We start from the raw sequence: 70,719 nt of genomic DNA on the forward strand, positions 1-70,719 counted from the left end.
AAAGTGCGGAGGGGTCCCAATTCATCATAGAAAAAATGTTGTTTCCAAAAACACCCACATGCCAAATTTGGTTCCATTTGCTTGATTAGTTCTCGAGTTATGAGGAAATTTGTATTTCGTTTGTATAGGAGCCCCCCTCTTAAAGTGGGGAGGGGTCCTAATTCACCATAGAAAATATTCTTGCCCTCGAAAACACCCACATGCCAAATTTTGTTCCATTTGCTTGATTAGTTCTCGAGTTATGAGGAAAGTTGTTTTTCATTTGTATAGGAGCCCCCCCTCCTAAAGTGGGGAGGGGCCTAATTCACCATGGAAAATATTGTTGCCCTCGAAAACTTTCACATGCCAAATTTTGTTCCGTTTGCTTGATTAGTTGTCGAGTTATAAGGAAATTTGTATTTCATTTGTATAGAAGCCCTCCCTCCTAAAGCAGGGAGGGGTCCCAATTCATCATAGAAATAAATTTTGTCTCCAAAAACACCCACATGCCAAATTTGGTTCCATTTGCTTGATTAGTTCTCGAGTTATGAGGAAATTTGTATTTCGTTTGTATAGGAGCCCCCCTCTAAAAGTGGGGAGGGATCCTAATTCACCATAGAAAATATTCTTGCCCTCGAAAACACCCACATGCCATATTTTGTTCCATTTGCTTGATTAGTTCTCGAGTTATGAGAAAATTTGTATTTCATTTGTATAGGACCCCCCTCCTAAAGTGCGGAGGGGTCCCAATTCATCATAGAAAAAATGTTGTTTCCAAAAACACCCACATGCCAAATTTGGTTTCATTTGCTTGATTAGTTCTCGAGTTATGAGGAACTTTGTATTTCATTTGTATGGGAGCCCCCCCTCTTAGTGGGGGGAGGTGTCTCTAACCATCACTAAAACCTTTCCTGGCCCCAAAAACCTCTACATGCAAATTTTCACGCCGATTGGTTCAGTAGTTTTTGCTTCTATAAGGAACATCCCGACAGACAGACAGACAGACAGAAATCCATTTTTATATAGTAGATTATTTATGGGGTAAAGACATTGAATTTTTGAATGATAACTAGTTTTCCGTTTTGAAGTATCGCATAAGCGACGGTGCCAAAAATTTCAATGATTTTTAAATAGAACTCATAACTTGCTGGTTGTTATTTATCCCTGGTAGAAAAAGGTACTACTGATAAGACAGCCACGACAGCCCCTGGCGGGGGGTGCCCTGGGGGCCATGCCCCCCCCCCCGAAATGTTTTGGCTTACATTTTTAAAAAAATTTTAAGTGCAGAATAACAATACACCAAGCTAAAACTGTAGCACAAGTATAATTTTGATGAGTGCGCCTTTGAATAATATATAACCGACATCATTTTGTATCTCTCATAGTCTGTGAAAATTCTCAACTATGTAGCTCTCCGTTACTTGGAACATTCGGCATGGACAAAGGCGACGAAATATGAACATGGAATGGAGACTTGGTACCTGGAACTGCAGATCGTTAAATTTCGTTGGTGGTGATAGAGTGCTGCTCGATTAGTTAGGACCCCGAAAGTTTGGCATCTGGCACTGCAGCGGAGATATGTCGCAAAGGCGAGAAGGTGTGGAGGATCCGTGGCAAAAAAATCAGAGGGGTTGTGTACAAGACACGACCGCATATCTAGGTGACGCAGGACTACGTAAGTCTCTTTGTAGTGATAGTGGCATGTATTCATGCTTGTAATCATTCGATTCTTCATGTATACATGCTATATGCAACATATATACATGCTACATGCGTTGTATGTAACATTTATCAAAGTAGTAACATTGCATACGTTCAATTCTCAAAAGATTGTGCATTTGAAAACAATTTAGCAAAATCAAGAACAGAAACTGTTACTTTCCTGCTACCTTACTGAAATTAAAGATTGTTTTTATTATCCGTGGTTTCCTACGTTGAAGGGATTTTACCAATTCAATGCTATTTTATCAACAGCACATCTTTGCACTACACTTCTAATGAAACGGCAAGCATGCGTATTCATACAGAGCCGTATTATAACCGAACACTACAGCTGTAGCAAATTTTTCCAACACAGACATCAAATTCGCCGAGGTTTAATCGTCACGCAGTAAAGAATTTGCGATCTGTTGGGTCAACGAGCTTGTGTCATTTTTTCTGGCACACTTCCCTAACACAGACATCAGATTGGACTAGGTTTAATCGCGTTCGTAAGAAATCTGTTGGCACGAGGGGGCTTTGTCACTCTTTCTGGTGTACTTCCCAAGCAAGGACATCAAAATGGTCTAGGTTGAAGTGCGGTGTTAAGAAATCTTGTTGAAATGTGGGAACTTTGTCACTTGTTTTGGCTTACTTCCCAAGCACAGATATCAAATTGGTATAGGTTTAGATCATCGTAAAGAATCTTCCAACCAATCACGAAGCGGGAATTCTGGTAAAATATAGGTTCATTATTTTCAATTTTTCAATAGTTCAACATCAAGAATCCATACTTTTCGTCATTTGGGTCAATTCTTAGAAGATTTTCCGATCGATTGGTGTAAGAATATTGAAAATCGATCGGAAAACCGCTGAGTTATTAGCGCTCAAAACCTTTCATTTTTCGTGACGCTCGCATTTTTTGATTTTTTGGAATGACACCCTATCTCAAAACTTGCCGTAAGACGTAGTCCTACGTCAAAAGCCCAAATTTTTCAGTGCGGTGGAGCGACCAATGAGCTGGGAACGGGCTTCGTAGTGTTGGGCAAAATGCAGAATCGCATAAAGGACTGGAAAACGATCAACGAGAGGATGTGCGTGTTGAGGATAAAACGCCGTTTCTTCAATTACATTATCATTAACGTACACGAAGGTATACTCGACGACGAGAAGGAAGCGTTCTATGCGCAGCTGAAGGCAACGTACGACAGCTGCTCATGATAGGACATCAAGATCGTCATCGGGGCTATGAACACCCAAGTCGGCAGGGAAGCAATGTATAGACAGGTGATCGGGCCCCATAGCCTGCACACCGACACAAACGACAACAGCCAGCGATGCATCAACTTTGCAGTTCCCGAGCATTTTCGTTTCCCACAAAGATATCCACAAAGCCACCTGGAGACCACCTGACCAACGAACTTCTAACCAAATCGACCATATTCTCATCGAGGGCCGGTTTTTCTCGAACATCACCAACGTATGCTCCCTATCGACTCGGACCATTACCTAGTAGCAGTACATGTGCGTTTAAAACTCGGTTTATATCTCGCGACAAAACCGCTCTTCTCGGTTAAACATTCGGCAGTTAAACAACCCGCCAGTTGCCGAAAACTACGCGCGCGTACTGGATGAAGCTCTGCCTTCTTCTGTGGAGCTAGATGCTTCAACCCTCGAAAACGAGGTCGACGAGGCAACCACGGTGTTAGAAGTGGATACATCGAGTGCACGAAATGATTGGTTTGACGGGGAATGCCAACAAGCGATAGAATTGTAGGAAAAGAAGAGCTTAGGAAAACTATCTAATCATATCCACGAGAGGGAATTTGGCCAAGAATCGACAAGCGCGGAATGAGTTGACCACGATCCTGAGGAGGAAAAAGTGCCAGAAGGAGGACAGAGATTGTGAGGAGCTGGAACAACTATTCTGGGTTAATGACGCGCGCACGTTTTACGAAGAGATAAACCAAACTCGTAAGGGCTACACACCTAAACCTGACATGTGTAGGGACGAGGGAGGGGATCTAATCACAAACGAGCGCGAGGTGTTCGATAGGTGGAAGCAGTATTTCGATGAGCATCTCAACGGCGATATAGCAATAGGAGACGCAACGGAAGTTAACCTCGGAGTGCCTACAAACGACAACAGCGTGCCGGCTCCCGATCTCGAAGAGATCCGGCGAGAAATCCGCCTGCTGAAGAATAGGATTATCGGTCTGATTAGCGCTTTGTACATCGTCTGCTTTGTGCGGGGTATGCTCCTTGATCGAAGCGTCTTGCGGAGGGAAAAGTAGGTTCGATGCGAGAGTGCCAGAAGCTATGAAGTTTTTAAAAATCCTGTAAAACATTTTTCTCACCAGCAAACTAATTTGCAGAAATCATATTGTACGCAAACTTATGAAAACCATTAGAAAGTTACTTGTGTTACATGAATACTTAGTTAAACAAATTAATTAATTAATTCGAAAGAACATACTGTAACATAAGCATTAAATATATTTCTTAAACAAAAGGTTTTCTGCATACTAACTTGGCCTCCCTCCAGAGGCGAGTGAACCTCTTAAGTTTAAAACTTCTCTAATAAAAAAATGGCGTGCCCCCCCCCCCGAACGAAAATCATGGCTACGTCACTGTGATAAGATGTTTGAAGGAAGGATGTTTGAACTTGGAATAATGTCATAGAACTTAGAAAGCTTAATTGACACACTTTACCCCGTCCTAACCTACAAATTAACTTGACCAGTTGAGTCAATATCAAAAATGATAAATAGTTGTATTTCTTCTGTTATTCAATTAATGGACAGCTCTAGTTGTACGTTTCCGTAATAAGAGGATGTATTTGCGGTATAGCTCCATTTCTTTCGTTGCTCATGTTGTCGTAAAGCCTTTCGGACGATCATTTCCAACCTCCTCTGCACCTGGTTGTGGGAAGCCGTTCTTTTCCATAAACCATACCATTTTTTATTCATGCCAACGTAAATAGATGTTTATTAATACGGTTGCCCATTTTATTGATGTAATAGACCCATTTGCATAAGTAATTTTTTTTATATATATGAAAATAAGTAAACGTACCCACGGCTATAGTAATCTCTAATCTATACCGAGAAAAGTAAGCATTACAAAATGGCAATAATAAATTTTAAAAAGGAATGTATGTTTGAACAAAAAGCTAATAATATATTTTTCTGAACGTTCTAAGCCACTCTCCCGATTCACACATGAATGTCCTGCTTCGTCGTTTAATCTACAATTTCCGGATTTTATTGACAGCAGCTACAATGCAGCGCGCCGAAATACCAAACATATCTATTAAAATTGATGGTGGACCAGAACGAGGTATTTTCTCAATTCCCAAGTGCTCAACGAGTATATTTCGCTGATCTGCAACAGCGGAAAGTACCGCTTCGCCTAAGCCCCCTTGTCTGCAAAAAAAAAATGTAGAATGCAAAATGAACAAGATTACAGATCACATACTTATAATGGTCTTCTATAACAACAATGCGGCCACCACACTGAATTGCATTTTCCACAATGGTTTCCTTGTCCAAAGGTTTCACAGTGAACGGATCCAGCACACGTGCGTAAATGCCATTCTTCTCCAGTTCATTGGCTGCATTGAGAGCTTCGTATAATGTAACTCCTGCTCCAACTAGCAAGACAACGTCGTTTCCCGATCGTTTTACAATCCTCGCTTTGCCAACCTGCAATTCAATATTAACGTTATATTGATGAAAACAGATGCTAAAAAGAGTAATTTACCTCAAAAGCATCATCATTGTTATAAATAACAGCAGTGTTTGGCCGTGAAGTGCGAATAAAACAAACGCCCTTAGTGTTGGCCGCCAGCTCAACAGCACGCTCGGTACTGACAGCGTCCGACGGATAAAAAACAGTGCTTCCTGGAATGGCTCTGAACATGGCAATATCTTCCAATCCCATTTGACTGGGACCGTCCTCGCCAATGCTGACACCACAGTGCGATCCCACAAAATTTACATTTGTTTGAGAAATGGCACCCATTCGGATTTGATCAAACGCACGAGTGAAAAAAGTCGCGAATGTCGATACGAATGCCACGGTGCGATCGCGACAAGCCGCCCCAATTGCAACACCCACCAAATTTTGTTCGGCAATGAAACATTCAATAAAACGTTCGGGAAAAGCTTTGCGGAGCTTGTCGGAGAACGTGGAATTTTTCGTGTCCCCATCCAAAGCGATAACTCGGTCATTGTTCATTGCAATCTTAGCTAATGCTGACCCATAAGCTAAACGTGTAGCAACGCTTTCTCCAAGCTTGTAGGCTGGAGGAGTGGCAAGCTTAATGTTGTTTATGTTTACTATTTTAGTGCTGTCCTTCTGTGGTGAATGAGGGGTAATAGTTATTGGACCAGCATTGTGAATCAATGACTGTAGATGTTCAATTACAGTTGTCGCATCTTCACCCAATGGCTTACCATGCCAATTCTCTAAATCCTCGATATTCGGAAAGTACTTGCCTTTGAACGTCTTTGCAATAACAGCAGTTGGACGATCTTGCGTAATTGATGCTTCGAAAAATGCCTTACAAAGTTCTTCTACGTCATGACCGTCAACAACGATTGCGTTAAATCCAAACGCTTCTAACCTCTTGCGATAGACTTCCATTCGATGTTGCAATGAGGTCGGTTCAGATTGCCCCAAACGATTAACATCAAAAATAACGCAAAGATTATCTAATTTATAATGTCCAGCAAAATGTAGGGATTCCCATATTGATCCTTCCGCAGATTCACCATCGCCAACCAATACGTAGGTTCGGTAATCCGTCTTGTCTATAACTTTTCCTACATAAGCCATCCCACATCCTACAGCCACACCTTGTCCAAGTGAACCTGTTCCAACATCAACAAAGTTCAGCCTCGGAGTCGGGTGACCCTCCAGATCTGAATCAACCTTACGTAAATTAAGAAGTTCATTAACTGGGAATAACCCAGCTTCAGCCCAAGCTGCATATAAAATCGGCGCCGCATGCCCTTTGGACAAAATAAATCGATCCGATGAGGGATCCCGCGGAGCGGAGATCTTGTAACGCATCGTGTTGAAAAACAGGACAGAGATGATTTCTGCAATTGAAGCACATGATGTAGGGTGACTAAAAAGAAAATTAAAAAAAACAATTAGAAAAAATAAAGCATTTTTTATCATAGGTTCAAAAAAGAAATGAGAATGTATATTATGCTTCTTTCTCTCTCTCTCTCTCTCTCTCTCTCTCTCTCTCTCTCTGAACATTTTTTGTATGAATAAAAATCGATTCCGAGTTTTATTTAAGTGATTCTTATCATGCTTCCTGTAACAGGAACAGAAATTGAAATTTACAGGAAACCAACGAACACCAAACGAGTTATACCTAGCTCATCTAACCACTCCCACCAATACAAAATGGCAGCTTTCCATCACATGATACATAGGATGGAAACATCACCGTTAAGTGAGCTAGGGAAACGAAAAAAAATTAACACATTTTTGAAATTGGAAAACTGAACGGATATAAAGAAACGACAATCCAGAACATTATTTCCAAGAAAAGAGACGCATACAAAAAATCACTCACAACACTTCTGTTCTGTTTCTGTTTGCAGCACGAGGTGGGGCAGTTAGAGCCAAGTCTGTCCAGGGCTGAGATAAGGTGGTTGTGATAATGATAAAAGAATCCTTGCGGATAACACTAGCGCCATAATGCGTTGGTGATTATGGATTAATGAGGAGGAAGAAGAGTGACAGAACTTGGCTCGTTATAATTGTGTACTTGGTGAATATAGAATAAGATGGCTTGTACTTATCTTATTTTCTCCTTCCTTTGTTTGTTTCCTCGTCTTGTTCGTCTTCGATCTTACTTAAGCCCAAAGTCGGCTCCACGCCGTCCTCTCCATCGTTGTCACCAGTGCAGTCGAAAACACCCACATGCCATATTTTGTTCCATTTGCTTGATTAGTTCTCGAGTTATGAGAAAATTTGTATTTCATTTGTATAGGACCCCCCTCCTAAAGTGCGGAGGGGTCCCAATTCATCATAGAAAAAATGTTGTTTCCAAAAACACCCACATGCCAAATTTGGTTTCATTTGCTTGATTAGTTCTCGAGTTATGAGGAACTTTGTATTTCATTTGTATGGGAGCCCCCCCTCTTAGTGGGGGGAGGTGTCTCTAACCATCACTAAAACCTTTCCTGGCCCCAAAAACCTCTACATGCAAATTTTCACGCCGATTGGTTCAGTAGTTTTTGCTTCTATAAGGAACATCCCGACAGACAGACAGACAGACAGAAATCCATTTTTATATAGTAGATTATTTATGGGGTAAAGACATTGAATTTTTGAATGATAACTAGTTTTCCGTTTTGAAGTATCGCATAAGCGACGGTGCCAAAAATTTCAATGATTTTTAAATAGAACTCATAACTTGCTGGTTGTTATTTATCCCTGGTAGAAAAAGGTACTACTGATAAGACAGCCACGACAGCCCCTGGCGGGGGGTGCCCTGGGGGCCATGCCCCCCCCCCCGAAATGTTTTGGCTTACATTTTTAAAAAAATTTTAAGTGCAGAATAACAATACACCAAGCTAAAACTGTAGCACAAGTATAATTTTGATGAGTGCGCCTTTGAATAATATATAACCGACATCATTTTGTATCTCTCATAGTCTGTGAAAATTCTCAACTATGTAGCTCTCCGTTACTTGGAACATTCGGCATGGACAAAGGCGACGAAATATGAACATGGAATGGAGACTTGGTACCTGGAACTGCAGATCGTTAAATTTCGTTGGTGGTGATAGAGTGCTGCTCGATTAGTTAGGACCCCGAAAGTTTGGCATCTGGCACTGCAGCGGAGATATGTCGCAAAGGCGAGAAGGTGTGGAGGATCCGTGGCAAAAAAATCAGAGGGGTTGTGTACAAGACACGACCGCATATCTAGGTGACGCAGGACTACGTAAGTCTCTTTGTAGTGATAGTGGCATGTATTCATGCTTGTAATCATTCGATTCTTCATGTATACATGCTATATGCAACATATATACATGCTACATGCGTTGTATGTAACATTTATCAAAGTAGTAACATTGCATACGTTCAATTCTCAAAAGATTGTGCATTTGAAAACAATTTAGCAAAATCAAGAACAGAAACTGTTACTTTCCTGCTACCTTACTGAAATTAAAGATTGTTTTTATTATCCGTGGTTTCCTACGTTGAAGGGATTTTACCAATTCAATGCTATTTTATCAACAGCACATCTTTGCACTACACTTCTAATGAAACGGCAAGCATGCGTATTCATACAGAGCCGTATTATAACCGAACACTACAGCTGTAGCAAATTTTTCCAACACAGACATCAAATTCGCCGAGGTTTAATCGTCACGCAGTAAAGAATTTGCGATCTGTTGGGTCAACGAGCTTGTGTCATTTTTTCTGGCACACTTCCCTAACACAGACATCAGATTGGACTAGGTTTAATCGCGTTCGTAAGAAATCTGTTGGCACGAGGGGGCTTTGTCACTCTTTCTGGTGTACTTCCCAAGCAAGGACATCAAAATGGTCTAGGTTGAAGTGCGGTGTTAAGAAATCTTGTTGAAATGTGGGAACTTTGTCACTTGTTTTGGCTTACTTCCCAAGCACAGATATCAAATTGGTATAGGTTTAGATCATCGTAAAGAATCTTCCAACCAATCACGAAGCGGGAATTCTGGTAAAATATAGGTTCATTATTTTCAATTTTTCAATAGTTCAACATCAAGAATCCATACTTTTCGTCATTTGGGTCAATTCTTAGAAGATTTTCCGATCGATTGGTGTAAGAATATTGAAAATCGATCGGAAAACCGCTGAGTTATTAGCGCTCAAAACCTTTCATTTTTCGTGACGCTCGCATTTTTTGATTTTTTGGAATGACACCCTATCTCAAAACTTGCCGTAAGACGTAGTCCTACGTCAAAAGCCCAAATTTTTCAGTGCGGTGGAGCGACCAATGAGCTGGGAACGGGCTTCGTAGTGTTGGGCAAAATGCAGAATCGCATAAAGGACTGGAAAACGATCAACGAGAGGATGTGCGTGTTGAGGATAAAACGCCGTTTCTTCAATTACATTATCATTAACGTACACGAAGGTATACTCGACGACGAGAAGGAAGCGTTCTATGCGCAGCTGAAGGCAACGTACGACAGCTGCTCATGATAGGACATCAAGATCGTCATCGGGGCTATGAACACCCAAGTCGGCAGGGAAGCAATGTATAGACAGGTGATCGGGCCCCATAGCCTGCACACCGACACAAACGACAACAGCCAGCGATGCATCAACTTTGCAGTTCCCGAGCATTTTCGTTTCCCACAAAGATATCCACAAAGCCACCTGGAGACCACCTGACCAACGAACTTCTAACCAAATCGACCATATTCTCATCGAGGGCCGGTTTTTCTCGAACATCACCAACGTATGCTCCCTATCGACTCGGACCATTACCTAGTAGCAGTACATGTGCGTTTAAAACTCGGTTTATATCTCGCGACAAAACCGCTCTTCTCGGTTAAACATTCGGCAGTTAAACAACCCGCCAGTTGCCGAAAACTACGCGCGCGTACTGGATGAAGCTCTGCCTTCTTCTGTGGAGCTAGATGCTTCAACCCTCGAAAACGAGGTCGACGAGGCAACCACGGTGTTAGAAGTGGATACATCGAGTGCACGAAATGATTGGTTTGACGGGGAATGCCAACAAGCGATAGAATTGTAGGAAAAGAAGAGCTTAGGAAAACTATCTAATCATATCCACGAGAGGGAATTTGGCCAAGAATCGACAAGCGCGGAATGAGTTGACCACGATCCTGAGGAGGAAAAAGTGCCAGAAGGAGGACAGAGATTGTGAGGAGCTGGAACAACTATTCTGGGTTAATGACGCGCGCACGTTTTACGAAGAGATAAACCAAACTCGTAAGGGCTACACACCTAAACCTGACATGTGTAGGGACGAGGGAGGGGATCTAATCACAAACGAGCGCGAGGTGTTCGATAGGTGGAAGCAGTATTTCGATGAGCATCTCAACGGCGATATAGCAATAGGAGACGCAACGGAAGTTAACCTCGGAGTGCCTACAAACGACAACAGCGTGCCGGCTCCCGATCTCGAAGAGATCCGGCGAGAAATCCGCCTGCTGAAGAATAGGATTATCGGTCTGATTAGCGCTTTGTACATCGTCTGCTTTGTGCGGGGTATGCTCCTTGATCGAAGCGTCTTGCGGAGGGAAAAGTAGGTTCGATGCGAGAGTGCCAGAAGCTATGAAGTTTTTAAAAATCCTGTAAAACATTTTTCTCACCAGCAAACTAATTTGCAGAAATCATATTGTACGCAAACTTATGAAAACCATTAGAAAGTTACTTGTGTTACATGAATACTTAGTTAAACAAATTAATTAATTAATTCGAAAGAACATACTGTAACATAAGCATTAAATATATTTCTTAAACAAAAGGTTTTCTGCATACTAACTTGGCCTCCCTCCAGAGGCGAGTGAACCTCTTAAGTTTAAAACTTCTCTAATAAAAAAATGGCGTGCCCCCCCCCCCCGAACGAAAATCATGGCTACGTCACTGTGATAAGATGTTTGAAGGAAGGATGTTTGAACTTGGAATAATGTCATAGAACTTAGAAAGCTTAATTGACACACTTTACCCCGTCCTAACCTACAAATTAACTTGACCAGTTGAGTCAATATCAAAAATGATAAATAGTTGTATTTCTTCTGTTATTCAATTAATGGACAGCTCTAGTTGTACGTTTCCGTAATAAGAGGATGTATTTGCGGTATAGCTCCATTTCTTTCGTTGCTCATGTTGTCGTAAAGCCTTTCGGACGATCATTTCCAACCTCCTCTGCACCTGGTTGTGGGAAGCCGTTCTTTTCCATAAACCATACCATTTTTTATTCATGCCAACGTAAATAGATGTTTATTAATACGGTTGCCCATTTTATTGATGTAATAGACCCATTTGCATAAGTAATTTTTTTTATATATATGAAAATAAGTAAACGTACCCACGGCTATAGTAATCTCTAATCTATACCGAGAAAAGTAAGCATTACAAAATGGCAATAATAAATTTTAAAAAGGAATGTATGTTTGAACAAAAAGCTAATAATATATTTTTCTGAACGTTCTAAGCCACTCTCCCGATTCACACATGAATGTCCTGCTTCGTCGTTTAATCTACAATTTCCGGATTTTATTGACAGCAGCTACAATGCAGCGCGCCGAAATACCAAACATATCTATTAAAATTGATGGTGGACCAGAACGAGGTATTTTCTCAATTCCCAAGTGCTCAACGAGTATATTTCGCTGATCTGCAACAGCGGAAAGTACCGCTTCGCCTAAGCCCCCTTGTCTGCAAAAAAAAAATGTAGAATGCAAAATGAACAAGATTACAGATCACATACTTATAATGGTCTTCTATAACAACAATGCGGCCACCACACTGAATTGCATTTTCCACAATGGTTTCCTTGTCCAAAGGTTTCACAGTGAACGGATCCAGCACACGTGCGTAAATGCCATTCTTCTCCAGTTCATTGGCTGCATTGAGAGCTTCGTATAATGTAACTCCTGCTCCAACTAGCAAGACAACGTCGTTTCCCGATCGTTTTACAATCCTCGCTTTGCCAACCTGCAATTCAATATTAACGTTATATTGATGAAAACAGATGCTAAAAAGAGTAATTTACCTCAAAAGCATCATCATTGTTATAAATAACAGCAGTGTTTGGCCGTGAAGTGCGAATAAAACAAACGCCCTTAGTGTTGGCCGCCAGCTCAACAGCACGCTCGGTACTGACAGCGTCCGACGGATAAAAAACAGTGCTTCCTGGAATGGCTCTGAACATGGCAATATCTTCCAATCCCATTTGACTGGGACCGTCCTCGCCAATGCTGACACCACAGTGCGATCCCACAAAATTTACATTTGTTTGAGAAATGGCACCCATTCGGATTTGATCAAACGCACGAGTGAAAAAAGTCGCGAATGTCGATACGAATGCCACGGTGCGATCGCGACAAGCCGCCCCAATTGCAACACCCACCAAATTTTGTTCGGCAATGAAACATTCAATAAAACGTTCGGGAAAAGCTTTGCGGAGCTTGTCGGAGAACGTGGAATTTTTCGTGTCCCCATCCAAAGCGATAACTCGGTCATTGTTCATTGCAATCTTAGCTAATGCTGACCCATAAGCTAAACGTGTAGCAACGCTTTCTCCAAGCTTGTAGGCTGGAGGAGTGGCAAGCTTAATGTTGTTTATGTTTACTATTTTAGTGCTGTCCTTCTGTGGTGAATGAGGGGTAATAGTTATTGGACCAGCATTGTGAATCAATGACTGTAGATGTTCAATTACAGTTGTCGCATCTTCACCCAATGGCTTACCATGCCAATTCTCTAAATCCTCGATATTCGGAAAGTACTTGCCTTTGAACGTCTTTGCAATAACAGCAGTTGGACGATCTTGCGTAATTGATGCTTCGAAAAATGCCTTACAAAGTTCTTCTACGTCATGACCGTCAACAACGATTGCGTTAAATCCAAACGCTTCTAACCTCTTGCGATAGACTTCCATTCGATGTTGCAATGAGGTCGGTTCAGATTGCCCCAAACGATTAACATCAAAAATAACGCAAAGATTATCTAATTTATAATGTCCAGCAAAATGTAGGGATTCCCATATTGATCCTTCCGCAGATTCACCATCGCCAACCAATACGTAGGTTCGGTAATCCGTCTTGTCTATAACTTTTCCTACATAAGCCATCCCACATCCTACAGCCACACCTTGTCCAAGTGAACCTGTTCCAACATCAACAAAGTTCAGCCTCGGAGTCGGGTGGAAACATCACCGTTAAGTGAGCTAGGGAAACGAAAAAAAATTAACACATTTTTGAAATTGGAAAACTGAACGGATATAAAGAAACGACAATCCAGAACATTATTTCCAAGAAAAGAGACGCATACAAAAAATCACTCACAACACTTCTGTTCTGTTTCTGTTTGCAGCACGAGGTGGGGCAGTTAGAGCCAAGTCTGTCCAGGGCTGAGATAAGGTGGTTGTGATAATGATAAAAGAATCCTTGCGGATAACACTAGCGCCATAATGCGTTGGTGATTATGGATTAATGAGGAGGAAGAAGAGTGACAGAACTTGGCTCGTTATAATTGTGTACTTGGTGAATATAGAATAAGATGGCTTGTACTTATCTTATTTTCTCCTTCCTTTGTTTGTTTCCTCGTCTTGTTCGTCTTCGATCTTACTTAAGCCCAAAGTCGGCTCCACGCCGTCCTCTCCATCGTTGTCACCAGTGCAGTCGTCTGTGGCTGATCTCTTGCCTCCCCTCACGACAACATTGTTGCCGTGAGAAGAAGCGATAGAGATCAGGCAGAGAAAGAAAAGAAAAGAAAAGAAGAGAAGAAATTTTTAGTCAACATGTTGATTGCAATTTTCGAGTTAGTATTGCGCTCTTCACACTCAATTGGACTGCACAGTTATTAAGTGCAACCTTCAAAACTGTGATGAAAAGTGTGCTACTGATAATATCGCTAGTAATCTTATATCGATAATACCATCAAACTTTATCGTCATGGAAGAATATCGAAAATTGGAGGGTTTAAAGTGAAATCTTCTTCTTGGTTTGTTATTATTTTACCATTTTTGTTCTATTTCTTACGTATTTTTGCTTATATTGCCATATTATCGTTATTAATTATTAACGATAACAAAACTTTATCAATAATCGTTATAGATTTTGACCGACATTTCCCATCATTACAACTCTCCCATCTGAGCTGACATTTGATTTAGCAGTGGCGCCAGTACCAGTTGTAGGGAAAGCAAATAGTATTTAATTTTTCATTTATTTCATATATGCTGCATATTTATTCAAGTTATGAATTATGCGTGGAATTATGTATTTAGAAACTATTTTTATATTATTCTTTGCGTCGATAACAACTCTACGTAAGCATTAGAATTTAAATAGAAATCAACCAAGATCCATGGTTTTTTCCCACGAAATTTTGGCAACTTTTCTCACCTACAAAATGTGTGACTGGACAAGTGTGTTCAAAATCCAACTTTCAATGCAAAGAGCAATAATATCACGAGAATTCTATGTCTGTCCTTCACCTATGCTACCACCGACTAACTACTCGCTAGGATGGACGCTACTCATCTCCTAACTACCCATGTCATCACGATTGACCCAGCACTGTTCAACAACCTATGCTCATTAAAAGCCACAGCCGCTTCTTTATCTACCATCTTTGCAGTATTGTAGCTGTTGGCGTAAATTTTCGAATATTTTGTGCGGAATATTATTCAAGAGCAATATTATCGCTCAGAACTATCGAAAAACTCTCCTCTCCGTCCCTTCTTTATCTGCCATCATTGCAGTATTGTAGCTGTTGGCGCTAATTTCCGAATATTTTGTGCGGAATATTATTCAAGAGCAATATTATCGCTTAGAACTATCGAAAAACTACTTGAACTTTCGAAAAAGTGCCCGGTGGCAGTAATTGCCTATTTGTGGCGGTAGCCAACTGGTTTGTCGATATGACGATATGACAGTCGTCAAACTGAAGCAATTCTGTAACTAAGAAAGGATGAGGTGGATCATGTAGAACTTCACTTGGAGATATGTATATATGCCGTGTTAAGTCATAAGTGCAAGCTGTTACTGAAGCAAGACTTAATAAAATGTTAACGAAGTTGATAATTCTGTGAGGATGGTATTGAATCGAAAAAATCCTCATACCATGGCCATATATTATGTACTATGACATTATCTTAGGAAGTGGGAACGATAGTATATTGAGGACAACCCTTCGCTATCGCTTGAATCAGCCAGAGAATCGAATACCTGTTTTTACTTGAAGAGCTATGCTCTATAAAGATTTAGTTAGGAATGGAATTCCAGTTGAAGTCTGCCAGGATTGGGCAATGGACAGAACAAAATATATATCGAAGCTATAAAGCTTTTCGAGAGATCCACTAAGTCCGACCGCGACGACAGCAGCAAGAATGGAGAGGAGCAGGCCGCCGGTGAGTTGCCACCGTCCGACTTGATGGACTCTCCGACAGAGGCTCATCAGCATTAGAAGGGTCCTTGGGAGACAAACAGCGTCATTAATGATTATTTTATATTGTGAGTTGAATACCGTTAACGCGGTTAGTCACAAGACATGCAAATCATTCTAATAAAGGAGGGAAATAAGAAAATAATAATAATTATAATTGATTACATCCAAAACAATACTATAGAGGTGACAGTAACAACAACGATAGTAATATTAGTAATTGTTGAACGTAACAAAATATTTCGCAACACTGTCGATTTATAAGAGAGAGAATTCCACGATGTAAGAAAGAGAAATAAAACAGTTGATTTTGTACCGTTGAAAAGAACAGACGATTGTTTTTCTTTCGCGTAGGTTTGTTCGAATATACAGTCCACAATTCTTTCCCGTGTTGTGCAAGAACATTCTGGTCCTTCGAGCCGGATTTTAGTGATTATCGGGAAGTTGACCAACTTTCGTGCCAAGATAGTTAGATTTCGTGAGTGTACCGGACGTTTCCGGGAAAATCGCCCAATGTAAAAGGCAGAACCGCTTCTAGAAAGTGACGCCATTTGAAACGGTTCGTGTTTCGATTGAGTGCTGGAAGCAGCAAGCCTTTGTGCGCTTGTTCCTTTTTTGGTGAAACGAAAAGTGCCGTCGTTCGGTTCGGTGCTTTCAGAGCCAAATTGTGGCCCCCATCACATGGTGAACGGTGTTGCGTCGGTCGTATGCTAGTCGAAAGATTCGATGGATGATACGGTGGGCGCTAATTCTTATTGGAAAAAAGATTGGTTACTTGGATAGTGCTTGTGCTCGCATACGTGAAAATATACCGCTGAATTTAGTGCGACAATCATGCTATAAGTGATAAGTGACGTAAATGCGCTTAGTAAATTGAACGAAGCATCGTTTGTGAATAAAAAAAAGTGTGAAAATGATTCACTCTCCGAAAAATACGCGAAGCCAATTACAAGCAGAAGCGCTGTCCAAAAACGGTGAAAATTAGAACGAAGAACCAGTGAGTGCGCAAAAGAAAAAACAAAAGAAAAAAGAAGAAATGAAGAAAATGAATGAAGAACTAAAAGTGATCAAAATCCAATTGGATGCAATAAGAAGAAAATTGAACAGGGTGCATAAAGTCCTCGAAGTGAATGCCGAAGAACCGAATCTAAATTTGAGAAGTAGGCATTTTTTGCAATTGCAGCTGAAAACGATTGAAGAGGCGTTACGCATTAAGCGATGTTTTAGAATTTACAATGACACATGACAAAGACCAGACTTTTCCCAAAAACATGACCGACCAACATTCCACAGATGTTACGAACCACAATTCCCACGAACATAATTCATACCAAACCCACTCTAAATCCTTACAAGAAACCCATATCAGATTCACAGAATAACCCGACACCTTACAACGAAACCAGAACCAAAACACCGTTAAAACAAGATTCCTTAGAAAACATCAAGTACAAATCTCATAAACAACCTACAAGACAAAGCTCAGCCTCAAACCCATGTACAATCACACCTCTTCAAAATACACGAAACAGACACGATATTTTTCCTCTATACAAACAACAAGCTCAAGTGCATCGTGCGATCTTGAACTACTTTACACACGTCATGCACCCAAGAGAACTCACGATATATTCACCACCGACGCGCTATCACAAATTCTCTCTCTCGACACTCATTCAATTCTCTCTCTTTACACTCATTCAAACTCACTCATTCTAACTTACGTTCTATCTCACGTACCCGACTTAACACGACATTCTCGACCAATCATATTGACGCAACTTAGACTTTGCATCATGGTTGAATAGATTAAGCCACACCTCCAACAATACCCTGTAAACTTACTAACACTAGGAAATAAGTTCATTAGATAAAACTAACCTGTTGGAGCTGAAATAAAGGCAGTCTATGCAGTTCAAAGACAGGAACTGGTTTTATTCAAACGAAATTGAAATCATTATCTAATAATAGGAAAGCGTTAACTGGATACAACGCATATCAGCAGCGTCTCTACAGTCTGGACGTAAGCGATGATGCTCGCGAAGTATCGGAGGTGATGTATGTCCAATTTGAGCAGCAACATGGTGAGTTATACGTTTTTATTACTAAATTGCTGGATGATATCGTCAAAAGTGAAAATGTTCCGGTAGTAACAGCGCTAAATCCAGTGTCGCCGTTTCCAATAGCTGATGCTGTATCGATGCATTTACCTCCGCTCAGGGTGCCCTTGCCTTCCTTTGATGGCACATATGAGAACTGGTTCGCTTTCAAATCGATGTTCGAAACTATTATGAACCGCTATCAGTCTGAATCTCCAGCGATTAAACTGTACCACCTTCGCAATTCCCTGGTAGGCAAGGCAGCAGGAATAATTGATCAAGAGATAATTAATAACAATGATTATGCCGCGGCGTGGGCGACATTAACTGAACGATTCGAGGACAAACGGTTAATCATTGATAAGCATATTGATAATCTGTTCGATCTTCCAAAGATGATGAGTGAGAATGCAACTGATTTGCGAAAGTTCATAGACGTCTGTTCGAGAAACGTTGATGCTCTTAAAAATCTGCTCTTAAAAATCTTAAAAACAACTATGGAATTTCTGAAAGACAGATGTCGAGTGTTGGAAAAGATCCGCCTTTCGGAGAGGCGCATCGCTAAATCCAACGCACCATTAAGACTATCAAAACCGAGCATTGAAACGAGAACCAAGAGTAGTAGTCTGGTTGCCACAGCCGAAAAATGTCCTCAGTGTTCGAATAGCCATGAATTATGGAAATGTGACATTTTTAAGAAAGCAAGTCTCTCGGATCGGTACGGTACCCTCCGCCGTATCGGAGCGTGCTTTAACTGCCTTCAAAGGGGGCACCGAACAGTAGAATGTTCATCAGAACACTCATGCAAGAAGTGCAAGAAAAGGCATCATACCTTCCTGCACCCGAATGAGCCTTCCATAAAAAGAAATGACTCTTTATCCATAGAATCGACGGATTCAAAAAACGATTAGCAGAACCAAGACCGTGGTGCATCGACTGAACCAAGTACTGCAAGTCCTGAAACCAGTAAAGAAGAACGGCAATCTAATTTTTGTACTCGGCCCAAGACGGGTAAACAAATATTACTCTCAACAGCTGTGGTTCTAGTCTATGGGAAAGCGAGCGAACCGTTCCCAGTGCTGCCCAGAGTGCTGCTCGATTCCGGTTCGCACGCCAGCTTCGTTTCGGAACACTTTGCTACGTTATTGGGATTGAAAAGACAACCTGCTAACTATTCGATTGGTGGGTTGAACGAAACGCAAACGAAGGTTCGATTTAAGATACACACAAAATTGAAATCCAGAATAACTGATTACACTACTTGCCTAGAATTGCTTGTGGTACCGAAAATAACAGGAGAGCTCCCAGTTACCAAAATTGATTCCAAATCGCTAACGATTCCTAGTGACGTGCAGTTGGCTGATCCGTATTTTGGGACTCCAGATAGGATAGATATGTTATTAGGTGCTGAAATATTCTACGAGTTGATGAAATCAGGACGTCTACAGTTGCCGAACTGTTCAGCAGTGCTTCAAGATACCCAATTTGGATGGGTTCTCAGCGGTTCAGTACCTGGTAAAGAAGGCAAAAGACCCCCAGTTCGTTTTGCATACGAGCTGAAGAAGATATTGATAAACTTGTCAGGCGATTTTGGGAAATTGAGACATTGAGTGATTCTGAACAGCGAATTGAGTCGACTGAAGAAGCTTGTTTAAATTATTTTCGTGAAACTCATGAGCGGACTACAGAGGGGCGATTTGTTGTTCGTCTTCCGTTTAACGACTTGAAATCCCAACTAGGTGACTCACGAACGATGGCCACAAGACGTTTTTTGTCACTCGAGAAGAGGTTAAATAGAGTCCCAGAGCTGAAAGAGCAATACATGGCATTTCTACGAGAATATGAGAATCTTGGGCATCTTAAATTGAACAATGACACGACTAATGAAGATCCAAATTCGGTATTTTATCTTCCACATCATTATGTCTTGAAGCCTAGCAGTACTACAACAAAACTTCGAGTAGTGTTCGATGGATCTGCTGACTCGAACACTGGTATTTCCATTAACCAAACTCAGATGATCGGGCCTACAGTACAGAATGATTTGATGAGCATAGTGTCGAACTTCAGGGTGTTCAAGTACGTCTTCACAGCGGACAACATTCCTAAGATGTATCGTCATGTTCGGATACATCCAGATGATACACGATACCAGAGGATTGTCAACAGGTATGATAGCAATCAGCCGCTTCGGACGTATGATTTACAAACGGTAACATATGGGTTGGCATCGTCACCGTTCTTGGCTACGATGGCGCTACTCCAGTTGGCGAACGATGAGGAGCAGCAGTCTCCTCTTGCGGCCTCTGCAGTCAAGAAGTGTTTTTCTATCGATGACGTACTGACTGGAGCAAACACAATGGAAGAAGCAATAGATCTCAGAAATCAGATTATCGGATTACTAGAGAAAGGTTGCTTCAGTATCCACAAATTCTGTTCAAATTCAGAAAAGTTACTGGAAGATGTACCGAAAGTAATGCGAGAATGTAGTATAGACATCCAGGATCCCACCATAAACACAGTAATCAAAACTTTAGGTGTAGCCTGGCGTCCACAAGATGATTGTTTCACGTTTGTTGTTCCAGAGGTTGTATTTGGAGAACATGATGCATTCACGAAGCGGTTGATACACAGTCAAATCGCGAAGATTTTTGATCCGTTGGGTTTTGTGGGTTGGGTTAATTATGCGCGAATTGTGGGGTCTCAATCTAGATTGGGATAAACCTGTCCCCACTGAAATGACGAATCTCTGGATAGATTTTCGAAAACAGTTACGCTCCTTAAATGAATTAACGATACCGAGATGGATTTTGTCTAACGAAACATGCATTATAACGCTCCACGGATTTGCAGACGCGTCAGATTTGGCATACGGCGCCTGTCTATACACCAGATTAGTGAAAGATGATGGATCTGCTGTCATGAAATTGATCTGTAGTAAGTCCAAGATTCTTCCAAGAAAAAAGGGTAAACAGAAAGAGATAACCACGCCGCGAGCGGAACTCTTAGCAGCTCAGCTTCTTTCAAGGCTTACAGTGATGCAAATGGATGCTCTTGATATCAAATTCGATTCCGTGGTGCTTTGGAGCAATTCACAGATAGTCCTGTGTTGGTTATGTAAGCCTCCCGACCAGTGCTTAAAATTATCAGTTGATACTCATAAAATTGAATATCAACTCGCTCCTTAGGTAGCTGATATTTATCAGCAAGAAAATCAATATTTTTTTTGAAACGATGGTTCTACAATTGATGAAGGGACGGTAGGGGAAAGAAATGAAATTTTTTTTTGGTGAGGGTGGTAAAGAGCGGAAAGGAAGGAGGGGGATATTGGTAGCTATGCTTGACAAGTAGTCATTTTGACTCCTACCTTTTGTCCAATGCTGGTAGGTGCATGAGTCGAACCAAGCTGTAATCTGAGATTACAACCGGATTCGAACCCACAACACCCGCCAGGGCATGTGGTTCGCTGGTACTTGTACCTTTGAACCATAGAGGCGCTGGACAAAAGGAGACCGCAAAATCCACTTCTCAAGAATAGCGACGCGTGTTGGTTGGGTTATCGACACATATTGTGCCGCTTCCTGCATCAATTGCAGATTACCATCGAGCGAGAAGTTTTAATCTAACTACTATTTACTTTCAGGACGACGACACTGTGCCGGCCCTTACGACTTGCAAGGTACTGCACGTGACGTTGTTCGTCTATCAGCGTGTGTTAGCCGCGTTTCTCGGCGCGGGTTTTCGAGGGAAGGCCCCGTTCCTATGTAATAGACTAATCTCAAGTTTTTAGTCTTGACCTTGAAATGCGGTCATACATATATATTAATATTTTTTTTGAAACGATGGTTCTACAATTGATGAAGGGACGGTAGGGGAAAGAAATGAAAATTTTTTTTTTGTGAAGGAGGGGAAGAGCGAAAAGGAAGGAGGGGGGGTATTGCCCAGATAACACAAAATCGTAATAGAAAGTTCATAATAAATCGTTTTCATGTCAATTTCACATTGGAATTGTATAATAATTAGAGTATGTCAAATCGAAGTGAACAATAAGTTGTTTTGCAGTCGTGCGAGCCTTCATATACAATTCATGACTGTGAATTATAAAGCAGTATAGACGATTGCAATATTTGATTATATCTTAATCATATATTCAGGAGTATTTAGTTGCGTGTTATAAAAACTACGCAAAAAAGAATTACAAATAATTGTCAAAGCTTTCGCACGTATATCGCCTCCACTTTGGTACATATATGTTCTTATATGGCGTGAAATATAACTTTTTCGTTCAGATATGATTTCGTATATCTCAGTTGCAATCGAGATATACAAACCAAATGGTTTACTGGGTGGTAGCTAAGCTTGACAAGTAGTCATTTTGACTCCTACCTTTTGTCCAATGCTGGTAGGTGCATGAGTCGAACCAAGCTGTAATCTGAGATTACAACCGGATTCGAACCCACAACACCCGCCAGGGCATGTGGTTCGCTGGTACTTGTACCTTTGAACCATAGAGGCGCTGGACAAAAGGAGACCGCAAAATCCACTTCTCAAGAATAGCGACGCGTGTTGGTTGGGTTATCGACACATATTGTGCCGCTTCCTGCATCAATTGCAGATTACCACCGAGCGAGAAGTTTTAATCTAACTACTATTTACTTTCAGGACGACGACACTGTGCCGGCCCTTACGACTTGCAAGGTACTGCACGTGACGTTGTTCGTCTGTCAGCGTGTGTTAGCCGCGTTTCTCGGCGCGGGTTTTCGAGGGAAGGCCCCGTTCCTATGTAATAGACTAATCTCAAGTTTTTAGTCTTGACCTTGAAATGCGGTCATACATATATATTGAGACACCGAAAGTGGCTCACGTTATTGTATTAGAGCGACAAACACTGTACTGTACATCTCATGTGTTCGTTGAAAACCTAAACGTTTATTTGAATGTTGCATCAGTATTAGTAATATATGTCAAATAGTAGAGCTTGCAAATGTAACCACAACTGATCCGCAGCCAACCACACCGATTACGAACATCCCGAAATATGGTTTGTTTTCTTTATCCAGACATTCCGATTCATTTAAGATTTCCAGCAGCAACTGAGTTATGCACACGATCAATAGGATAGTTAATTAATCCGTTTGCATTGAAGGCCAGTTTCGTGTGTTTACTTTACTCTAAGCTTATCTATGTGGCAAAAGCTCAAAGCTCTTTTAAAGCTCATTGATGTGGCGAAACTTTGAGACCGTGGTGCTGTTTTTTTCAGAAATCGCTAGTGCAACGAAAGATGTGCGCAACCAAATATCTATTAACTAATTCCAGATTATACGTTTTATGAACACTTAATGATCTATATGATCAGTTAAATTTATTTTCCATTAGCAATTATGTTTTGCTGAGCGTTTGTTGATATATAGCGGATCGATAAATGAAATGATAAGTTTTAGGAAATTATAACAGCACTGGAAACACTGATTACGTGGCGAAAGCGTGCTCTGCCAATACAGATGCATTTTTAAGGCACAAAACAATACATGCATCAAACGGTAGCCATTTATCCTGCCATCTTTGAGCCATTTTCGGTTTCCCCTTAATATTTTTTTTGAAACGATGGTTCTACAATTGATAAAGGGACGGTAGGGGAAAGAAATGAAAATTTTTTTTTGGTGAAGGAGGGGAAGAGCGGAAAGGAAGGGGGGGGGATATTGGTAGCTATGCTTGACAAGTAGTCATTTTGACTCCTACCTTTTGTCCAATGCTGGTAGGTGCATGAGTCGAACCAAGCTGTAATCTGAGATTACAACCGGATTCGAACCCACAACACCCGCCAGGGCATGTGGTTCGCTGGTACTTGTACCTTTGAACCATAGAGGTGCTGGACAAAAGGAGACCGCAAAATCCACTTCTCAAGAATAGCGACGCGTGTTGGTTGGGTTATCGACACATATTGTGCCGCTTCCTGCATCAATTGCAGATTACCACCGAGCGAGAAGTTTTAATCTAACTACTATTTACTTTCAGGACGACGACACTGTGCCGGCCCTTACGACTTGCAAGGTACTGCACGTGACGTTGTTCGTCTGTCAGCGTGTGTTAGCCGCGTTTCTCGGCGCGGGTTTTCGAGGGAAGGCCCCGTTCCTATGTAATAGACTAATCTCAAGTTTTTAGTCTTGACCTTGAAATGCGGTCATACATATATATTAATATTTTTTTTGAAACGATGGTTCTACAATTGATGAAGGGACGGTAGGGGAAAGAAATGAAAATTTTTTTTTTGGTGAAGGAGGGGAAGAGCGGAAAGGAAGGGGGGGGATATTGGTAGCTATGCTTGACAAGTAGTCATTTTGACTCCTACCTTTTGTCCAATGCTGGTAGGTGCATGAACCGAACCAAGCTGTAATCTGAGATTACAACCGGATTCGAACCCACAACACCCGCCAGGGCATGTGGTTCGCTGGTACTTGTACCTTTGAACCATAGAGGCGCTGAACAAAAGAAGACCGCAAAATCCACTTCTCAAGAATAGCGACGCGTGTTGGTTGGGTTATCGACACATATTGTGCCACTTCCTGCATCAATTGCAGATTACTACCGAGCGAGAAGTTTTAATCTAACTACTATTTACTTTCAGGACGACGACACTGTGCCGGCCCTTACGACTTGCAAGGTACTGCACGTGACGTTGTTCGTCTGTCAGCGTGTGTTACATCTATTCTATATTAGTCTATTACATAGGAACGGGGCCTTCCCTCGAAAACCCGCGCCGAGAAACGCGGCTAACACACGCTGACAGACGAACAACGTCACGTGCAGTACCTGCAAGTCGTAAGGGCCGGCACAGTGTCGTCGTCCTGAAAGTACGGTTTTGATTTACGCGGGACGTATCCTTCGCGTAAAAAGCGACTTGAGTGTATCTAACTTAAACTATATTACATTCTACATGCGGAAATGAAATATTAGACGAAAGCCGAAGTGCTCGTCAAACCACCTATCCATGGGAGGGTGTTGCACAAATAACACTTCAGTTTCACAATAAAAATATTGCGTGCAACTGGCACTTGAAATATAACGTTATTTTTAGTGATCAAAATTGACGATATTTTCTACGAGGGCAATATTTTTCGAAACCTTTCGAACTGACACGATCCCCCGAACACAATGCATATTCGCAGGTAACACAGTTGTCTACACAAGCCGAAATAACCAGCTCAAAAATAAGTTGGGATCAACTAAAGACCCGATCGAAGAACACAGAAAATCAAGGATTTATGAAATCAGTTGCCCACATTGCGAGAAGATTTTCATCGGCCAGACTAGAAGAAATCTGGAAACACGAACTAAAGAACACTTGGCGAGATGCCGAGAAATGTCTGACACATAATTTTAGATCAAAAGTCGCTGAGCATATCTTCAACGACAACCATCCGCTCACCATTGACAACGCAAAAGTAATTAACAACTGCTCTGCGTGGAAGGTGGATGTAACGGAAAGTTTAGAGATTTACAAGAGATGCTCCTCCACTTTACTAAACAAAGACCCTGGAAACTCAGACGAAAAACTTCGCTCTCTCTTCTATTCTCAGATCTCGGATTCACATTATTCGAATAATTCCATTACCCTTTTGTCAGGTTTTCGTTAATTTTTTTAGAGTTCAGACTCACACAAAAAACAACAGAATACAATATGTATAATAGAATAGAATAGAATAGGATAGAATAGAATTAGTCTACCTACACCAACTTTGTACACGCAGAAAAATGATGATAGTTTGAAACAACAATAATCTGTTGATTTTTGAATAAAAAAATATTGTTTAAACTGAATTCATACTCCTTTTGCTTCTACTAGATCGTTTATAAACCCGAAAGCACTTATTTTTGACTCTACAATTTTTTTCTTTGATAGAAACTAGCTATTATTCGAAATAACAAACCTTATTGTTGAACTAAAAGGTCAAACAGTTAAAATCAAAAAAATATCTAAGTTGGCCTTCAGTTTACAATATATTTTGTAGAAATTATACAGAATTCTTTGGCATTTACAATTTATTTTTCTCGCTGTCGTGAGTCGCATAACAGTCCCTTTTTCTATGGAGTTTCCTATATCAATGGGACTGTTATGCGATTCACGGCAGTACATCAATTAACACATTCCATCCGTTTACCTACACTAATTTTGTATACCTATCATGTGTAATCTTAATCTCCTATAAAAACTGTAAAATTTCTCTGTCTAATTTATGGTTCGAAAACAGACACTGATGAAGCCTGCGAGTCGTAGGTAAAATACGTATCTGTCGTGAATAAAATATACATAGTAGAATTAAATTGGATAAGTTTTCTTTTTGTTTAATTACAGGTGTAACGATAGTTTTCGAAATATTGTCAATTGCAAGGAAAATTGTACCATCCAAAGTGCGATATCGCTCATAAAAGAGCTATTTTACATTAAATCGTTTCGGTATCTTCGGCGCACTTTTTCGTTATCTTCCAAGTAGGGATGGGAACTATCATTAAAAATCGCTACTGATAACTATCAGTAATTTCAGTACGTTACTGATAACTATCAGTAAATATCAGTAATTTTACTCATCAGGGCATTGAAGTAAAAAATGGAAAATTGTAATACAGTGGACCCCCGTTCGTTTGAACGATCCCTCATGCAAACGAACGGGGTTAGTTTTTAATTTGAACAACTGGTAACCCTAAATATGCTGTAACCTGTGTAAACTGGTCGCCCTGCTCTTTGTTATTGTTTTGGTGGTTTGATTCAGTTGGCAGTTGCAAGCAGCGAATATTTCATTCTCCGATCGGATTTCTACCATAATAGTTGGGAAAATGCAATGTGAAACAGATTAAACACGCTAGACCAGTACAAACAAATTGTGTTTATGTGCATTGTCTGCATAAGCGAATGATGTCATATTGAGAATGACATTTGAACCATTTTTAATTTGCACGTCGTGCAAACCAACGGCGTTCAAATTAAAAAGTGTTCAGATTAAAAACGGTCAAACGAACGGGGGTTCACGGTATTATAACTGCGTTCTTCATTGTAAGTTTACTTTGTAATTTACCAAGCTAGTTTTATGGAGGCTCGCACAACTACGAACCAGATTTTTACCACCCAGCAAATATGTTGGGAGCACATCATACCTACGCATGACATGAATCAGTCGATCAAGACCAGCAATTGCACTTACTGGATGAACACGGTTTCCAAGATAAACTGACGCTACTGATCAGAGCTATTGGATCGAGTGGTGTGTTTCGTGCACATCTCAGGGACACACCCGTCGAGACACGGCGAGGGTTGAGACAAGGTGACAAGATGACTGATATCATAGCTATGAACCTTGCGATGGTGGAGGCAACCTACGCCAGGTTGAAGGCAGTAGTCTAGGAAGATCAGATTAATAATAAATACGTCAAAGATCACATACATGAAAGGAAGAGGCTCTAAGGAACCAAACGCGTGCCTCTCACGGATGGTAACCCTCGACGGCGACGAACTAGAATTGGTAGATAAACTCGTTTATTTTGGATTGCTGGTGACCGTGGACAACATTAGTAAGGCAACCCAGCGGCGCAATCAAGCGGGAAATCGAGCTTACTTTGTCCTTCGCTATACGCTACGATCAAGAAGCATATGCTACCGTACGAAGCTGATAATGCACAAATCTTTTATTAGGTCAATAGTTCTTTATGGACTCGTAAGGTCGCTCACAGAGGATACACGCGCCCTTGCCGTATCCGAACGAAAGGGTACTGCGGATACTTGGCGGAGTTCAAACTGAAAGCGAAGAGTGGTGGAGACGTATTAATCACGAGCTACAGGCATTGTTTGGAGAGAATCCCATCGTATATTTGGCGAAAGTCAGTAGGCTACGGTGGGCCAGATGCGTCGTGAGAATGTCGGACGATAGTGCGACGGAAACAGTTGTCTTCAACAACCTTACTGGCATCAGGAACAGGGGCTCAATGTGCAAGATGGCACGATCACGTCGAAAGTGATTTGTGACTTTTGAGACGACTGGAAAATTGGCGACGAGTGGCCAAAGTTCGAGTTAAATGGTGACTGCTTGAATCAGCGCGAGCTACCCCGGGTTTAGGCTACTGACGATGACTACAATATATTGTGTCATCCACGTTTGTCGTACGCAACTACCGACTAATAAGTTTAATCCAATTAATTTTTCTAACGGGACAACGTGTAACTATATCAGTAAATATCAATAATAGTGAAACCTAGAGTGACTATATACAGAGTGGCGACAAGTCATCCCAAATGTATGCAATGCGGTTTTTCCAAGGTTTTTCTTTCTCTTCCCTGCATACGCGTTGGATAGGTCGTCTGCTCGATTGGAATGACACTGACAGATAATTATCATTCCAATTTTGACATTGTCGCCACTCTGTATATAGTCACTCTAGTGAAACCTTACTGATACTTAGTGATATTATTGCTTACTGATAACTATCAGTAGTTAATGATAGTTTTCCCATCCCTACTTCCAAGCAATAAGTGTGCCGAAGATACCGAAACGAAACGATTTAATGCAAAATAGCACTTTTATGAGCGATATCGCACTTTGGATGGTACAATTTACCTTGCAATGGACAATACGACCTTTCAAACATAATACACATGAAAATAAATACGCCCTTTTTAAAAATGAGTCTTAAATCAAAATGGTACCAAAACCTGTTGAAGGTGCATATAGGCGAATAAACGCAAAACTAATGGAGCCCATGCGACTCTTACATTTGGTTGTCCGAACTAGAAAAATGATGATCAGTTACAATTTTTCGCTGGACGGATATACAAATCAAAACATTTTTTATTTCAATCTCAGTTTTCGGTTCAGTGTATTGAACGTTGATAGCTGTGTTTTTACCACCCGCTAAGTTTTCGATATTATTTTACTTGTGTATCGTTTGTTTTATTGTTTTTTCTTTGTGAAGAGTGCTAACGAAGATTGCCTGTGGCGTTTTTCAATAGTAATTTTAACAATCGAACACAATCGAAGTGACTCTACGAGCTTTTAGGTGATCTTGTTCGACTGTTTTGTTTACATCTTGTACGAAGCCAGTGCCAGTGCTACACGGAAATAAATCTGCACACTGCGTGTACCTGCTGTCAGAGTGATCCTAAGGGCATCCATATCGGCGGTCGCATACCGTACACTCTAACAAGAATCGATATTTTTCGAGTCAATATGACCAACTGTTCCGCTTGTGACCGCTGTGCTAAAACACTGAAAAAAGCAGATGATCATATTACATGTATGGGTTTTTGCGACCAAGCCTGCCATGTTCGGTGCGCTGGTTTCAACGGTCCGTTCTCGAAGATTCTCCACGAAAATCCCAACTTATTCTGGATGTGTGACGAGTGCGTAAAACTAATGAAGTTTGCGCGCTTCAAAAGTGTGGTTTCGTCTCTCGGAAATGTCATCTCTACCGTGACGCTCGTTCGAATCCAGCGGTATGGCTTCCCCCTATTCCCACCGCTCCGCCTGCAACTCCAGCCGTTAAACCACCCGGTAACTCTGCTGTCGACACCTTATCCGTGACTCCGATGGCGCTGGACTCTCCAGCCCCTTTAGAGCCGTCGACTTCAGACGCCTAGTTGCTGAAATTCAGGCGATACCGGAATGCATCGAGTACAGCATCATGGAAGCCCCCAACCCCCCCGCCGCAGTCGAGACATTCCCGCCAGCGTACATCAGTCGTTCCGGTCCTGTGTGCGGGTGCGGGAGCCAGGGCTTCCAGACACCCACCCTCGGCAAGTATATCACGCTGAACCGCTATTTCTCTGCTGATGCAGTTTACGTTTCCAGTTCTTCAACTACCGGCTTACCGATCCTCGAGGTTCAGCCAACTGATTTCCGCCGGCTCGATGCTTCTGCCAGTTTCAGTCAACCAACTTACACCGGAACACCGGGATGCACTGTTGTTGGCACCATGGACGCCCCCGACCTCCCTGCCGCAGTCGAGTCATTCCAGCCAGCGACCAGCAGCCGTCCCGGTCCTGCGTGCGGGAGAAGCGGACGGGGCGTCCAAAACCCCCTACCAGGCAAGTTCGTAATTATTGATTCCCGCCCCACTGGTGATCCGTACTCTGCTTCCAGTCCTTCGCTTCGCAACCAGGAACCGTACAACCGCACAGAACCCCAACATATTCACTGCTACTACCAAAATGTGGGTGGAATGAACACGAGTGCTGTTGACTATCTGCTCGCCTGCTCCGACAGTCCGTACGAGATAATCGTATTGACCGAAACCTGGCTTGACAATCGTACGTGCTCTCGGCAGATATTTGGGCCTAATTATGATGTGTTCCGTTGCGACCGCAGCATACACAATAGTCGCAAAAGCACAGAAGGTGGCGTCTCGATAGCAGTCCATCACCAGTTCAAAGCGTCTATCGTCGAAAAGGACGACTGGCTGCCCGTCGAGCAAGTGTGGGTGACGGTAAAGCTTGCAGACCGGAGGCTGTTCTTGTGTGCACTGTATCTGCCTCCTGATCGCATCCGCGATCCCGTTATTTTGAATGCTCATATGAATTCAGTTACTGCAATAGCTTCAATGGCGTCTCCAGTAGACGAGATAATAGTTATGGGCGATTTCAACCTGCCTGGGTTAAAGTGGCGCGGACGAGGCAATGGTTTCATGTACGTTGACTCTAGCTCGTCGTCTCTATCCCCACTCACTAACGAGTTACTCGACTGCTACAGCACTGCCACCATGCAACAAGTTAACAACATTGCTAACGAAAACGGTCGCTTTCTCGATTTATGCTTTGCTAGTGTGCAAGTTCAGGCTCCCGAAATAGCGATGGCTCCTTCCCCTCTAGTTAAGGACGTTCCACATCATCCACCCTTGCTGGTTACTATCCGTCAACAAATACGTCTTGACGTGACTAGTGCACCACCGATCGTCTACTATGATTTCGCCCGTGCGGACTTCAGGGAAATCCAAAGAACCCTGACTAGCATCAATTGGGATGCAGTTTTGGACAAGGATGATGTCAATTCTGCCGCAATGACTTTCTCCAACATCCTGAACTACGCTATCGATCGACATGTACCAAAAAGAACCATGCCCGCTCTGAAGCAGATACCCTGGGTAAACGCTATGTTACGACGTCTGAAATCCGAGAGAAAGACCGCTCTCAAGAAATTTTCAAAATATCGAACGTTGCCACTCCGTAACCACTACTCGTCGATCAACACGCGTTACAAACGATTGAGTCGCTCCTGTTTCCGGAATTACCTGAGCAACATCGAACGTAGACTGAAAAGGAATCCCAAATCCTTTTGGAAGCACGTCAACGAACAGCGGAAGGACAACGGGCTTCCTTCGGTAATGTTCCTGGGTAGTGAAACTGCCAGTAACACAGAACAGATTTCCCAACTATTCGCGCGGAAATTCTCCAGCGTATTTACTGACGAAAGATTGACAAGAGAAGAAATTTCCGCAGCCATCCAGTGCGTCCCCGTACTTAGCAATTGCTTAACTCACCTTTCCATCGACGACGCGATGGTCATATCAGCCGCCGCGAAGCTAAAGTCCTCTCGTTCTTCTGGACCGGATGGTATTCCGTCTGTTCTGCTGAAACAGTGTATCAACGCCTTGGTTGCTCCGATGAGCCACCTGTTCAGTTTATCAATCAGTACAGGTGTCTTCCCAACAATATGGAAATCGGCATACATGTTTCCTGTTCATAAAAAGGGGAATAGGAGAAATGTGAATAACTATCGCGGCATCTCTGCACTAAACTCAATATCAAAACTGTTCGAGCTTGTTGTGTATGCACCTATATTTGCATTCTTTAAGCAATATGTCGTAGACGATCAACACGGCTTTATGCCCCAGCGGTCCACGACAACCAATCTTCTAACTCTTACGTCCGACGTGATAAAAAGTTTCGACGACCGGTCGCAGACGGACGTTATTTACACGGACCTTTCCGCTGCTTTCGACAAATTGAACCATCGAATCGCCATCGCCAAACTGGACAAACTCGGAATCGGAGGCTCGTTGCTACGATGGTTTAATTCCTACCTCTCCGATCGCCACCTAGAAGTTAGTATCGACGGGTTCACCTCCAGACCTTTCACTGCTAGTTCTGGAATTCCACAAGGTAGCCATCTCGGACCTTTGGTTTTCCTCATCTACTTCAACGATGTCAACTTCCTGCTTAAATGCCCGCGACTCTCTTTTGCCGACGATCTGAAGCTGTATGCTAAAGTCGATAGTCCGTCCGACGCCGCGTTCCTGCAAGAGCAGCTGTTGATTTTTGCAAAATGGTGCACAGACAACCGCATGCTGCTAAATTCCGACAAATGTGAAATAATTACATTCTCAAGGAAATTGAACCCTCTCGTTTTCGACTACATTCTATCAGACGTGCCTCTACGCCGCGAAAACTGTGTTAAGGACTTGGGAATACTGCTTGACTCTAAGCTCGACTTCAAACAGCACATCGCATATATTGTCGATAAGGCCTGCAGGAATCTGGGATTTATCATGCGGATCGCCAAGAACTTCAACGACATCTACTGCCTCAAAGCTCTCTACTGTGCTCTTGTCCGGTCCAACCTTGAGTACTGTGCTCCTGTGTGGAGTCCGTACTACCAAAATGGAGTTGACCGAATCGAGTCAGTGCAGCGCCGATTCATACGTTTTGCACTTCGAAGATTGCCCTGGAACAACCCCTTTCAGCTGCCCTGCTATGAACAACGCTGCAGACTCATCGATCTTGACCCGTTGACCACTCGTCGTGACGTGATCAGAGCAATGGCAGTCGCCAACATGCTGACCTCGAGAGTGGATTGCCCATGTCTACTCGCGAACCTCAACATATACGCCCAAAGTCGTGTTCTACGCAACGGTCCATTTCTGCGTGTTCCGCATCGGCGAACCAACTATAGCACATTTAGCACAATCATCGGTCTGCAACGCCATTTCAATCGATTCACACATTGCTTCGACTTAAACGTCAGCCGCGAGGTACTGAAAACTCGTTTCCTGGCACTAGCACGTAGATTCTAGTTTAAGTGTATCAGTAGGGCCAGTAGGCCTGTTGATATTTTTTATACAAATAAACAATAAACAAATAAACAAAATGAATATTGCGAACATTAAATTTTCTGCAGCGGGTTAGAAATCTTATTTACTAGCTAGCGCACTGGTGGTTGCAAATGAAATGTGTACTTAGGATAAGTAAATTGAGATCCGGATTTAGTTTAAGTGTGTATGGTTATGTTTATAGGTGCGGGACCGAAAAATTTAATATATTCATGAAAGTGTTCTACTTAATTATTTAAGGTAATTTTAATGGTTTTAAGCAAAATTATAACAATATTTCAACCAAGGCATGCTGAATCAATGTCCTTATTGTTTAGTATTTTGTAATAAAATTTTAATAGTTTTAAATAAAATGCACGCAAATAAAAATTATTGTAAGTATATATGTTATTTTCTAACCCAATCATAACATTTGAATGATTCCAAAGTGCGTATTTATATAAAAATCAAATTCGCTTCTGATGATTTTAGTTTTCTGTGTTTTGACAGCTTGAAATCAAAAATCTCATTATTTTTACCGCGGCGCCAACTACCTAATTGTCGAATGAAGCTTTGGATCACACATTCCCTCCTATTCCTATCAAACATGTTGGTAAAGTTTCCTCCAAATCAGAGAGGTTCATTTTAGATTTCACCTTTTCTATGACTATTTCGCGTGTAGAATTGCCCTCTATACATCGCACTACTTCCGACATTAGGTGTAATGTATGGTACGGAAGACAAATCCTTTGCCGTTTATTCCGAATTCCAATTTAGTGCTGGCGAGTGGCGACACTATACTAAATTTGGGTCCATAAATCAAATAAAAAAAAATTGAAGCAATATTGCGGAGTTTACACCTATTTAGAGTCCCACGCGAAAATTATTAGCGTGGTTATTTTCTGCGTTTACCACACATGTTTGCAAATTAGCAATTTGAACCATCAGTTTTTCGTTATTGTCTCCCCACTGCACCCCTCCTTGCTTGACAAGCATAGTTTCAGTGTATTTAGTAAGCACAGGATAATTATTATTAAAAAACGTATTTGCGTAGGACTCATAAAATTGCTGCAAGGTACAATATTTCGGAGTAAGTCATATTGCGCTCTTCGCACTCAATTGGACTGCACAGTTATAAAGTGCAACCTTCAAAACTGTGATGAAAAGTGTGCTACTGATAATATCGCTAGTAATCTTATATCGATAATACCATCAAACTTTATCGTCACGGAAGAGTATCGAAAATTGGAGGGTTTAAAGCGAAATCTTCTTCTTGGCTTGTTATTATTTTAACATTTTTGTTCTATTTCTTACGTATTTTTGCTTATACTGTCATATTATCGTTATTAATTATTAACGATAAGAAAACTTGATCCATAATCGTTAAAGATTTTGATCGGCATTTCCCATCATTACAACTCTCCCATCTGAGGTGACATTTGATTTAGCAGTGGCGCCAGTACCAGTTGTAGGAAAAGCAAATAGTATTTAATTTTTCATTTATTTCATATATGCTGCATATTTGTTGAAATTATGAATTATGCGCGGAATTATGTATTTAGAAACTATTTTTATATTATTCGTAGCGTCGATAACAACTCTACTTAAGCATTAGAATTCAAATAGGAATCAGCCAAGATTCATGGGTTTTTACCACGAAATTTTGGCAACTTTTCTCACCTACAAAATGTGTGACTGAACAAGTGTCGACTAACATTTGAAAAGGGCGGATAAGCCAACTGTCAAACAGAACGAGTGAGAGTTCATTTTCCTATGCTGCTCCAGCAAAAAATAACTCTCACCCGTTCTGTTTGACAGTTGGCTTATCCGCCCCTTTCAAATGTTGGTCGACAAGTGTGCTCAAAATCCAACTTTCAATAGGGTGTTTGCAGAGTGCATATGTATTGGAGATCTGTTGGGCAGGCAAAAGTGACAGCTCCATATAAAACACACGGGCTGGGAAGAACAAAATTTTTTAAATGATTTATTTTCTTTATTTAAAACATATATTACAAATTGCTTCATACATATGGCAAGGTAATATATCTGTTTACTAAATAAAAAAATTATTTTCAACAAATAAGCTAAGACGCAGTAGCAATGATCAAAAATGTAACTATGACCTATGTTAGCGGGATAAAACTTAACAAATATCAATAGCCAGTAGTTGCTTTCGGCTAAGAAAGCAATTTATTATGCTAAAACCAATTTTATATTCCGTTACTTTCAACTTGGCCTATGCCGTATACTGCTTCAAAAATCAGTATATTTGGGACACCGATTTAACGCGAATTCACCGAAAACCTAGTTACCAAAAGTCAGCATATATTTCAGGGAACATTTGTCGGTTATTTTGACTATTAGTTGCTTTAAAATGATGAATAATTTTAGAAAAAATGATAATTTTATCCAGCACGTTTTTGCTGCATCGAATAGGAAAATATGCAATGTATGCCCAACAGATGTCTTCCATGTGTGTGTAGCAAAAGCCCTATGCAAAGGGCAAATTACGCAATCTAAATTCATAATAGGCGAATAAACTTAAAACTAATGAAGCCCATGCGACTCCTACATTTGGCTGTCCGAACTAGGAAAATGATGATCAGTTACAAATTTTCGCTGGACGGATATACAACTCATAACATTTTTCATTTAAATCTCAGTAAAATGAATATTGCGAACCTTGAATTTTCTGCAGCGGGTTAGAAATCTTATTTACCAGCTAGCGCACTGGGGGTTGCAAATGAAATGTGTACTTAGGACAAGTAAATTGAGATCCGGATTTAGTTTAGGTGTGTGTGGTTATGTTTATAGGTTCGGGACCGAAAAATTTAGATCCAGATATATTCATGAAAGTGTTCTATATATTGTTTAAGGTAATTTCAATGATTTTAAGCGAAATTATAACAATATTTCATACAAGGCATGTTGAATCAATGTCCTTATTGTTTAGTATTTATTATGTAATAAAATTATAAATGGTTTTAAATAAAATGCAGGCAAATAAAAATTATAGTAAGTATATATGTTATTTTCTAACCCAACCATAACATTTGATTGATTCCAAAGCGCGTATTTTTAAAAAAATTCAAATTCGCCTCTTATGATTTTAGTTATCTATGTGTTTTGACAGCTCGAAATAAAAATATCATCATTTTTACCGCGGCGCCAACTACTTGTCGAATGAAGCTTTTGTTCACCTATAGAACAGCACTTTTCTATAAGTGCAATACAGGCCGGACTCGATTATCCGGGTTTTTAGACTCGATTATCCGGGTGAAAAAAAATATTTTTTTTTTCGCTGATTTATTTTAAACCCAAATGTTATAGTTTTCATGCTACATGATGATTACAACTGGACAAGCATTGATTCACCTCCCTAAAGCTATAAAATTCCTTTCTTATATCCCTTTTATCGGCGAACAAAACAAAAATAAATCCTGCGATGAAATCAATTTTTTTACTTAAAAATCTTTATCACCAACATCATTATCATAATCACCATCATCATTGTAATCATCAGTAAAAAAAATTGCAAAAAAAAAATTTATGACTTTAGGGGGGATTAATCAATAATAAAAAACATTTATAATACCTAAATATTAAAAAATATAACATACAAAAAATAATATTGTACCAAAAAAAATCATCAGTGGAAAAATTCGTAAAAAGGATTTTTCTGACTTTTGGGAAGATAGATCAATAATAAATACAACATTTCTGATACCTAAAAGTCAAAAAACTTAGCATACAAAAAAAAAATTTGTACCAACAATGATGGTTCGATTATCCGGGCTGAAAATAAAAATGAGCACCCGGATAATCGAGTCCGGGTTGTATTAGGTTAATAAATTGTAACACGGACTACACACGATTGACCGCATGTTTCATAAAAACTTTCGCACATCACTAGCCCTGTGTTTGAGCTTGACCCAATGAATGTAATTGTCCTATGATTGACCTCTCTTTGACCTTTAGTAGTCAGTAAAATAAGTTTGCCTTAATGTGCATGCTATCAGTATAATATTAATACTCGAAAAAACTGTATTTATAATAAAAACTATACCGAAGTACTTCTCTCTTGAATGGTAATTTATATTTACCCAGATTTCGAAGCCTGAGTTGAAGTGATGGAATGAATGCGTAACTTGTGCGCAATATCCTTCAACTCCTGGATAGATTTAGCCTCGGGTTTGTGATATGTCGGCATTCTTAAATTACAAAAACTCTTTTCAAACAGCGAAAACAAATTTTTACAAGACAAAAGACATGAACACACGTCTCTTACTTTGCAGTTCAAACTTCAGACTGATTTCGATTCGATCTGAGGTAAACTCTGATGCTGATCTGATTCGCGACCAATGTGGTATATACAGGTGTGGCAATGTTGATTCGTTGACAGTTCTTATTCTTCTTATTTTGTGTTCAATTTTGGGCTGACTGTTCAAGCGCGTGCGTGAACTCTACATTGAATGTGAAAAGTGGCAGCACAAACTATACAGACAACACGCGAACGATTTTTTCAGGTACCACAAGGGACGTGAGGTCCCTTCACAATAGAGATGGGCGAACGGCCGTTCAAATGAACCGGTTCGCAAAACAGAGCGTTCAAACGAACGGCTCTTGAAAAAGAACCACGGTTCCTCAAATGCGCCCGAAGGCGACACGAAGTTTGGTTCGGGAATCGTAATTTTCCGAACTGTCAACCTGCCGAACAACGAACTGTGAGCAATGAGCCGCTCATTTGAATCGGTTCGCAGCAGCAAATGAACGGTTCGGAGCCGCTCACACAAAAGAGCCGTTTTGCCCACCTCTACTTCACAAGCACTCATTTTTCTCACTCTTCTAAAAAGTTGAAGATAGAATTAACAAAAGGGCGAATGTCGCAAGCGTAAACAAACCGAGTGAGGGTTGATTTTCCTATGGTGGTCCAGCAAAAAGTAACTCTCACTCGTTTTGTTTACATTTGCGACATTCGCCCTTTTGTTAATTCTATCTAGAGTAATGTTCATCAACAGGTCATATAGCAACGCGAAACAAAAATTTTTGGTAACCATATAAGACATAAACACTGCCTTGCCAATCCGAAGAAGCGGGCAATATCAACGGAAGGTGCTGTTATTTGCGTTATTTGTGTCACAAAACTTGGTGACACGATAAATTTGGGGCTAAGTGTCGTATCCTGTTGCAGAAAAAGGAGCCAGGACAGACACCTGGGTTTGAGTCAAATGACAAGGCATGACATGTCAGTGTCAGATAAAAATCATATCACTAATCTAAATATCTCACAAATAAAAAACTTTATATATTAGCACAATTATTGCAGTGATGAAGAAGGCAAAGTGAAGTAAAATTAAAATTATAGTAAAAGTAAAATGGTTTTCGGTATTAAGTAATTTGATTCTAACTTAACTCTAAAATCTTCGCAGGCATTATATTAATTAAGTAAGACTTTGTTTGGAAGGGGAAAAAGTATTATTATAGGAGACAAATTGTAAGGTTGAGGTAAAAAGAATTTGCTAAATACTAAATTAAAACTAATTTCAGCTTCGAGCTAACTTGATCAAAATAAGAGTTTGCTTCGCGGAATCTCCGAAAAATCCTCCCAACAAAACTCGAAGAATTTTTCAACCAGAATGCATCGTTCATCGTTAGTCCGGCAGACTCGTTCACAAACGCGTGCCGCTCAGCAACAAGCAACTCATAACCTACAATATTCATCAGACGCCTTCGAGCCTTCCTTAATAGAAACGGATCGCGGTAATGAATTTGATTGTCCAGGTTGTGATCGGGCCAATGATGCAGAAATGTACATGGTACAGTGCATTAATTGTTTAAATTGGTACCACTTTTCCTGCGCGAAAGTTAGTACGGCAACTGTAAACACGACGGATTTTCGATGCAAAAGTTGCTCTCCGGTTACTACCGTACAGAATCAGATCCCGGACAGACCGAGATCGACTACTGGTCATTCGTCTACATCGTCCGCCCGCCAAGCCCGTATTGCGCTCCAGTTACAACGCTTGGAAGAGGAGAAAAAACTTCAAGACGATTTGCACCGCGAACAATTAGCGTTGCAGCAATCCAAAATAGAAAAGTTGCAGCGGGACAAGGAATACGCAGCACGTAAATTTGCCCTCATGGATCAGCAAGAGAGTAGTGAAAGAGCTCTGAGCGTTCGAAGTCATTCATCGAAACAGGCGAGCATCAATAGAGTCGCGAAATGGATTGATGGGCAGGCTATATCTTCTAACGCCGTCGACGTCGTTGTACAGACGTCTGAACAAATCCCACAATCACTTTGTTCCTCAGTCGCAAACCCGATAGATGTACCTCACACGAATCAGACATCAACGCCGGTATTAAAAAGTTCTGAGAATAGATATGCAGATAAAGCTAGTGCGAAATGCTTACCTATTCCAGACCCGGCTAATGTTACACTCGACAGAAATGCAGCATCCATTAATAGAGACAATAAAGTGATCGTCAAATCCAATTGTGCTCGAGCAACAAATCCGGCAGACCAATTGATTGCGCCGCTTCAACTGGTAAATGTACAATCGTTTGAATCTATGCTAAATGAAGTGCAATCCGGACAACCTCTGATGAATACTGGACCGAAACTATATCGAAATCCATCAGCATTTGAACAATGGCGAAGTGAGGTGAATATGCTACGAAAGCAACACGAAACGAAACTGCAAGATGACCAAGAAAAGCTTGATAGATGCCAAAGAGAGGATGATCTTCTGGAGCAGCTCAACCAGCTTAAACGGCAAAAGGAGAGTGAGGCTGAACTTCAACGTCAACGGGAAGAAGAGCTTAGACGTCAGCTGAGTAAATTAGAGCGACAACGACATCAGCAGCTTGCGGAGCAGGATAACGAGCTTCAACGTCTTCGTACGGTAGAAAAAGAATTTGAACGTGTGGTAAATCTCCGGGGTCAACGACCGGCACAAGGTGCATTTGTGCCAGACCAGCTGCCATCGAATTCGCTAAAAGATAAAACGGTGGGTAGTATACTTTCTCAACAAGTAGATGCACCACAGCAAATGAATATGCGTTCCAATAGTCGTTCTATGATAGATAATCACGTGCGGCGTCCGAACTCGCTATATTTAGGTAACGATGCCATGTCGATAAGTCCACCCGTTTCTTGCGACATTCCCTCTCTTGTTACCCCTGTTGGAGGAAGAAGTCAATATACACTCTCCCCTGATTTGAAATTTATACCTAGTCAAAATGCGCCACCTCGCATGGGAGCGCATTATCCTGCGTATGGCACGTGTCCTCCCGTTGTTGATTTGTGCAATGGTCCAACAGCACAACAATTGGCAGCGCGGCATGTGGTAGCTAAGGAGTTGCCCGTGTTCACAGGGGACCCTACTGAGTGGTCTCTGTTTTTTAGTAGCTTTACTAATTCGACAGCAACGTGCGGGTACTCAAACGCAGAAAATTTGCTCCGTTTACAGCGATGTCTAAGAGGTGAGGCAAAAGAAGCCGTTAGCAGCTTGCTGCTAAGTCCGTTAACAGTTCCGCAGGTGATGTCTACTCTCCAAACACTGTACGGGAGACCGGAGCGTATGGTTCAACATCTCATCTCTAAAGTTCGCAATACCCCCGCACCAACAAGCGGGAAAATGGATACACTCGTGAGATTTGGGTTAGCAGTCCAAAATCTGTGCAGTCATCTTAAAGCGGTTGGCTTAGAAAACCATCTTTCGAATCCTAGTCTTTTACAAGAATTGGTAGCAAAACTACCAGACAACGTCAAGTTTAATTGGGCACTCCATCAGCAACAATTAGCAACCGTTGATTTGGTCACGTTTAGCGAATACATGGCGAACGTTGCCATTGCTACCAGTAGCGTTGTTTCATTGGGAGGATGTTCAAAAAAGACGGTGGGAGAGGAACGTGGAAGGGCAAAGGAAAAAGCTTACGTCAACGCCCACGCAAAACCAGAGCAAGCGGAATCGTTTATGGGAAAAAATCCGCAAGAGCTGTCAGGCACGATTCGACGGTCGGGAGTTTCAAACGAAGGGGTAGGCCCACAGCAGCAATGTCCTGCATGTAATAATTGCGGGCATTCAGTTCGAAACTGTTTTACTTTTAAAAGGCTTAGTCTCGATGATCGTTGGCACGTGGTAAAAGAAAAGAAACTTTGTCGTAGATGTCTAACTGCACATGCTCGTTGGCCATATAAGGGAGAGGTATGCAGTATAAACGGCTGCCAAAAGCGACACCATCGTTTGTTACATTCTGACAAATATCAAATTCCACAAGACGCTGTTACGAGCGCAGATACCCCTAACGTACATGCTACGGTAACAATTCATCGTCAAATAACATCCTCCACATTGTTTCGCGTACTTCCAGTAGTACTCTATGGCAAGAAAGGTAGAGTGGAAACGTACGCTTTTCTGGATGACGGATCATCAGTTACCCTAGTAGAAAAATCGATCGCAAATTTACTAGGAGTACATGGAGCCACGGAATCTCTGTGCATACAGTGGACAGGTGGTATTGATAAAAAAATTCCGGATACTCAACGAGTAGAGTTGGAGATATCGGGAGTTAATAGCCTTAGACGACATAAGGCTACAAACGTGTATACTGTGGACAACCTTGGTTTACCTGAACAGACGATCGAATTCGATGCAATGGCAAAGGAATTTGCCCATCTAAGAAATTTGCCGGTAACGAGTTTCAAATCGGCTGTGCCGGGCATCTTGATCGGCCTCAGCAATGTACATCTATTAGCAACGTTAAAGCTACGAGAAGGACTACCTCATGAACCGATCGCTGCTAAAACGCGTATCGGTTGGGCGGTTTATGGTAACTTCCGGAAAAATATTGCAGAGTTTAAGCACCGACAGTTTCATATATATAAGTCAGATGCAGACTGTGATTTGCACGATTATGTACGTCAGTTCTTTTCTTTGGAAAACGTCGGTGTTGCTGCAGGACCAATGGTGGAAAGTGCGGACGACAAACGAGCTTGTGAAATTTTACAGCGAACAACAAAGCGTACAGCGAGTGGGCGATTTGAAACCGGCCTTTTATGGAGGGAAGATCAAATACGCTTTCCGAATAGTAGGAAGATGGCAGAAAAGCGATTAACGTCCCTTGAGAAACGGCTGAAGAAAAATCCGGTGTTATATGAAAATGTACGACAACAGATAACCGAATTTCAGTCGAAGGGATATGCTCACCGTGCGACGGCAGAAGAGTTAGCTAGTTTCGACCCACTGAAGACATGGTTTTTGCCACTTGGAATCGTCATTCATCCGAGGAAACCAGATCGTGTCAGGGTCATCTGGGATGCTGCTGCTGAGGTAGAGGGAGTGTCGCTCAATAGTATGCTGATGAAGGGACCTGACTTGCTGACTCCTTTAATGGCTGTTTTGTTCCAATACCGAGAAAGAGAGGTGGCCATTTCAGCGGACATTAAGGAAATGTTCCACCAAGTTGGAATTCGTACAGAAGATCGCAGCGCACAACTTTTCCTGTGGAGGGATTCCACTGATTCGCCAGTAGAGACAATGGTTACAGATGTTGCTATATTTGGTGCCACCTGCTCCCCAACTCATTCACAATACGTGAAAAATTTGAATGCTACGGAATGGGAAGGAGAATTCCCGGAAGCGGCGGCAGCTATTAAAAGTAAACACTATGTCGATGACTATCTAGATAGCGTCGATACGATCGATGAAGCTGTGACGAGGGCGTTGGACGTTGCTATGATTCACGCGAAAGCAGGTTTTCATATACGCAACTGGTTGTCAAATCATCCAGTGGTACTTGAACGGATTGGCGAAACAAATCCAGCGACGGTGAAAGGCTTTGCGACGAATAAGGAAAGCGGCTACGAACGTTTGTTGGGGATGGTTTGGATACCTATGCTTGATGTGTTTTCGTATTCTCTTAAATTCCGGGATGACGTCCAAACGCTTATTCTAGGCTATGTTGTGCCTACTAAGCGCGATCTACTAAAGGTAGTGATGAGTTTGTACGACCCACTGGGCCTCGTTGCCGCCTTCGTTATACAAGGAAAGATTTTAATCCAGGAAGTGTGGAGGTCTAAAATTGGATGGGATGATCCTATACCTGTCGATATATTTGGTCGATGGAAGTTGTGGCTGGGAATGCTGAGGAAGCTTGAATCTGTTCAAATTCAGCGTTGTTATTTTCCCGGTTATAATCCTGAAAGTTACAAAAGTCTCGAACTGCACATTTTCGTGGACGCGAGCGAGCAAGCGTATGCAGCTGCCGCGTACTTTCGTATAATTGACCGTGGAGTGGCACGATGTGTACTGGTATCAGCAAAAACAAAAGTGGCACCACTCGAGCCAGTTTCCATCCCTAGATTGGAACTAATGGCAGCGGTGATTGGTTCGCGTTTGCGAAAAACGATAGAGCAGGACCATTCTCTAGAAATTAAGCGAACGTATTTCTGGAGTGATTCCACTACCGTCATGAGCTGGATTAAATCGGATACTCGTCGGTATCGGCAGTTCGTAGCCTTTCGAGTAAGCGAGATTCTCAGCTTATCCTCAGAGGACGAATGGAGATGGGTTCCCACCCGATTAAATATTGCAGACGAGGCAACAAAGTGGGGTAAGGGTCCGTCGTTTCCAAAAGATTGCAGGTGGTTCAACGGGCCAGAGTTTTTGTACGACAATGAAAGCGAATGGCCGAAAGATTGCAGGCTGTCTGCTGACGAAACAAAAGATGAGTTGAGACCTGCGTTTATTGGTAACCACCACGTTGTTGAAAAATTGATAAATCCCAATAGATTCTCAAAGTGGGAGAGAATGCTGCGCAGCGTGGCATATATCGTCCGGTTTACAGAAAATCTTAAGTGCAAAATAAAGAAAATGACCGTTGCGAAAGGTGACCTTACCAGTGAAGAATTGCTAGCAGCAGAACGAATCCTATGGAAAATGGCTCAACAGGAAGCATTTCCAGATGATATAGCTGTGCTGAAAAACAATGCGAATGCGGAGAAAACGAAACTAAAACGTCTGGATAAAACTAGTCAATTAGTCAAACTGCCACCGCTAATCGACGAGTTCGGTGTGTTGAGAGTGGATGGTCGTTTGGCAGCAGCAGAGTATCTTGCTTATGACACCAAGTTCCCTATTATTTTGCCCAGAGGATTCCAAATAACTAATCTCTTATTGGATTATTACCATCGAAGATTCAGACATGCGAACAACGAGACAATTATCAATGAAGTTAAGCAGAAGTTTCATATACCTCGCATTAGAAGTGCTGTACGTCAAATAAAAATGAATTGTATGCAATGTCGTGTATCTACTGCCGTTCCTGTTGCGCCAAAAATGGGAGTTCTGCCTCGAGCACGCGTAACCCCGTTCATGCGTCCGTTTACCTTTGTTGGCTTAGATTATTTTGGGCCCTACTATGTGCAGGTAGGAAGAAGTTCGGTGAAGCGTTGGGTGGCACTCTTCACGTGCCTCACTGTGCGAGCCATACATCTCGAGCTTGTTGCTAATCTATCCACTGACTCGTGCAAAAAGGCTATTCGTCGATTCATTGCGCGTAGAGGAGCTCCCCAAGAAATATACAGCGACAATGGAACTAACTTTGTCGGTGCTAGTAGAGAGTTAGAAGCCGAAAAGCGGATGATAAATGAAAATTTGAGCAGCACTTTCACTGACACCCATACGCGTTGGAGATTCAATCCTCCCTCAGCACCACACATGGGTGGTTGCTGGGAGAGGATGGTGCGATCTGTCAAAACTGCACTGTATGCCATACCACTCGAAGGCAAGTTAGATGAGGAGTGTTTGACCACATTGCTGGCTGAAACTGAACACATGGTTAACTCACGACCGCTCACATTTGTGCCACTTGAAACCGCTGGCGCCGGATCCTTGACCCCAAACGACTTCCTCATGCTCAGCTCTAGCGGAGTAAAGCAGCCGATTAAAGATGCAGTAACTACGGGTGCAGCGCTCAAACATAGCTGGAACAAGATCCAACGTGTCTTGGAGCAAATCTGGCGTCGCTGGGTGACTGAATATTTGCCCACAATCACGAGACGAACAAAATGGTTTGACAACGTACGACCAATAGCAGTGGGTGATTTAGTATTGTTAGTTGATGAAAACGTGAGAAACAGATGGTTGCGTGGTAGAGTCGTGCGTACGTTTCCAGGAAAGGATGGCGCGGTGCGTCAAGCAGATGTACAAACTATGACCGGTATTGTTCGACGTCCTGTGGTTAAAATCGCTTTATTGGACGTTGGTATAGAGGATGACGCTGAACAGACTTCTAGCGACACCGGGGGGAGAATGTTGCAGAAAAAGGAGCCAGGACAGACACCTGGGTTTGAGTCAAATGACAAGGCATGACATGTCAGTGTCAGATAAAAATCATATCACTAATCTAAATATCTCACAAATAAAAAACTTTATATATTAGCACAATTATTGCAGTGATGAAGAAGGCAAAGTGAAGTAAAATTAAAATTATAGTAAAAGTAAAATGGTTTTCGGTATTAAGTAATTTGATTCTAACTTAACTCTAAAATCTTCGCAGGCATTATATTAATTAAGTAAGACTTTGTTTGGAAGGGGAAAAAGTATTATTATAGGAGACAAATTGTAAGGTTGAGGTAAAAAGAATTTGCTAAATACTAAATTAAAACTAATTTCAGCTTCGAGCTAACTTGATCAAAATAAGAGTTTGCTTCGCGGAATCTCCGAAAAATCCTCCCAACATATCCGAAAACAAAACACATCTTTTGTTCACGAAAATCGCACACAGAATGACGTATCTGACTTTTCTAACGTTCCTCCGACCTTGCGGGATATTTGGCGCACACGCTAAAGAATTATATACTCGGTTGCTAGATAAAATGTCGGACCTCATTAGCGCGTCAACAGTACTAACATTTCAAAGCGTCCTTTTTATTTTATGTTCAAATTTATAACAAGTACGTTTCTCAATTCATATAGTCTATGTAAGTTATTGATTTCCTCATATTCTACTTCACCAACGCTATTCACTATACATTCGCCCTCCGCTATACTCCCTGTAACTTACTCATCAACATCTTAAGTTAAGGAGTATTAGAAAGAAATTTTATACTATTCATTATCGTAAATTACAAGTAAGTTATCCGTATTCTACTAAACTATGTCCTTCAACATGGTATCACTTTGTACAAAAGCAAACAAACAAATAATGCTTTTTCTTATGCTTCTTGAGTTTCGTACTGATTCACCATTTTACCAGCCTCTACTATTAAACTGTTAAAATAATGTTTTCATTTACGCGACCGAATTAAACTCAACTCTATTTTTTTCTTACAATACTTTTTCTAGTAATTGGTTAATGAACTCACCACTGGACACTGAATTTGTGCTGACAATGACCACCCGATTGTCTATTATACATGCTCATATAAGCAAAAAAATTGAAAAAAGTTGTACTTAGTAAGCCCAGCACTTGCCCACCACCCATGTTCAATTCCACTTCGTATATTCTCTCACTAACTAAACCGAGAATGCAAAACTTCAAACACCACTCAGCCAAATTTCTTTTGGCGCCTATCACAGCTATGTTCAGTAAAACAAGTGTTAAATATAATCATTCAATTATGTAGGACACTGTAGTGTGTCCTCACATCATCGATTTCCAGAGCTCCTCTAAAGCATTGACTGATCATCACATTAAGAACCATGTCTCGCTGGCGGTTGCGTACTTTAATTAACGCTCATCAGAGCGTATGAAACTTTGTGCCAGCCTGCACTCTTGGACATCTCCATCTTCAGCTCATTCACTCTGGTGAACAGAACACCCGCGACTGAGCCATCACGTTGCTATCGTGGACACTGCTCGGTCACTAGAACTTAATTTGTCATTTGAAAACAGTCAATTATTCACCACTATTATTTATTGCCGCGTAGTAGTTAAACTTCTGCACCACGCGCCGACTTCACAGCAGTACGAAAACTGTAGCGACCGGAAAAATTCAAACCTTTCGAAAACAAGACAGTCTTATGCATTTAGTAACACTCGTGGCCCTGCATGGAGCCGGGAAATGGGATCACCACTTAGTAAAGACTACCAATGGGATCTTATATTCAAATTCCAACTATCGACTTTCGTGACCGAGTGGAAGTGCTTTACATCCGAGGCAAAAATTTCTTCTTGAAATTTTACTATAAATTACCGATTTTCGCCATGATCGTCTTGTATCACTCATTTATTTATCTGGCTTTTATTTATAAGACCTTGGCAGTTTTCTTACATTTTTTAAGTGTAATTTATTTTGCTCTGTCACTTATAGTATTTGCTGAGACCGCTTTGCTCAGCTTCCTTTTTTTTGACGTAGGACTACGTCTTTGTTTACTATACTGGGACTGGATAGCACTTTGTAAAAACGAAAAATAGAAGTGTAACGTTTGAATGAAATATTTCAAACGCTAATAGCTACTATACTACTGAACGAAACATAACAGTTAATATGTCGTTGGATAGATAAGACGACTTTGTAAGCCACACCCCTTTTCCAATCCAATTGGCAACATCGATGGCTATTGACGTCAACACCGACCCCGAAGACAAGCGGAATCAGCGGGCAATGGCCAACGTGAATCCCACACGATGCACTTTACGTTACATTTTGCATTATCCCCATCGCAGACATGCGAAATTGTTTGATAGCTTGCTCAATCAGTGTCGGACAATCATTTAAGCAGCAGCCGATATGGTTTCCTCCACCACCTACACTAGCTTACAAGTAGCAGCGGCAGTGCCAGTGACTATAAAATGGTACACTTGGTTCGTCGCCTGCTCATTTATCGCATAATCGCACTGACGGACGGTCAGTATTTATCATCGACGGCTATTGGTGGCGAAACCAACGGCATTTGGCGGCAACACCGACAGCAATTGGAGGTAAAAACGATTGCATTTTGGCGGCAACACCGGCAATTGGATGCAAATCCAAGGACTTTTGCGGCAATTAATGGCAATTCGAGGCCTACCCGATGGCATTTTGGCGGCAATTTCAATGGCAATTATCGCAAACCAACACTGAAGGCAAATGGAAACGGATCGACTGACGGGCAGCAAATTCAGCAGCAGGCCATTGTGGTCTTAAACAGTTCTTATAAGAACTATAGTAATTGAAGAATGGAAAGATTTTTCTACACTTTCTAAATGGTTAACGTTCCATTTTGCGTTATACCATGGTAAACATGGAAAATGCTTGCTCATTCAGTGTCGGATAATCATTTGAGCAGCAGCAGCAGTCGATCTGGTTTCCCCCAACACCTACGCTAGCTTACAAGTAGCAGCGGCAGTGCCAGGGACTATAAAATAGCACACTTGGTTCGCCGTCTGCTCATTTATCGCACGATTGCACTGACGGACGGTCAGTATTTACCGTCGACGGCTCTTGGTGGGGCAACACCAGTAATTGGCGGCAACGCCGATGACAAATGGAGGCAAAAACGATGGAATTTCGGCGGAAACACCGGCAATTTGAGGCAAACCAAGGGCTTGGGATTGGGATGGCAATAGAGGTTTTCCGTCAGATCATACCCCTCCTTTTCTTATTTTTTCTCAAAAGTACTCCCAATACGAGTGACAATGGTGCAAAAATATATTTTTTTCGTTGACTCTAGAATTTACTACGATTTTTTAAACAATGCAAATTGCAAGAATGTTGAGTTTCTTTTCACCAAATCACGAATGTTGAGTTTTAAAAAAATCGTTTCGGCTGCACTGTTTATCAAAATTTTCAGATTTTCTGGCAGCATTGCATAACAGTTTTTGACATATGTGTATCAGCGGTAGAGTGGAAAGGATAAAACGAATGAAAAGCTAATGATTACCTTCTTTTTCATTTCGTTTGTTGCTTGCCACAAGAGTAAAGAGTGGCACAAATGGTTTCGAAGTGGTGAAAATAGAGGACACTGGTACAAAAAGGCATGTAAGACATCCGAGAAGTGACCGGTTGAAATATACGTATTTTAGTTTTTCATTTTTACAGTAGTTAGAGGCTGTTGAAACCGGTACCGCCGAGATGGTCACCCTAGATCAACCGATTCAACCGCTTGACTGATAAGCGCTGCCAACATCGAATAAAACGGTCTGCATTGTGATAAAGCCATAACGAGCGAACACATACGGAAAACCAATTATCAATAGCGCGAGTGCATTAAAATTATTAATTAAAGTAATTAAAATCTATCGATTGTTATACTACTTAGGGACTAACGCTAACCTAAAAGTTGGACAGTAGATCGGAAAACTTATTGCTAAAAAGGATCACTGAAATGTGAGTGTTTAATCCTAAACTAAATGCTAATATTAACGCTAAACTAAAACTAAAATGTTGCTTACAGTTTGAAGCAGTCGAATAAATATCTTGCTATCAAAAACAGTGCATCTATTTCGTTTGCTGTCGCAACATTCTTCAAAATTTCATGATGAGTCATCATTCGGTTCCCGTAACGAAAGCTGCATGCGCTGGATGCACCAGGCCAGAAGAAGCAGATGACCTTGTCCAATGTGACGCCTGTGATACGTGGTGGCCCTTCAGCTGTGCCAACGTGACAGAATCGGTCAGCGATCATGCCTGGGTGTGCATCCGATGCAAGTCTAACTCCCGCGCTTCTACGAGAGCCAGTGTCATTAGTCGATCATCGTCACAGTTGGCCGATAATATGGCTCGTCTGCGGGAACAACAAGAGTTAGAGAAACAACGGGCGGAAATCGAACTAGAGAAAAAGTTTTTGAGAGAGCAACAAAACCTGTTGGAGGTTACGATTGCTGCCGAGGCTGAGAGAAGAAGCCAAGTGAGCCGTGAAGATAGCATGAGAAGAGTTGAGGACTGGATCGGGAGTAGCGCGGGTCTGCAAACTAGCGCGGCAGGTCAAATGCCAGCGGCTGCAGCAGCCCAGCAGCATAACCCGGGATCAACGCACATCAATTCCGACGCAGAAGCGGCAAGAAGCAGCACCAAGGAAGTACCCACGGGGGTACTGTCCAAGTTGGACAATCAACAACATAGTCCTCCACTACGCGCTCAAACCATCCCAACGTCGGCGGCCAGTGATATGAATCACTCCCAGCCCGTCCCTTCAGAGAAAGTTGATGCTGATCGACAGAAGACCATGGATATGGTCCGTAATTTGCGAGTGAGACTAACGCGTTGTCTGGAGAAATCAGACCCAACCTTTCCTGAGTTGGCCGATCTGCAAGAAAAGTGGAAATTATTATCGGTGAATAATACAAACGAGATTTCGCAACCCGGTGCGGGAGAGTTACGTACCAATCCGGAGCAAACGCAGATTTCTACGGGTAAGTGTCAGGCCTCTGAGAGCCAAATCAATAAAGAGATAGAAAACAGTGTTTCTCAGGTAAAATCGCTTCCAACCATGCAAAATTCCCAAAACGAGCAGCAGCGTTTAGTTTACGCGCACTCTAATTTGATTAATAACAACAATACGTTATCAATACAGACCAGTAGCCATTGTACCCCTTTTCCCCTTGCAAACACCCAACCAATATCCACTGTGCACCATTCAATGCCACAGCTGTTTGTGCAGCAGTCATATTCGACCGCGCGACAACCTATAGTGCAGCGACCGAATACAGTGCAGCAGTCTTCGGTGTCGCTCTCAGTGCAACCACCTTCGGTGTCGTTTTCCATGCCGCAGCCTTCAGTGTGGCAGACTTCGGTACAGCCTACAGTACAACAGACTTCGTTGCCACTTTCGGTGCAACAGTCACTATTGCAGCCGTCATGTCCTGTGGTGCAGCCCTTTGTGCAACAGCCTATATTGCAGCAGCCGAATGCAATGCAACAGCAGCCTTCGGTGTCGTCTTCGGTGCAGCCACCGCCAGAGCAGCAGCCTGCGGTACAGTCCACAATGCGCCAACCGTTGCAGAGACCGTTTGTGATGCAGCCTCACGTTCAACCAATTGCGTTGCAACCATCGGTGCATCAGTCATCTGCAGCTGCGAACTATGCACAACAATCTTTTATACAGCAACCTGCAGCGCACCAATATTCAATGCAGTCTTCGATGCAGCAGCCACACACAACGTTGCAACCATCTGGGATTCCGTTATCAAATGTGTACCAAGAAGTGAGAGAACCGACACCCACTCAGCAGCAGCTCACATCACGCCAATCGTTAGCTCGTGATCTCCCTACGTTCTCGGGGGATCCAGCTGAGTGGCCAATATTCATTTCCAACTTTGAATATACCACAAAAACGTGCGGCTACACTAACGGAGAGAATATGATACGCCTTCAAAGGTGCTTGCGTGGGCATGCATTGGAGAGTGTTCGAAGTCGGTTGGTTTATCCAACAGCGGTTCCGCAGGTGATAGAGACGTTGCGTATGAGATACGGGCGACCGGAGTTGTTAATCAATACCCTGTTGCAGAAAGTTAGAACGATGCCAGCTCCTCGAGGTGATAGATTGGAGTCCCTTATCGAGTTCGCAATGACTGTGCAAGAGTTGTGCGATCACATTGAAGCGGCGAATGAAAAGGCTCATTTGTCTAACCCCACTCTCCTGCAAGAGCTTGTTGGAAAGCTGCCAGCAAGTCAGAAATTGCTGTGGGCAGATTACAAACGAAAGTATGCCGTGGTAGATCTGAAAACCTTCAGCGATTACATGACCGGGGTGATGCAGGCTGCTTCAAGCGTGGTGTCTTATGAACCAGATCCAAAGAAAAACAGTGGAAAGGAGAAGATAAAAGTGTATGTGAATTCGCATACGACTAAGCCTGAGGAGGTATCTAGTGTGACGGCGTCGCAATCTAAGCCGTGTGTTTGTCTACATTGCGACAAGGAAGGGCATAAGCTGCGTGATTGCCAATCGTTTAAAATTCTTTCGATCGATGATCGTTGGCGACGGATTCGGGCGTTGAGCTTCTGTCAAATCTGCCTATATAGACATGGTAGAAGAGCATGCCGTAATAACAACCGTTGCAACGTAAGCGGCTGTCAGTTCAAACACCATCCTTTGCTGCACGGGAAGCCAATGGCTCCTACGACGCGAGTGGTGAATAGTCATAGCCATCGGACTTTGAATTCTGGTGTGCTGTTCAGAATTATACCCGTAACGCTGCACGGAATATCGGGGAAAATTAATACATACGCCTTTCTGGACGAGGGATCGTCAGTAACTCTTGTAGAAGGCAGTTTGGTGACCAAGCTTGGCATAACAGGAGATCCCCACCCGCTCTGTCTGAGGTGGACTGGGAACACATCTCGGGTTGAGGAAGAGTCGCGGACCGTGACGATTACAATTTCGGGATCAGAACAGCAGCGACACTTTAAGCTAGTAAACGCTCGCACAGTGAAGAACTTAGACCTGCCGACACAATCTTTTGACCTAGAGAAGGCAGCGGAGAAATTCACCTACCTGAAGCAGCTGCCAATCCAGAGCTACCATAATGCCAGACCAGAAATTCTTATCGGCTTGGATAATTTGGAACTTGCTGTACCGTTGAAGACGAAGGAGGGCGATGGACCGATTGCCGTTAAAACTAAACTAGGATGGTGTATCTATGGTTCAGGTTCACGAGTCCACGAAGCCTTTAGCTTCCATATTTGCGGCTGTACGAGAGACGACGAGTTACACGAGACTGTCAAGCAGTTTTTCGCTGTAGAGGAGAACGGAGTGAAGCAGCTTGGTACCGTCCTTAGCGCAGAAGAAAAACGAGCACAGGAGCTGTTGGAAAATACGACGAAACGTGTTGGCGAACATTTTGAAACGGGCCTATTGTGGAAAGAGGATGAGATCGAGTTACCAGACAGCTACAGCATGGCATTGCGAAGATATCACTGTCTCCAACAGAGGATGGAACGCAACCCAGCTTTAGGTGAGAATATCCGCCGTCAAATAAACGAATACGTACAAAAGGGTTACGCACAACGGGCAATATCCGCTGATCTGAAGAGTGCGGATCCTAGGAAAGTTTGGTTCTTGCCATTGGGTGCTGTTACAAACCCTAAAAAACCAGGGAAAGTGCGTCTTATATGGGACGCCGCGGCCAAGGTTCCTGGTGTGTCGCTAAACAGTACATTATTGAAAGGGCCTGATCAGTTGACACTTTTACCTGCTGTACTGTTCCGTTTCCGTATGTTCTGTATAGCAGTTAGCGCAGATATTGAACAGATGTTCCATCAGCTGTTCATTAGACCAGCCGACAGGAACTCGCAGCGGTTCTTGTGGTGTGACCAGCCTGGTGGAGAAGTAGAAACTTACCTAATGAACGTTGCTACTTTCGGCGCTACGTGCTCACCTGCATCTGCGCAATTCGTGAAGAATTTGAACGCCAAGGAACACATCCAGCAGTACCCAAGGGCCGTCGAAGGAATCTTAAAGAGCCACTACGTTGATGACTTCCTTGACAGTTTTGGCAGTGAAAGTGAAGCAGAAAAGGTATCGGCAGAGGTGCGGCTAGTCCACAAAAATGGAGGGTTCCATCTACGCAACTGGAGATCGAATAGCAAAAGGGTTCTGACAGGTCTAGGAGAATCGGCAGAAGGAGACAGCAAAAACCTTAATCTAGACTGTGGGGAACAAGTGGATCGAGTCCTCGGAATGTTATGGTCGGCGAGTTCGGACGTATTGAGCTTCTCTGCGCATATGAGTGACGAAGTAAGGAACCTTCTAGAAAGCAATACTCGACCGACCAAGCGCCAAGTGCTACGGTGCGTAATGTCCCTTTTCGATCCGCTTGGGTTGCTTGCACCATTTATAATCCACGGTAAAGTGCTGATCCAGGAGCTGTGGAGAGCGGGAACGGAATGGGACGAAGGTGTAGGTGATGAGGTGTTCGAACACTGGAACCGGTGGATAAGGATGATCGAGTTCGTATCTACTGTGAAGATACCGAGGTGCTACTTTCCACGAGCTACGGAAGCGACATATAAAAATGCCCAGCTTCACGTATTCGTTGACGCCAGTGAAATTGCTTACTCGTGCGCGGTCTACATTCGAACGACTGAAGGCGAGGGGGCTCCCAATTGTGTTTTAGTTTCCGGAAAGACCAAGGTAGCTCCGCTGAAACCGATGTCCATTCCAAGGCTGGAACTGCAAGGATGCGTCCTCGGAACACGTTTGCTAAACTTTGTGCTCGACAACCATCCTACTCCATTCGCCAAACGATTCCTTTGGACGGATTCTACAACTGCGCGATCATGGATCCGGTCGGACCCGCGGCGTTACAAGCCTTTCGTAGCTCACCGTATAGGGGAGATTTTGGAGACCACGGACGTTAGCGAATGGCGTTGGGTGCCTTCTAAGCTTAACCCAGCAGATGAGGCAACCAAGTGGGGTCAGGGACCCTATTTTAATCCCGATAGTAAATGGTTTGATGGGCCGGACTTCTTGCGTTTTTCGGAAGAAGCATGGCCAAAAGCGAACGATTTGATGGAATCTACAACTGAAGAGGTCAGACCAGCAGTAATGTTGCATTTCGCATTTGAACCAGTATTGGATTTTAATCGATTTTCGACGTGGACAAGGCTACTACGAACCGTGGCATACGTTCTACGCTTTCTGTCCAATATCTCCAAACCGAAACCGAAGATAGGTGGATCTCTAATGCAAACCGAGCTGCTCGGTGCAGAAAACACTATTTGGAAGCTGGTACAGCGAGAAAGTTACCCGGATGAGATAGCCATTCTGGAGCGGGCTAAATCTGATCCGACTGCGAAATTCGAGCCCCTTGATCGGAGAAGCCAACTGTATACGTTGATGCCAACGATAGATGAGATCGGGTTGCTGAGACAGCAAAGTCGTATAGTAGCTGCGGAGTATGTTGCGTACGATACTCGGTACCCAATAATTCTCCCCACGAAACACCGAGCAGTGAGCCTCCTGACAGAAGACTATCACCGACGTTACCACCATGCGAACAATGAAACCGTTGTCAACGAGCTTCGGCAACGTTACGTGATCTCGAGTTTACGTCGCCTCGTAAAGACCGTCTCTTACAAGTGTCAAATGTGCAAAATCCGTAAAGCTCGTCCAACCAATCCACCAATGGCCGCGCTACCTCCTGCCCGCCTGGCCGTACACGTTCCCCCTTTTACTCACGTAGGCCTGGATTATTTTGGTCCATTCTTCGTGAAGGTGGGGAGATCTCAGGTGAAGAGATGGATAGCACTCTTCACATGCCTCACGATTCGAGCTGTTCATCTCGAGGTTGCTTTCAGCTTGTCGACGGTATCCTGCATTTCCTGCGTACGACGATTTATCGGACGTCGAGGTCCGCCGAGTGAAATATTTAGCGATAATGGCACCAACTTTCAGGGGGCAGAACGCATTCTACGAGAGCAGATCAGCAAAGGACTCTCCGAAACGTTTACTAGCACAACAACAAAGTGGAATTTTAATCCGCCTGGGGCTCCACATATGGGGGGTGCTTGGGAAAGGTTGGTACGGTCTGTCAAGTCGGCTATGAAGGATGCTTATAACGAGGGAAAATTGAGCGATGAAGAACTGTTGACGCTGGTTGTAGAGGCAGAGAACATTGTCAATTCGAGGCCTCTGACATACTTACCATTGGACTCCGAAGAGTCTGCTGCTTTGACTCCTAACCACTTCCTTTTGGGACAGTCTAGCGGAGCCAAGCCAGCGAGTGTTGATAGCAGTGGATCTCAGACGAACCTACGGGATACCTGGGGAGGCATTCGACGCCAACTGGACATATTTTGGCAGCGTTTCTTGCTGGAGTATCTCCCAGTCATTAGGAGGCAACCGAAATTGTTCAGTGAAACCAAACCACTACGGGTCGGTGACCTAGTCCTGGTGACGGACGGCGAGCGGCGTAACGAATGGATCCGAGGCAAAATAATCCAGACTTTTCCGGGCGTCGATGGAAGGGTTCGACAAGCTTCCGTGCAGACACGACAGGGCATTTTTAGGCGACCAACAACTAGGCTTGCGGTGCTCGACGTAGATGTTCGTAGTGCTGTCCCCGAAGACTTTGGGAAGCACCGGGGGGAGGATGTTGAAACCGGTACCGCCGAGATGGTCACCCTAGATCAACCGATTCAACCGCTTGACTGATAAGCGCTGCCAACATCGAATAAAACGGTCTGCATTGTGATAAAGCCATAACGAGCGAACACATACGGAAAACCAATTATCAATAGCGCGAGTGCATTAAAATTATTAATTAAAGTAATTAAAATCTATCGATTGTTATACTACTTAGGGACTAACGCTAACCTAAAAGTTGGACAGTAGATCGGAAAACTTATTGCTAAAAAGGATCACTGAAATGTGAGTGTTTAATCCTAAACTAAATGCTAATATTAACGCTAAACTAAAACTAAAATGTTGCTTACAGTTTGAAGCAGTCGAATAAATATCTTGCTATCAAAAACCGTGCATCTATTTCGTTTGCTGTCGCAACAGAGGCTTTAATAAAGAAAGTTTTATATGGGTATCATTTCTAAGAGTCAAAACCGAACATTTAGTGAAAAAAAAATTTTTGACGGAAAACCTCTATTGGTGGCAAGACCAAGGACATTTCGCGGCAACACCGGTTGTTAGTGGTAACATTAATGGCAATTGGAGGCAAAGCCGATGGCATTTTGGCGGTAACTTCGATCGCAATTATCGTAAACCAACACTGATGGCAAACGGAAACGGAACGACTGACTGGCAGTAAATTCAGCAGCAGGTCGTTGTGGTCTTAAACAGTTCTTATAAGAGCTATAGTAATTGAAGAATGGAAAGATTTTTCTACACTTTCTAAATAGTTAACGTTCCTTTCGGATAATTATTTGGGCACCAGCAGCGGCCGATCTGGTTTCTTCCACACCTACACTAGCTTACAAGTAGCAACGGCAGTGCCAGTGACTATAAAATAGCACACTAGGTTCGCCGTCTGCTCATTTATCGCACGATCGCACGGACGGACGGTCAGTATTTTGATAAAACTAATCCATTTCTACTTTACAGTGATTTGATATTTCCTATCACTCCTGTATTAGCGGGCAACCATCATTCTAGAGTCTAAAGGACCGAATAGCGACATCCATCTATATATTGGCAACAGTAATTATAGTACTGATTTTTAAGAAGTGCTATCAGCTCAAACATAGTTCTTTTCAGGGCCACCAAACAATTTCAAACGGTTTTTTTCAAAACCACCATTGATTCAATGAAGAATTAAATCAGAATATTTCGCTCTTCTTTTACAAATAAACACTCAAACAATGATACTCACAGATACTCAAATATGCATATGCCATAAATGCAGTTTGCATTAGTCTTTGATCTAATGATCAGACATAAAGTTATACTTCATCGATTAAAACATGTTATCAATGTAATGAGTATTATATGACACAGTCCTACGTCACCCTTTCGTACAACCCTTAGGGCTGTATACCTTGAAGTTTTTAATTTTTTTTTTGCTGAGATCGCCCGATCAACTTTGTTTTTGGTGAGACCACATCGCTCAACTTTTTTTTTTAATTTACTAAACCTGTATCGCTCATGTATCGTATTACAATTCATTAGATTATTCTATTGGGGGTTTGTAGAATAAAAAAAATGCGTATTCTTTTTTCCTCAAGACAGGATCGTCACTTTGTACCGACTACCAGTTGCCACAGTGGTCGAAATCCCGACGAACGGTCTCAATGATTATCTAGCTCCAAGCATGGGATCTAATGACGTAGCTACCGTAGTAACCCAGATCCTATCACCATAGTGTCACATTCAGCGTACAAAGCCAGGCGCAACGAGATGAATACTCATGTAAATGTAAAGGCTGTAACAGCTTCTGAAACAGTTTCTCCAATAACCATTAATACTTCAAACTATTTCATTTGTACATGACCCAAAACGTAATTGCAAGGTTTATTAATTTCGGCTCTCAGTCAAATATATACACAAGATCTATATCGATCACATCAACAGTGCTAGCGCCAGTGTTAGTGCTAGTTTCAGTGATGACGAAAATATTAAGTGCTAAACACTTCCTCCGTTTGTCAAAGACAAACAGCGTAATTTAGCCTCAAGGATAAACAAACTTTTATTGATGACACTTGGTGATTCCAGGTAAGCACTTTGTTTGCTTCCTCGTCACTTTAACCACATTCAAGATTATCAACCCAAGCTCCTGCGATGGTCTCCGTAAAATCCCCGAATTAGTAACAAAGTAACACATTGACCACGACAGACTTAAACGTAGCGATACTAAATATTAGCAGACCTGTATAATGAAAGGAGAACCAAGTGTCGGTAGAGTTGGCGTATCAAACCGAGCGACTCGTTGCTATTGCCCGATCATCTCCTCGTTGAGCAAACCCTGATAGCGCCGATACTACTTCCATAAGTGATAGAAGCTTTCATCATCTAATTGCAAGAAGTACCACATACAGCGAAATGCACTGTCGAAATCCGCCAGTTCTAGTAAAAGTTACCAAAGCTACCACATTCATCACTTTCCACCACAATTCTGGCCAGTATTTGCAATTGGCTCACAATCACTCACACTGTCTTTCCTTTATTTATGGAACAAAATCATAGCAGTTTCCTTGCTTTTCTTTAAGTGCTGAGGCCACTGCGCTCAGCTATTTAGTGTTTGAGATTGAGACCGCACCGCTCAACCTCTATGTCTACCTGAGACTGCATCGCTCAGTTTTGTTTTTTGAAGTAGGACTACTTCTTTGATTTCTATATTGGGGTGCACTTTAGAAAAACGAAAAGGGAACATGTAACGAAAAGTGGTTATGGTTTGCACGCTTATAACTCAGTCATCCGTCAACAGATTCTAGAGATATTGGTATCAATCGATTGGAAATTTTTCAAAAAATCCATTACATCAAAGTAGATTACATGTTTCCCTAACAAACGTTTAATAATTGAGAAAATATGAGTCGAATATTTAATATTTCATTATTTGCATTTTTTTGCCTTCCCGCGCCAGTGCTTCCCTAGCACGGATGACAGAAATATATACGAGATGAGCTATGGGTTAAACTTCCTTTCCTTACCTTCTTCGGTCACCGGCTTTCGTTGGCGAAACATCAGCCAGCAGCAGCTAGCTTGCGACGCACCGGACAGCAAGTTTTCGAGACACATCGGTGGCAAATTGACAATTTTAAAGGTTGTATTTGAAACTTTGTTTGCCTTTGCCTCAGTGTGCGTCATCAGTCGGTCGCCGGCTTTCGTTGGCGAAACATCAGCCAGCAGCAGCGAGCTTGCGACGCATCGGACAGCCAGTTTTCGAGACACATCGGTGGCAAATTGGCAATTTTAAAGGTTGTATTTGAAACTTTGTTTGCCTTTGCCTCGGTGTGCGTCATCAGTCGGTCGCCGGCTTTCGTTGGCGAAACATCAGCCAGCAGCAGCTAGCTTGCGACGCATCGGACAGCTAGTTTTCGAGACACATCGGTGGCAAACTGGCCATTTTAAAGGTTGTATTTGAAACATTGTTTGCCTTTGCCTCGGTGTGCGTGATCAGTCTGTCGCCGACTTTCGTTGGCGAAACATCAGCCAGCAGCAGCAAGTTTGCGACGCATCGGACAGCCAGTTTTCGAGACACATCGGTGGCAAATTGGCAATTTTAAAGGTTGTATTTCCACCATTTGTCTGCCGATCAACCTTACTGCAAACCATTGGCGGAACTAGCGCTCATTTCTAGGGGGGCTATAGCCCCCGGCATTTTTTCGACCATTTTATTTCCTTGGCATATTAAAATTAAATGTACATTGATGCATAGGAACTTTAAGTTGTGATGCATATAAAAATTACTCTCAAGTTTTTATCATGTAAAGTTATCTAACTATAGTTTTTTCTTAGATTTAAAAGTCCAGCTTAATTTTTCTAGGGGGGGCTAAATGTCTTCTAGGGGGGGCTAAGCCCCCCCCTAGTAACGCCAATGCTGAAAACAGTAATTTTATTTATTGCTAGATTCCCGAGATAAAGTCAACGGTTCACAGGTGTTGTACAAAATACAACAGCGCAAGTAAACCTTCCGTTTCTGCGCAACTAGGGAATCTATTATATGAAATTCGTTCAAAAATTACCGGATTTGGCATTGGGAGACGAATTGCTCTACATTCGTAGTCCTACTTCAAGCCTGCGCCCGTGCCACTAGGCATGGACCATTATACTTTTTTATATATACGTTGAGACCGTTCCGCTCAACTTTTTTTTTTGCTGAGACCGCTTCGCTCAACAGTTGCTCACAAGTTTCTTTTTACTTTCCCTGCTGTTGCTGAGACCGCTCCGCTCATACAGCATATTATTTTGGGATCCTGTCGCTCACAAAATTAAATTCTTTATTTTGAATTTAGTTGGGTTAATTCGTTTTTTTTTAATTTTCACTTTACTCACCTATCAGCTGCGCCATGTCGTATCCGAAAACAAAACACATCTTTTGTTCACGAAAATCGCACACAGAATGACGTATCTGACTTTTCTAACGTTCCTCCGACCTTGCGGGATATTTGGCGCACACGCTAAAGAATTATATACTCGGTTGCTAGATAATATGTCGGACCTCATTAGCGCGTCAACAGTACTAACATTTCAAAGCGTCCTTTTTATTTTATGTTCAAATTTATAACAAGTACGTTTCTCAATTCATATAGTCTATGTAAGTTATTGATTTCCTCATATTCTACTTCACCAACGCTATTCACTACACTAAGCTTCGTTGGAGATCTTTAAGAAATTATTGGCGGCGTGGAAAATATCGATCTATATCGAAATTGTGTGCGAGGATACTTATCTCCCGGTGGTGAATCCCTGTCGCTTTTATCCTCCTCCATGCCATTCACGGATTCATCGATGGCATTGGCAGACCCCATATTGTTAAATATACTTTTTCTAATCAAGAGATGATTTTTACAGGTCAACATAGCTGCCTCTAGAACAATATTCGACCAGAAAAACGTCTTTATGACTTTCACTCAGTGGTACACATGGTAACTCCTCAACCAGCCGAAACAAGTATCGATGCGTACACATACGACGTACAGGGATTACGACATGCAGAATGTTGTGGAATATCTTCTTACATTCCATGAAGTCTGCCTCGGGCTCAACGAAATCGTCCAATGTCCCTCTATTAGCAACACAATAGCATGTGTTAGCTTGGCAAAGTTTCCCAATGGCCCAACGGTTCGGAGTCCCACCCACCGGGGAATCGGAGTACAACAGCGCGGTCATTAACAAACCTTGAATATCAGCAACAGAGAAATCCGATCCTCCTAGGTAGTCTTAACAAAGGTTTCTCCACCTAATTCTTTCGTGCACAATTTGGGAAAATTTTTCATTCTGTATCGCTTGGGGTTTACTTCTGCTTAAAGTATCCGGTAATCGACGTCCATAAGCTTTTGTTTTTTTCGGATCTGATGCTTCTGAAGCGGATGTTCCTAGATCTTCCGTTGCATTACTTCTGACAGAGCCAGAATTTTGTGTTCCTTTCGTTCCAGTCTTTACTCTCATTTAATGCTAACGATACAACCGGTTGCAATTCGGCAGACTTTTCTTTCTTTTGCTGCTTAAGAAAGTGATGAACCAAATTCCAATTTTTTGTTTGATTATAGTCACTTAAGTGTTAAGTGTTAAATTTAACACTTTAGGTCATATGTGATTTCTGCGGGGTTGGGATTTGAACCCACATCCTCGGCGTGAGAAGCGTGAATGCTAACCAATATACCGGGACTGACTCTAAATTTCATTTATCAGATGTGCGGGGCTTACGATATATCGAACTATGATGAATTGGGCTATTATAGTCTATACTTACAATGTACCGAACAATGAAAAGCAGTATTTCTTGTAGATGTTTCAAATTTCTTTTTGAACTGAACTGATTGAAAGTAAATCGAAAGAAACGAGTAACACAGGTGGAATAAACACATTTATGTTAATGTTAATCATGGATCCGCTTGTTATTGATTTGATTATCACAATACCCGCAACAATGATCCCAATTACGACGCATTCATCTAAAATAATGGCAGTTCAAAAGCAACTATTTAAAGAGCCGTTTTGGACGCTACAGTTTTGTAGGTGAAATTAATAAAAAACTCGACGAATACCAAGGCTGGCTTCTATAGGTTCTATCTGCCGTTAAATTGCATACTCAATGCAAGTTGGATCAGTGGAACAAGCTTTTTGGCAGTTTTGCTGTAGGTCCAATGTTTAGTCTATCGTATTATTCCAGTTGCTACTGCCCGACATGCTAACATAAGCAAATGGTCGCAAGTGTAGTAAGGATTTATCCAAAAATAAATCCCCAAAGGCGTTTATCAACCCTTACACACTTAACAAAAAGCACCGAATTCGGTAAAATTTTACCGAAATCTAAACAGCTGAACGTTCGGTAAAAATTTCGATGGTGCCAATCGACGTTTACAGATCATTAATAATGTTTGGTGCAATAAAAAATTTTACCGAACGTTCTGCTGTTTAGATTTCGGTAAAATTTTACCGAACCGATTAAGTGTGTATATCCCAAGGAACAAAACGGCAGCACCTAAACAAGCATAGGTGTGGAATAAGAGTTGTGTGGTAGCATTCGGTGCTGAATAAGCGAATTTGCTGAATTGTCTGTTGTTTAAACGTCATATCTTACGTTTTTTCTAGCTTCTAATCAACATTTATACGTTGTTATATAATTGCGGAATAAGAGTCGAATAAACGTTATGCAAACGTATCGGCAGTACGGCTAAGAGCAGGTGTGGAATAATGGTCGCTTAAAAGCTACCATGAAAATGCATGTCGAATAGACGTTGTGCAAACGTGTCAGTCAAGAGCAACTGTGGAGTAAAAGTGGAATAAGAGTGGAATGAGCATTGCGCAAACGTATCAGCAGCATTACGGAGATCAAGTGTGGAATAATAGTGGAATAAGTGTGGAATGAGCGTTGCGCAAATGTATCAGCAGCATTGCTGAGAGCAAGTGCAGAATAAAAGTGGAAGAACAGTGGAATAAATGTTGTACAAACGAATTTGCAGCATTGCTGAGAGCAAGCGTGGAATAACAGTGGAATAAATGTTGAGCAGCATTACTGCGAGAAGGTGTGGAATAAAAGTGGAATAAGAGTGGAATGAGCGTTGCGCAAACGTATCAGCAGCATTGCTGAGAGCGAGTGTGGAATAAGAGTGGTATGAGCGTTGCGCAAATGTATCAGCAGCATTGCTGAGAGCAAGTGCAGAATAAAAGTGGAATAATAGTGGAATAAATGTTGTACAAACGAATTTGCAGCATTACTGAGAGCAAGTGTGGAATAACAGTGGAATAAATGTTGCGCAGCATTGCTGCGAGAAGCTGTGGAATAAAAGTGGAATAAGTGTGGAATGAGCGTTGCGCAAACGTATCAGCTGTATTGCTGAGAGCGAGTGTGGAATAAGAGTGGAATGAAAGTTGCCCAAACGCATCAGCTGCATTGCTAAGAGGAATTGTAGAATATGTGTCGAATAATCGTCGTACAAACGTAGCAGTAGCACTAGTAAGAGCAGGTATGGAATAAAAGGTGCTTGATGGCAGCCAGTAACATCGATAACTTGAATGACACTTTATACTTTACACTTTATAATTTATGCTTTAAATTTATATTAGGTACACTTTATTTTTATTTTTTTGATACATTAAGAATAGAAAACATTTGCTTAACCACTTTTAACCGCCGCAAATCTTTGCTGGTCGTGGAACCTTTTAAGTGTTGTTGCCTGCACGGTGTGTATCTTTTCCCTCGGCGTGTCGTTATCGCTCGTCGTACCGATAAATTTAACAAACTTATCCAAAGACAACCAGCTCTGCTTAACGCTTTGCAAGTTACTCACAATGGATTTGCTCAGCGAGATGAATTTCTTCGGGCTGAAGCCGCCAGAATTGTTATGGTTGGGTGGCATAGTGGCGATACCACCACTGCTGGTAGCGCCGTAATCGTGTGACCAGCTCCCGCTGCCGGTACGCAAAAATACCACTGCTTCTCGTGCCATCCGCTGCTCTTTTTTGTTTTCTGGAAGCTCAGGACTATCTGCGTAAACTAATGACGGGGTGACAAAAGTATTCCTCCTCTGCGGTACTAGCACGAATTATTCCTACTGTTAACTAATCACTGCTGCTGCTAATCACATCACTGCTAACTAAATGAACAATCGCTAGCCGAACATTCTGGATTTCTAGTTTCCAGTGAAATTTATTCAGTAGAACCGCTCACCGTCGAAATTATTCACAAGAAAAAAGACCTCTGCGTTGTGACTGTGTTATGTTGCTGGTGGTACAAGCGAAATGCTTTATTTTAGTACAAATAGTTTGTTAAATGTTTAACATGTGCGGAATAAATACTTCTAAAGTAATCTTGTACAGCAGATGCCAAACATGATTTAAGAAACTACTCTTCAGCGCTTAAATGTATTTTAGCCCATTTTTGTTCCACGCTTGACAAAGTTAAGCTGGTAAATCTACATCGGCTGAAAACTCGGCGCCTGTCATATGTCAGATTATCTCAGATGTGTTCGTTGACGGCTTCCGACCGACAGGATGTAAGTTCGAACCCGGGTGAATAAAAAAATTATATGGCAGGCTTGATGAATTTTGAGTCAACCAATGATTTCCTATTAAGTCTCTTATTAAATTATAATATATGCATACTAAAATGGCCATGAAAATAACGAAACCCACAAAATAAAATAAAAATACTTAGCTGCATTTTTTTTCTTTCTGTTGTCTAAATGTTGAACAGCTGTCGAATAAACGTAGCTTCAGTGTCATCAGCAGAAGTTTAATAAACATATCTATACATACTGAATAAACATTTTACTATACGTTACATAACAGTCATACAAACGCATCTTCCACGCCCATATTCAGCACTGTGCTGCTTAAATTCTCCAAAACCAACTGTATAAGCATTGAACAGAGGTGTTTAGACATACTTGAAAAGCAGCTATACAGCATGTGCTGAATAAAAGCTGTCGGTTAAACGTTTAATAAGCAAAAATTGTTCCTTGGGATTTAACAAAAATGGTTTTTATTTTTTTTTATTTATCGCGTACTCTTTTAAGCGACCAAAATATAGACAAATAGCTTATCTGCGCTTTCCTGCTGCACGAAAATTTTAAATAAAATGCTCTCTTGTCATCAGTATCCAGCATTGTATCCAACTCCGGCTGAGTATAGCTTGAAACATAAACAGTAAAGTTGCTCTTCTAGCCGTAGAACCAATCCGTTTTATATACGGTTGATCGCTTCATAAGCTTTTGGAACTTTTATCACCATACTTTGCGGAGCTGCTTGATCGAAAATTTTCCATTGCCCGGGGATTACAGTCGGCCTGATAAACCTCGAAACGCTATTTTATCTCCGATGGCTAAACCTTCTACTTGCTGGGACATTTTGCGTCCCTCTGGAAACTTCGGATGGACTTCCTTGATGTTCCTTGATAACCAGCTCAACGTCACCACGACTAGTCATTATCGCACGAAACTGGCATATAGGCTCGAATCATCAGCTCTTCGTTAATTGTTGTCGACAGATGAATATGCTGTCCGATCGGTAGGCCCAGGATGCGATCATTCGAAGGAAGACCAAACCGAAAGCGGCGAGGGTCATGGGGAATTTTCTCTTTCTCTACCAGCGGGATCATATGTTTTCACTGAGAATCTAGCAGCGTGCGGGGATGGGACGATTTCTTCGAACCACTCTGGCTGGCTTTTGATTTATCCTTCTTCCTTCAGGGTTATGAGAGCAACGGCGACCACCACCAGCAGTTCCGATGATTTCTAAGTCGAACAGGTTGCATTTCGATACGCTATCGCTGGAATGATCTATCCAAAAACTCTTCTTTAAAATCCAGTAAAACACTTCGATTTGGCTTAAAACCGCAACCGAGTTCCGCACACCACAGACAACCGGAAAGCTACGCAGGATCGATCCACACCGGTATATTGTTTCCTGATTATAATTGAGAATTAAGTAAATTATAAAAATGTGTAATTTATTACTAATTGCTCACCTCGTTATTCAGTAAACAACGTAAACATCGTACAAATGAATTTATAGAAAAACATATATGTAACCGGGCTACTGAGTTTTCTGCGCGAATGGAATTATAAATTTCTGGCAGAGTAAAAGAAACAAATAGCGTTAGAGAGAGAGACAGATAATAGAGAAATGCGAGGGACGAGATCCACTCACTTCAAATGAAACTGGTCCCTGAGATTTTATGATATTTGTTCTACGCGAGGTGTCTGTATAGTTTGTGGTGGCAGTGACATTTTGACGTAGGACTACGTCTTACTTTAATAGGGTGGCACGTTGGAGGAGCAAAAATGACCGCGACACGACAAAGTGATAGATTTTGAACGTTTAAAGCTCAGCCAATTCTGAATATATTTTTATGGTTTGCATGCCATTCGAATCACAAAATATCAGCCTTCTGTATAGTTTTTATTAGAAGACTGTATTTTGTATGTAACTTCTGGAATTTCCACGTAAAGTTGAACAATTTTTCCAAATTACCTACAGTATTCGTTCAATCGTCGCCATAGTTACCACATCCCACATGAAATTGTTATTAATAACATATTGTCAATTGCAAGGAAAATTGTACCATCCAAAGTGCGATATCGCTCATAAAAGTGCTATTTTAGCTTAAATCGTTTCGGTATCTTCGGCGCACTTTTTCGTTATCTTCCAAGCAATAAGTGCGCCGAAGAGACCGAAACGATTTAAGCTAAAATAGCTCTTTTATGAGCGATATCGCACTTTGGATGGTACAATTTTCCTTGCAATTGACAATACAATCAATTCAAATGAGAAGTGAGTGATTTTGTGCATCTGATTCTACAATGTCTCAATTGCTTCAAGCAAAATATTTATATCCTTAAATACCGCAAGCGAGTCCGTGAGCAGGCATTATTAACTGAACCAGCTAAGAGGCCAGCGTTGACTGTGGCAGAGCGCTGTAAATTCTACCGTTTGAGAAGAAAAGGAAATCGTAGTGATTCAATGTATTCTGAAGCGGGCAATACATCGTTAGATGGTGCATCGCACGAAATAGCTGGTTCCTCCAACGTTGAAGTGCTGCGTGAGGTGACCGCTCCGGCGTACGTAGAGGCCAGCGTATCGCCTAACGTAACAGGTGAGTCCTATAGAAGCCGAAAAGATGTAAAAATGTAGGGTGCGAGATCAGTCATCAAACATTTCCGGCTTGTTTATGGATATACCATTCCATGCTTTCAACTTTCCGGATAGAATATTATAAAAAATAATGTAGATTCAAAATATTAATATGTGAAATACTCGCAACCTGTGCTTTATTATCATTGATTATATATGTTGGACCTTGGTAGATTAATAGAAACTACTATATATCTAGCCTGAGTAAAACGTAAATTTTATTGGTAACATCTATCGAGGTCATGATTCTTGGTTACATTATAATAGCGATTGATATGGAAACAATACTTATAATTCTATAAACACATGATCCTATACAATAGTGAGTTGTTTATGACAGCTGGCGTCGTCTGACAGCTGACGTCAGGGATACCAGACTTGCAGATTTGTCTGCAAATTCCAGATTTTTGGAACGGTTTTGCAGATCATTATAAATTTGTAGATATTTGCAGTTTTTCTGACGTTTATTGTTTTGGTGCAGATTTTTGTTCGAAGCTCTTTAAACTTTCACAGACTTCCTAAAAAAAGTGTACAGATTATTTTGACGTAGGACTACGTCTTACGGCAAGTTTTGAGATAGGGTGTCATTCCAAAAAATTGAAAAATGCGAGCGTCACGAAAAATGAAAGGTTTTGAGCGCTAATAGCTCAGCGGTTTTCCGATCGATTTTCAATATTCTTACACCAATCGATCGGAAAATCTTCTAAGAATTGACCCAAATGAAGAAATGGATTCTTGATGTTGAACTATTGAAAAATTGAAAATAACGAACCTATGTTTTACCAGAATTCTCGCTTCGCGATTGGTTGGAAGATTCTTTACGATGATCTAAACCTATACCAATTTGATATCTGTGCTTGGGAAGTAAGCCAAAACAAGTGACAGTTTCTTCATTTCAACAAGATTTCTTAACATCACGGTTCAACCTAGACCATTTTGATGTCCTTGCTTGGGAAGTACGCAAGAGAGAGTAACAAAGCCCCCTCGTGCCAACAGACTTCTTACGAACGCGATTAAACCTGGTCCAATTAGATGTCAGTGTTAGGGAAGTTTGCCAGAAAAAATGACACAAGCTCGTTGTCCCAACAGATCGCAAATTCTTTACTGCGAGAGGATTAAACCTCGCCGAACTTGATATCTGTGTTGAAAAAATGTGCTACAGCTGTAGTGTTCGGATATAATACGACTCTGTATGAATACGCATGCTTGTCGTTTCATTAGAAGTGTAGTGGAAAGATGTGCTGTTGATAAAATAGGATTGAATTGGTAAAATCCCTTCAACGTGTAGAAATGAATTACCGCACCAATTTGTCGTTCAGTGTAGCAGGGAAACTGTTATACGGTTTCAGCAGAATGCCGGCTGTCAACATAACGTCAGCTGCCAGACGACGCCAGCTATCCAGACGACGCCAGCTGTCAGAACGACTCCAGCTGTCAGCTCAGACGACGCCAGCTGTCATAAACAACTCACTATTGTAGGATCATGTGTTTATAGAATATAAGTATTGTTTCCATATCAATCGCTATTATAATGTAACCAAGAATCATGACCTCGACACATGTTACCAATAAACTTTACCTTTTACTCAGGCTAGATAAATAGTAGTAGTTTCTATTAATCTACCAAGGTCCAACAGGTTATAGGCCCAGCCAACCTCAAGATCATCTAGTGGAGACTAGAGTTTTTGTGGATTAGGGTTACTAATCCTAGGAAGAAATTCCTTTATTTAAAAAGCTAACCAGTAGTCAGCTGGTAGAGCAGACCCAGTAGGTAACTGACAGTCCACGAATCCAGTAGTAAACTGATGGGAATCCACACACCCAGTCGTTAACTGGAGATACCGGCGCACCTGGCGGCAACTGACGGAAAAGCAGCCAACCGGTGAAAGAGGTTCGATCTGGATAGTTCCCGTGCTCAATTTACTTGCGGGACTTCAGGTTTTTTGACCCTGGTGCAGTACTGCTGCTGAACGTGATATTTTCGGTGGTTAACCGGATGGTTCCCGAATTCATTTTACTTGCGGGACGTCACATCTTTTGATTCGACTGCAGCAAAAGTGCAGAACGTGATATTGTCGGTAGTTAACCGGATGGTTCCCGAGTTCGATTTACTCGTGGGACTTTGGACGTGATATTTTCGGTGGTTAACCGGATATTTCTTGAGCTGACGTTACTCGCGGGACGTCAGACCCTTTGATCCTGTTGCAGCAAAACTGCTGAACGTGTATTTTCGGTGGTTAATCGAATGGTTCCAGAGTATAATTTACTTACGGGACTTTACATCTTTTGATCCGATTGCAGCAATACTACTGTACGTTATACTTTCGGTGGTTAACCCGGTAATTCTCTGCATACTTCGATTTTGCCAACATGGCGGATAGCAACAACGGCGGCAGCGGTCGACGGAACGGTGGCTACGAGAGGGGCACTCTCGAGTTCACATTGCCGTTGACTGCAGTACGAGGCTTCGATCGGGTTACAATCTTCGATGGCAAACGAGCCACCTTTCCAGTCTGGAAGTGGCGTGTGGAGCATCGTCTGGCAAAAATGCAGCTGATACACACACTGCTGCGTACGCCGATGGAGGAAACGTTCTATAAAACAGTAGAGGGAGCTACTCCTGAGCAGGAGGCAGCAAGAAAGAAAAAGCTGCAGAAGCGATTATTCGAAGACATTGAAGCCATGGATGAAATTATTATGCTGATCAACAACGATGTGTTGAACAAGGTCATCGGTCTGCAATATGCAAAGGAAGTTATGGACGTTCTTGTAAAGTCGTACCAGAAAACCGGTACAGCCGCAGTAGTAAATATGCGAGACCGACTTTTCGGCATAAAGTATAAGAATCTGCAGACACTGGAAAAGACCTTCGACGAGTACGATTTAGTGATAAGGGAGCTAGATCGTATGGGTGCTAACATCTCGCATGCAGAGAAAGTGCATGCTCTACTAATTGCTATGCCGACCAAGTACAAGTTCATCAAGGGGTCGCTAATGATTCAACCTCATGAAGAGCTCTGTAAGAAAACAATCGCCGAATTAAAGCAGGTATTCTTGGACGCAGAAGTTGATGAACCCGAAGAAGAGAAAAGTCACAACTTTGCACTAAAGTCTAAGAAGTTAACCAGCAGATGTTTCGGATGCAATGAAATTGGACACTATAAGAGTAATTGTCCACTGTTGCAAAAGTACAATGAAAAAGAAATACGTTTACAGAACAAGACAGAAACCAAGAGAGCATACGTGATGAGAATCGAAAGGAACATCAATAGGGGAAGCAAAATAATCAGAGCCATAGCAGATTCAGAAGCAAGCGACCACAGAGCGAATGACGAGTCGCTGTCGGAAGAAGAGGAGTTGCGTAAACCAATCAAGGAAACAACTGCAAAAGTTAATGGAAACCTTCGGGCTACGAAGCGTGCATCACTTTCGATAATTAAATCGAGTGAAGATAATAAAAGGGTTACTTTTACGTACGAAAAGGTCATTTTCGAGAACGAAGTTGATACTTCGGGGAAGTTTGTCAATGGATTGAACAAACAAGAAAT

General features: G+C 41.9%; 2 protein-coding genes across 2 annotated transcripts; one reads left to right on the plus strand and one right to left on the minus strand.

The window, feature by feature from the left end:
- Positions 1–4,641: 4,641 nt before the first annotated feature.
- On the minus strand, positions 4,642–37,298 carry LOC128738052 (transketolase-like protein 2). The gene is made up of 4 exons (XM_053832872.1): positions 37,097–37,298; positions 5,440–6,811; positions 5,155–5,381; positions 4,642–5,102 (listed from the first exon to the last, which is right to left on the minus strand). Exons 1-4 carry the CDS (start codon positions 37,201–37,203, stop codon positions 4,925–4,927), a joined length of 1,884 nt encoding a protein of 627 aa, XP_053688847.1. The 5' UTR covers positions 37,204–37,298; the 3' UTR covers positions 4,642–4,924.
- Positions 37,299–49,462: 12,164 nt separating this feature from the next.
- Positions 49,463–56,077, plus strand: LOC128735887 (uncharacterized). Its single transcript, XM_053830370.1, has one exon. It carries the CDS (start codon positions 49,463–49,465, stop codon positions 56,075–56,077), a length of 6,615 nt encoding a protein of 2,204 aa, XP_053686345.1.
- Positions 56,078–70,719: the final 14,642 nt, after the last annotated feature.

Source organism: Sabethes cyaneus, chromosome 2 (assembly GCF_943734655.1).
Source record: "Sabethes cyaneus chromosome 2, idSabCyanKW18_F2, whole genome shotgun sequence".
NCBI classification, from domain to species: Eukaryota; Metazoa; Arthropoda; class Insecta; order Diptera; family Culicidae; genus Sabethes; species Sabethes cyaneus.

Excerpts from the sequence above, each read along its gene's own strand:
- LOC128738052 (XM_053832872.1), bottom strand. The coding sequence starts at position 37,203 with ATGCCGACATATCACAAACCCGAGGCTAAATCTATCCAGGAGTTGAAG. Across the intron at positions 5,382-5,439 it reads ACAATGATGATGCTTTTGAG|GTTGGCAAAGCGAGGATTGT; the intron begins GTAAATTACTCT and ends ATTGAATTGCAG. Across the intron at positions 5,103-5,154 it reads GTTATAGAAGACCATTATAA|ACAAGGGGGCTTAGGCGAAG; the intron begins GTATGTGATCTG and ends TTTTTTTTGCAG.
- LOC128735887 (XM_053830370.1), top strand. The coding sequence starts at position 49,463 with ATGAGTCATCATTCGGTTCCCGTAACGAAAGCTGCATGCGCTGGATGC.